The sequence below is a fragment of the Odocoileus virginianus genome, chromosome 3, assembly GCF_023699985.2.
Source record: "Odocoileus virginianus isolate 20LAN1187 ecotype Illinois chromosome 3, Ovbor_1.2, whole genome shotgun sequence".
Lineage (NCBI taxonomy): Eukaryota > Metazoa > Chordata > Mammalia > Artiodactyla > Cervidae > Odocoileus > Odocoileus virginianus.
The window spans coordinates 73,296,085-73,368,173 of NC_069676.1; positions in this window are offsets into that span (position 1 = coordinate 73,296,085).

The window sequence follows — 72,089 nt, forward strand, 5'->3', positions numbered from 1 at the left end:
CTGTAATTATTTTATGTTTGCCAATAGTCTTATAGTTAGCAAATTTGACAAAGGTAATTTTCTGCCAAAGAATAGAAATGCCATTTGTAAAGAGCTTCTTTTCTAACCACTTGCCATTGACAGTGAGATACTAGGACCAAGACCACAAAGCCGAGGCTGAGGACACCTCACTAGAATGGGCAGGAATAAACCTTTACCTAAGCAGGAGCCCTGAAAGTGGATGGCCAAAGGGGAACTGGGAGATGGTTGACACTTTTCAGTCTCCAAAGACTAAGTTTAATAAAGGAGATGGCTAGAAGTCATGTTCACATGACAGAGACCAACTGGGGCATCTAAAACAAACAAGGGACAAAGAGAACATTCAGATGGAAACACACTGGAAAAAAGAACATGATATGAAATCAAAGCCTTATACCAGGTTTGCACGCTAGAGGGCAGAGTGCAAGATCTCACTAACAGATATGGTTGGGTGGTAGGTTTTATTTTTTGTTTTAAGTGAAGATTAAAAAATGTAGTAGGAGAGGACGACCCACTCCAGTATTTTTGCCTGGAAAATTTCATGGACAGAGGCGCCTGGTGAGCTACAATGCAGGGGAGGGGAGGTCACAAACATGACTGAGTGAGTGAGTATGCATGCAGAGATTAAAAATTAAATTATCAACTAATGTTTAAAAATTAGAGCTATACCATAAAATGCTCATCTCTGACTTCTATTTATGAATCATTTGGTCTTAAAGATCCTGTGTAAGCTCTTGTGGCCTCAGCATTCCTTATCTCTTAGGATGACCACATATTCAAGTGTGTCCCTTTTCACAACTGCTCTCTTAATATAATTGTTAATAGCACTCTTTTTCACTTCAAACTGTTCTGGCTTGAAAGAGACATTTACTACTCTTTTCTAAGAGGAGTTACACACTGTTTGATGCACCACAGTCTCCCTAGCCTTCCATGCCTAGCCCACTTGAGATGTTAGCTTTAAATACTTTGCTTCCAGAGTGTTTGCATTTATGACTCTCAGATTCAACAGTTCAACAGTTTGGAGATACAAGTTGGAAAGTTATTGAAAGGCACAACCACTTCAAAAAATATTTTAATTTTCTTGGCATATAGTTGATTTACAATGTTGTGATAGTTCCTGGTGTACAACAAAGTGAATCTGTTATACATATACATATATCAACTCTTTTTAGATTCTTTTTTCCATATAGGCCATTACATTACTCTGTTGAGTAGAGTTCCCTTTGCTATACTGTAGGTTCTCACTACTTATCTATTTTATGTACAGTAGTGTGTATGTGTTGATCCCAAGCTCCTAATTTATCCCTCCACCTCTCCCCGCACCCCACCCCGGTATCTCAAACAGTAAAAAATCTGCCTGCAGTGTAGGAGACCCAGGTTTGACCCCTGGGTTGGGAAGATCCCCTGGAAAAGGGAATGGGAACCCATTCCAGTATTCTTGCCTGGAGAATTTCATGGACAGAGGCACCTGGTGGGCCACAGTCCATAGGATCGCAAAGAGCAGGACACGACTGAGGGGCTAACACTGTCCCTTACCCCCTGGTAGCCATGTCTGTTTTCTACATCTGTAATTCTATTTCTGTTTTGTAGATAAGTTCATTTATAACCTTTTTCAAGATTCCACATATGAGCAATATCATATGACAGTAAGACACAACCATTTTCATGATCGACAAATTATAGGTCCAGAGAAGCAGGTTGAATTTTAGAATAAAACAAAGCAGTGATAAGATGGATCTTATCCCATTATCATGTGGCTCCTGAAGATGACATGGAGGAACCTGGGGCTCCATAAGCCACACCTGGCCTAACACCTTTGTTATTTGACTTTTATAACCTGTTTTCTTTTTAAGTTACTTAAATGGGGATGTTTCACATTTAAACTCTGATTTCTAGCTTCTCTTGAAAAACTGGAAGGTCTAGCACTTTGACGCCCATATGTTCAAAATGGCAGCTGAGGACATGGCAGCTGAGACTCTTAGGAGTCTCTCCACCTCTTTTAGAGGGGCCCTACCTTCTCCCCGGAGAAGGCAATGGCACCCCACTCCAGTACTCTTGCCTGGAAAATCCCATGGATGGAGGAGCCTGGTAGGCTGCAGTCCATGGGGTCGCGAAGAGTCGGACACGACTGAGCGACTTCACTTTCACTTTTCACTTTTATGCATTGGAGAAGGAAATGGCAACCCACTCCAGTGTTCTTGCCTGGAGAATCCCAGGGATGGGGTCGCACAGAGTCAGACACGACTGAAGTGACTTAGCAGTACCTTCTCCCAGTGACCACGGTGCAAATGGGATGATTCATTCATTTGCTGCACCTGCCTGGTTGCTGTAGGTCCAAGTTTTCATCTTCAGAGTGGAGGCAGGTATTAATCCCTATGTGTCACATCCAGACTCAAAATAATTGTTTAAAACCTGATTGAAACGAAGGGGTAGGGATGGAAGTAAATAGGAACACTTGTCAAGCCCACTCTTGCAGGCCATTATGGATGCTATTCTACTTTTGATAGTAGAGATAACACATTAACTACCAAGAAGATGATGTAATAATAAGATTGTGTGTGTGTGTGTGTGTGTGTGTGTGTGTGTGTATGTGCATGCTCAGTCACTCATGTCTGACACTTTGTGACCCACAAACTATCACCCACCAGTCTTCTCTGTCCATGGGATTCTCCAGGCAAGAATCCTGGAGTGGGTTGCTATGTCCTTCTCCAGGGGATATTCCTGACCCAGGGATTGAATCCCTGTCTTCTGTGTCTCTTGCACTGCAGATGAATTCTTTACCAGTGAGCCACTGGGAAAGCTCAATAATAAGATTACTTTAAGAGAACTATCACTTTTCTCTATTTGATTTTATAATATGCTGTAACATGAATATTACCTTATCTCTTACAGAGATGCTCAGGGTGAGTTTTGTGATTTGCAGCACTTTCATAGAAATAAGAAGTCATTGCTGAGCCAACTACAAAGCCCAAGCTATTCACCATCTTGCTTAGAGGAGTTTCTACCTTACATAAAGTATAGCAGTGATTCGTACAATCTGGAATTTCTTTATTATGGATTCTTTCTTTTTCTTACATAGAATTTAGGTACAATATTCTCTCCAATCCTCTGAACAGTTCTACTCTACAGCACTGAAACACTGCATGGTGGTCCTGAGGAAATTAAACCCTGGTTTTCCCTGTATCCTCACACCTAACTCACTCCAGAGACTTCCCATTGCTCCTTCACTGGCACAAGCCAAAGGCAGTGAAATGAAATTCACAGACAGCGCCTAACACATTGCTTTTAAAGCTACATTTACTCACCACTACACAGTTTGTTGTCAAACCACCTCCAGTTTGGATTTCATCATTATTTCCTTGAAATTGGTGTCACATCCTATGGTTCATAATTAGTTAAGCTATTTTCTATGTTCTTCAAGTTCACTTTTATAGAATTAATAACATTGTTACTTGCACTCTGGATTAAGACAAGTACAATGTTGATCATGTATGCAACCTATAAGTAAATGTCATCCCATTTACTACCAACTTGCCATACCACTTGCCATATCACTGTGATGCCCACAGTGAAATTAAATGGCCCAGAGCTTCTAATAGACAGAAGAACTGGAGCATCATTTGTTTTTCCTAAGTTCATGTTTTCCCAAGTTCAAGATTGTGTTTTTCTTGATTCTTATATGAGTCTTCAAATTGCATTTTGAAGAAAAATTATTCAAGAGAAAGAATGGAAACATCTTGGCAATCTTTAGAATTAATGCTATATTCTTGCTCAGGGAAATTATTTCAATTTCTATTCATACCAGTTTCTCCAGTTTAGCACATTGGAGTCATCTCTCCTGAGTCTATTCCACCACTGTTCTCTTTTGTAAGAGCATTGGTTTGTGGTATGTGGACCCCATCTCTGCCTCCATGTGCACCCTCATTGTTATAAATTGACTAAAGTAATCCTATCTCTCTAGCTCTGACATTAGTTCTACAATGGGCATGCCATCCAAGTTGGTTTAAATAGAGTGAAATAAACATGTTTTAGTCAGTTTGGGGTACAAAGACATGATTTTCTTTATGGTGTGGTTTAAAAACCTAACACATAAAGCTGGTATAGTAATTGCTGGTGGAATTGATAATCAGAAAGAATCCACCTGCAGGGATACAGGAGATGCAGGTTCAACCCCTGGGTCAGTGAGTTAGGTGTGAGGGTCAGGAAGTTCCCCCTGGAGGAGAGTATTCTTGCCTAGAGAATCCCAAGGACAGAGGAGCATGACAGTCCAAAGTCCACAGGGTTGCAAAGAGTCGGGCATGATTGAAGAGACTTAGTATACATGTAGAATTAAGAGATAATGTAAACCACTAAACCACACCATACCTGAAGTCCAGTATTAAGCACCATATAACTCCTTAAGTATATGAGCTAGTAATTTCTTTACTGAAAACTTCACTGATACATTTTCTAAAAGTAAAGATATATTTTATCAGCATAAAAAATACAGAGTGTCAATAGGGTACTATAAGCACAATATTAAGTACAGTCCCAACTACAGGAATTTTTACTCAAAATTTTCTGTTATCCTTTTTATCAATCCATTAATTTGTATGCTAATGTTTAAATAATACATTGACCTTTTAGTATTTCTAATGTTAGAAGAAAAAAAGCAAGATGAAATCTTTCACTTTGGACCATTAGCTTTCAAACATTGTTGTACACAAAGATTACTTGGGTGGCTTATTAAAAGTATAGATACCCAGGAATGCTCCAGATGTATGTAACCAGAAACTGAGGAGGAAAAGTCCAGGCATTTGTTTTTCTCAGGGAATAACAGGTAATTCTGAGTTGCATAAAAGTCTGAACATCTCTATCGTAAGTTTACTGTATAACACCAGGATTTTATAAAAGGTATTCGATTGTGTTATACTGGAAGTTTGGAACACTGATCACTGTTTGTGGTATATTACAATAACTTCATGAGGGAGAAGTCATACCTTTCTTTTCCTATAGTATTCATATAGGTATCTAGCAAAGTAAGGGTTCAATCAATGTATGTTAACTAAGTTAACATTTATGTCAAGCAAGGATGCTCCAGTTTTCACAGTTAGCCTGAGAGAAAGTATTTACCGAGGAGTATATGTGTCTCATGTACGGAATCCAGCTGACTTGGAAGAGGTTGACAACATTTTGATATATCCCATCCCAGTGATTTTATTTTCTTCTTTGAAAATAAATCTGAGTTACTGAAAACCACTTCACTAGGGAATGTATGAAGATCACTTAGTGATAAAACCCAGTATGAAAATATTCATCACACAGCTCTTGTCAAAGTGACTTCTGAATTGATCTTCATAATTTCTGCTACTTTCAAATGAAGTCTAACCAGTTAACAAAAAAAGTGAGTGATTTCCTTAACTAAAAAGTTTAGATTTAATGATGAAAAGTACAGGTTAGAAAAACTGATTTATGATTCTGACCAAAGAAATGTATCACTGCTGTTAAATTGCTCACTGAGCATATCACCACCCATATTTAGTATACATTCAAAATCTTTGACAATATTTAAAATAGCTGGATTTTCCTATACACATTTATTCAGTAGGAGAAACATAGATAATTTAAGCATCAACAAATATACCAAATGTTTCATTGGTAAATCCTCCCTTTAGGTGGAAAGAAGGAATGAAGACTATTATTTCAGGTGTCCTTCTCTTTAAAAATCAGAAATCTTTGAGCATATTTTTACTATAAATAATATTGAATAGTTGGTAACTTTTCAGAAATGATTACATTCAAGCTTCTTAGAAGAATCCTTATCAGTGAATTTAACATAGAATACAGTAGCAACCAGTTTGAGTTATATATGTATATATGTGTATATATATCAAGTCTGAATTATATATATATATATATATATATATATATATATATATATATATATCTGTGTGTGTGTGTGTACATCCACAAGATTACAAAACAGGTAGTGATATGTACAGATACACACTCACACACACACATAAAAGTTTATATAAAGCCGGAAAGTTGAACTTATTCTGGTATCTAGGGAAATGTCTAAAACCTGACACCGCAGCTCCCAGGACAGGTACAACCATAAAGCTAGAAACCTTTTATCTTTCTGTGGGAACATCAGCACTGCTTCCAAAGAATCCTTTTGTCAACATCCTCCTAGATAAGTTAGTAATACCAGATGAGACATGAATACACCTAGCGGTACCACATGAGAGAAGGGGGCAATTTGTCTCCCCTTCTTTCTGCTGCAGAAATAAAGAAGAGCTTAAATCAATTCACTCAAGCGTATGAGGAGGGGAAAATTTAGTTTCACACCTAAAGCAATCAGATTATTATACTGTCTTGTACCGCTCCACCACAGAAAACAAATTTTTAGGTTTTTGTTTTCAAATTGAGAAAATTGCAAAAGTGAAGTCCTCCCCATCTCATCTCTTTCTACACACACACACACACACACACACACAGGCACATGCACACACACACACTCACATATAAAGTGATTGCCCATGAAATTTCCTTTGAAATTACTGTACAGATTTGCTTTCCAGCAGAATTTTAAAAAGTAAATGGGCCCAGACAATTGTCAGAAGCTTGAATCTGACTCATAACTATGTTTCACATTTAAGGGACCCAAGACTCCAAGATTTCTGCCTTGCATTTATGATGAATGTGAATTACAACTGAGTTGAAATAGTCTTTTTCTTGGCCTCTTGTAATATATATTCTGAGGAGGAAAGATGGAATAGGTCATTATTCAGAACAATTTACTCCTAGATGATGGATCAAAGGAATCGCCCCTGAGCAATCACTCATTCTCTGCCAAGATGGGCAGCATGTGGAATATAGGTTGACAAGAAAGTCTGAAGTGACATTTGTGCCCTGCCAATGCCACCATCATCATGCAGTGATCCTTTCTCATTTTCTTACAGTGGTCATGGACACTGAGCACAAAGAATAAATGACTTGAGAGAAATGAAAAAACTTAACTTGTTGTCAGAGTATACCAAAGCTGGAACAGGATGCATAAGACAAATATTAATGCATTTATTCTGTTGGGGCAACAAAAAAAGCAATGACTCCAAAGGCTTGGGATATCCTCACAATATGAGGAGGTTAAAGACAACGAGATGAAAGCCAAAGATGCCGAGAAGCAAACCAAAAAATGTAGATAATTTTATGACAGAGACCTCATCCAAGCTAACCCTGAGTCCCCATTCTACATGAAGAACAACTTTTAGATCAGCCATCAGCTAGAATTGAGTGTTCAAATCCCAGTTGGGTAGATGGCATACTCCCTTTCTGCCATATTAGATAAATTGACTTTGACATGGTATTTGGGCCTTTGGGGAAAGACCTTAAAACCACATCTGTTTTATTTATTTTAAAGATCCCATTGGAGCTTTGATAAGAGTAGGCATTTATTCTGAGGAAATTGGGATAGCGTGTGAGGACTCAGGACTGATTACCATAAACCTGTTGACACTCACATTATAACAGTGGCTGATACTATTCACCATCCCCACCACCCGCTGCACCGCTGTCTTAGCAGGCTTAAATTTAAAAAAAAAAAAAAAAAGGTAACAAAAGCAAGCAGACAGAAAAAAGAATTGAGAGTAAGGCTTCTGAGATAAGAGAAAAGTGACCAAAATAAAACCAAACCTAAGACTATGCACATTGCTTCGTGTCTCATTTTCTTGACTGCAAAACTGAACTTGTGAACCAGGCTTCACAGGAGAGAAGCAAAGGGAACTTTCAGAGGCTCAATGTGCCCACTGCTCATGTGGTTTTCATCTTGCCCCCACTTCCTCTGCTGAGGTAGACAGTAGCCAATACATGTTTTAACCCAAGTGGAGCTCTGAGGTGCAGTGGCACTCACAGGACACAGCTAATAATGGCTATGGCTTTTCATGACATCTCTTTGGTACGCTTCAGCATGACCTTGTCAAAGTTAAAAGCTCATAAAATTCCTATTTACTTTTTATGGCATTATGATTCTGCATAACAGTGCTTAAAACAAAAACACAGTATAATTATACTGTCAATCAAGTGGCTAAGAAAGGCATTTTCCACCAGCCTCTTACCTAGCAAACTGTAAATAATTTATAAAACCAGAAGTCATGACTAAGTGGCAGTGTTCGGGGGCTAGTTAAGCACTTTTCATAGCGCCATGGTTTAAGAGAGCTGGGCACAAAACACTGCTTGTTTACTTTTATCCTGTGAGTGTAAAAAATTGTCATTTGTGCTTGTCGTCTTTACGTGTGGGCTCTAATAAAAATATCAAATTGTCAGTAGAAATTTGAACAGGTGTACAGTGAGAGTAATAATGATGTTTTATTCATACGCATTTCCAGCCCATTTAACTTCATCCAACAAACAACAAAAAATATTTTCTTCATTACCTCCAATTAATGTAAATGTCAAATGTGTTGAATATATTATCACACTGATAATTTGTTGTGTTGATTGATTTCTGGAATGTTTTGGATTAAAGTAACAATTTTTCTTACTTGACTCACAATTGCATGTTGTTATCTGTCACCTCTGGATTATGTAAATAACAAATTTACTTCCATTAGATCTAGCACTAATTCTGGTAAATAAGATTCTCAAAGTGTCAGTGATTTCTGAGATTTGCAGCGTCTTCATTATTTTCCATTATTTTATTAATTGTTAAGTAGAATTTATCAGCTCTGGAGAAACTGTGCATCTTCTTTATGCCAATGGCTAGATAACTTTTTGCAAGCCCTTTATATTTATAGTATTTATAAATCATTAGCAGTATAAAATCCAAATAATTAAATTCTAGATTTACATCCCTCTTTGTGTTTTAAATTGTTTTCACAAGCCAAAGTCCAGTATTTGCTTCTCATAATAGTCTTTCATAATAATCAAGATGTATATTATGAATCATTTCTATAATTGGTTTCATGTTATTTTTCTTAAACTCCTCTGGCCATTATTTTATCTTCTTACATTTAAAATGAAAAACTTATGATCAATTTTCAAAGGCAATATTTAATGATATGTTTAATAGATTTCTTAGTATGATAATGGAGAAATATATTTTTTAATTTTGGGGTTGATATCTTCTATATTCACATTTAAAGCTGAAGTGAAGTGGAAAATTTAGGTTATTTTCCTCCTGATTCAGGAGAAAAATCTAGTGTGTGTGTGTATTTTTTTTATCCTTTCTTTATATGGTTATTTCAATTAAATTGCATTTGTTAAGTGGGAAATTTCAAAAAGGGCTTGAGTGGCTCTGAATATATATATGAGCATAGCACTGAATCTTAGCTCAATAGTTTCTTAATGACATTGATAAGTGATTTGACCCTCCCAAGCCTTGATTGGGGATAATATTATTTATCACATAGTTTTCTGTGTGATATTATTACATAGTTAGTTTTCTGTGTGATATTATTTATCAGATAGCTTACCTGGTGCCTCAGGCAGTAAAATTGTCTGCTTGCAATGCTGGAGACCCGGGTTCAATCCCTGGGTCAGGAAGACCCCCTGGAGAAGGGAACAGCAGCCCACTCCAGTACTCTTACCTGAAAAATTCCATGAATGGAGGAACCTCATAGGCTACAGTCCATGGGGTCACAAACAGTCACACATGACTGAGCGACCTCACTTTCACTTTCTGAAAATGCTAAATATTTGTGATACACCTAGCATACTGTATTATTTATGGAAGATAGTCAACAATTTAGTTTCTTTCTTTCTCTGTTTTTTTCGTATCATCTAAATAAAAAGGACAGTTCATTCTACAGAATATTATATTTTAAATAACATATTTTTATATATGTATCTGTTATGAATTGCACCTAGCCCTTCAGATAGGTAGCAAATAATATTTATTTTTTGAGAATCTCACATAATTTCTAGTATGAGCTGTAGGATTAAACTCAGTTGGTTCTTGATATTCCTCCACTTTTCCCCATGGGCTAGATATTAATACCTAAAAGATTTTGTAGACCTGTGGAGAGGCAGGAGTTTGTATGATGGTGGTGGGATTTTCTGTGCTATGAGACAAGGACTTCCCATTGCAAGCATTGTTGTATGTCTGCCATTGATTGAATTTTCACATCAGTTTTTCATGATGAGTCAGCTTTCAGTTCCATCTTCAAGGATTTCTTTGGTTCAGGTCCTTCAGAACTATATTAATGTTGTTTTTTTTTGTTGTTGTTGTTTTGGTTTTTTTTTTTTGCATTGGCACAGGATGTCAACGAGGCTCTTTCAGACCCCCTTCATCTCAATACTCCATACTGCCTTATTATTTCTGTCATCTCGTTACCTCTCCTGGAATTCCACCCAGGAAGTAAAGCTCAGGTTATCCTAATAGCAGATCCTGCAAGCTTCTCAGGGGCATGCCTCTCATCTATTTCAACATGAGGTCTGATCCACACAGCAGGGGAAAAAGCCTCCCTTTCTCAGGAACCTATTTCCATTTACTCTTAGCATCTGCTAGTTCTTTCATTTCCCTCCTAACTCAGGGAAATGTAGGTCACTGTTTCATATCAACTAGTGTCCTGAATGTGTTGCTCCTGCCCTCCATTCTGGTCTTCAAAGGACGAGGCCTAAACTCAAAGACCATGAATGGCCTTTTAGCTTTCTTCTCATGTGCTGACATGGAAAGTGGGCTTCCTGGGGTCTTTCTATCTCCTGTAGCAATGATGTGAAACAACTAGCTGATGACCTGGGGAAATGGCAACATAATATAAGCAAATACTGGAGGAAACATGCACATCAAGCATTATCTTACTATATCAAGTTTCAAAGAGGTCCCTACAATTAGAAAAATATGAAGGAGAATTGCAAGAGTAAATAATAGAATGATGGCATTTATTGCTTGGGAGTCCTTCATTCTAGCAACCATTCCTCATTCCCGCCTTGCCTCAACCTGAGAACCACAGAGTAGGAACCAGATTGGGGTGAAGATTGAGAGTAATAAGTGGGGAAGCAAGGAGACCAAGAGGAGGAAGGAGCTAGAACAATTGGGCAAATGTTAATAAAAGGTAAGGGATTGAAAGAGGAATTTCTGTGCAGCAAATCAGAATTTCTGTGCAGCTCACTCAGGATGCAGACACTAGTTTTCTTGCCCAGGACATCCTGGCGATGTGGCATCAAATATCACAGTATCACAGAGACAAATATAGCAAGAGTCACCACTTACTTTCTGTAAAGACCACCCAATTTGCAGAATAGACTCTAAAATTCTAAGAAAGCTTCTAAGGCTCCATTAAATAAAAATAAACGTATTTAAAACCATTTAAGTGCCCACTAGCCTTCACATTTCATGTTAATATGCATATTCCAAGGCATATTTATTACAACCTCTGTTCTCTAAGAGGCACTGTGCATTAGGCTTAAATTTAAGGAAAAGGCTATAAAAAATGGCAAAAGCCATAGCTAAGCTGGCAAAAAATTCCCAGTGGGCCTAGTAGCTTTCATGACTGGGAGTAGCATCAGAATTTCAGTCTAAATGCCTTTTGTCATCTGTGTGACTTATAGAAATCTGGGCAAATTTTGTGTGTCACTGACTTCGTCAATCAGGAAAGCAATGTAAACATTTAGAATCCTTATGAACAGTATTCTCAAGGCAATATTCCTCCAAGGAATTCTAGAAGCAAAGGCCAAAGTCATAACTACTAGCTAGCAGTGGAACACAACAGCATCAGATAATGAGAAGGCTTGTTTTGTAACCATATCCTATGATAGGGGAGAAACTAAGATTAACTGCATATTAAAAAGAGAAAAACAGTGACAACAAACAACAACAAACAAAAACACCGCACACATACATATATATGTGCACATATACACACATACAAATACACTTAATAATGAGCAAGCAATTGAGATTTAGTTCCTATTTTGTGGTTCTTAAAATGGCACCTCAGTAGTACTTAATGGTACTTTATTTTATTCCTTCATTGCATACCATTATCTTGCTGCTCATTAGTCCAGGCCAGCATATGGATTCATCCAAATAGAGAGATAATAAAAGCAGAGACATTACTTTGCCAACAAAGGTCCATCTAGTCAAAGCTATGGTTTTTCCAGTAGTCATGTATGGATGTGAGAGTTGGACTATAAAGAAAGCTGAGCACCAAAGAATTGATGCTTTTGAACTGTGGTGTTGGAGAAGACTCTTGAGAGTCCCTTGAACTACAAGGAGATCCAACCAGTCCATCCTAAAGGAAATCAGTTCTGAATATTTATTGGAAAGGCTGATGCTGACACTGAAATTCCAGTAGTTTGGCCACCTGATGCAAAGAACTGACTCATTTGAAAAGACTTTGATGCTGGGAAAGATTGAAGGTGGGAGGAGAAGGGGACGACAGAGAATGAGGTGGTTGGATAGCATCACCAACTCAATGTACATGAGTTAGAGTAAACTTTAGGAGTTGGCAATGGACAGGGAGCCTGGCGTGCTGTATTCCATGGGGTCACAAAGAGTCGGACACGACCGAGCAATTGAACTGAACTGGAATAGAGAGATGGGTTACCATACACCTACATCATGTCTGTCTTCTGTATTCAGAAAATCTTTTTGTTTATAAGAACCTGCTTACCGTAAGTCTCAAAATGCCAAGGTTTCTGGAGAAATAAGTAATTCTTTGTCACCCTGAAACAACAACAACCAAAAACAGTTTACCATTATAAATACACAAAATAAAGAATGTCTAAGAAATGAAGAAGCAATGAATGGCTTCTAGTTATTGCCCAGGTTTGGGGAGAAGCCTAAGGTTTATTTGGAAATTGACTAGTACTTTCAGTGTTTTATTATAGCCAATCAAATGGGAATATGCAAATACTTAAGCTATGATATCAGTAAGCTGGCCTACAGTGGAGACTTAGCATTATATAGTATTAGAGTTGAAGTGCAGTTAGAAGACACTCTGCAGTAATAAATATTATGCTCAAAGCTTTAAGCCAGCACTTCAGTAGACTCTTGAGACCCACTATAAGATTGGCAGGCCCTGGTGGCTCCTCACTGGAGGGCCATTCTGCCAACTCCAGAAATATTTTAGAGCAAATCAGGAAGTTCCTTTCATTTCACCTCTACTTCCAGTGTAAAAATAGCCTTAGAGATTTAGAATAAGACAAAATAGCCTCTTAAAGCTAGTACTAGGTCACAACTTATTCATTAGTCCTGGGTTTATATATTCTCTGAAGGTTTATTATGAAACTTATTATAATCAAAATTTCCACTAAAGAAAATCAGATTAATTAAGAATTTTTCAGTGTGGCAACTGAAATAAAATGTATTTAAAGGTGATCAGAAATTGGATCTAGTAAGAAATATGATGATAATAACCAAAGCCAGCTCTCTGAAAATTACATTTACTCATGGAAAGATTTGGAAATTATTTTTTTCCTGACTAGCATACCATGCTAAATATTTTAAGAAAAGAAATTGCATGTAAGGCTGAGAAATCAACCATGTATTAAAGAACTTCTGTTGCTTTTTAATAACATAGCACTTTATTTAATAAAGATGAAAATGCCTAATTGCATATTGATCATTAGAATTTTCTTTTTATATTTATCCATCAGTACAAAGATGTTAGCTACACAATCTGTGCTTAGCATGCTGCTAGAGCTCATTTTGGAGCATACATAAAATAAGTAAAAGAGTCACTTCTTTTGAATGATTTTCAATAAAGTTTAAAGGCAAGAAGTTGATTCACTGGTAGGGAGAGGACATTAGTATATAACCTATAACAAAATAGTAATTCAGATGGGAAAATAATTTAGAGAATAGATTACAGTGAGCTAAAGGTCTTCAAGAAAATCAAGATTTGTGTTAATGGAAATTCAAGAATTTCATTTTTCAAAGTTAGGTGGACATTATTTAATAAAAGGAGAGCAACACAGGCCAAACATTTTTTCAGCCATGTTTTATGGTGAATATGATAAGGAAACCCTTAACACTAATTATGCTGTTATGCATCTATTAATTCCTTGCCATTAGAAGAGGACAGGCCAATGTGAAGTGGTAAAAATCTGTAATTTCATGTGATTCAATGTGTAAGAAGCAATAAAAAGAAAAAAGAAAAAGCTGAGGAAATGTGTTTTAATAGATCTATTAATAAAACTTTGCATCTATTTTTTATAAAGAGGTAAAGTAAGCATACAGAAACCACTGTATGGTTCCCAGGGCAAACCAGGTCCTATGGACAAAATAGAATGATGACAAGCTAGTTTTAGCTATGACTCATTGTGAGAAACATTTCCAAGAACTTGGTCTGGGTGGAGTTGAGGACTGGTAGAAACCTTCTTCAATAATAGTGGTTGTTGTTCAGTCACTACATCATGTTCTGCTCTTGGCAATCCCATGAGCTAAAGCACGCTATACTCCCCTGTCCTTCACTATCTCTTGGAGTTTGCTTAAATTCATGCCCTTTAAATTGTTGATGGTGTTTAACTATCTCATCCTCTGTAGCCTCTTTCTCCTTGGCCTTCAAGCTTTCCCAGCATCACGGTCTTTTCCAATAAGCTGGCTCTTTGCATCAGGTGGCCAAAGTATTGGAGCTTCAGCTTCAGCATCAGTCCTTCCAATGAATATTCAGGGATGATCTTCTTTAGGATTGACTGGTTACATCTCCTTACTGTCCAAGGATCTAAGAGTCTTCTTCAGCACCACAATTTAAAAGGATCAGTTCTTCGGTGCTCAGCCTTCCTTCTGGTCTTAACTCACATCCATACGCTACTGGAAAAGCCATAGCGTGGACTATATGGACCTTTATCAGCAAAGTGATATCTCTTTTTAATACACTGTCTACATTTTAACACACTGTCTACAAAGAAGCAAGTGTCTTTTAATTTCATGGCTTCAGTCACCGTCCACAGTGATTTTGAAGCCCAAGAAAATAAAATCTGTCACTGCTTCCACTTTTTCCCCTTGTATTAGCCTTGGGTGATGGGATCAGAAGTCATGATCTTGGTTTTCTTTATGCTGAGTTTTAAATCAGGTTTTTTACTTTCCTCTTTCACCCTCACCAAGAGGTTCTTCAGTTCCTCTTCACTTTCTGTCATTAGAGTGGCATCATTTGCATATCTGAAGTTGTTGATATTTCTCCCAGAAATCTTGATTCCAATAATAATGTTGGAATACTATTCCATACAAGAATAATAGTATTGTGATCTATATTGGTATGATCAATATTGAATAATAGTATGATTCATATTAATATTTCAACACTTTGCATCTAAAATATGTTTTCAAAATAAAAAGTTGGCAATTATTAATGATTATTCTATGTTCAAACTGAGCTAAACAGTGTATCCATAATGTCCCATTTAATCTAATAATCTTTCCTGAGGATTGATGGTGGAGGGGTAGTAGAAACCACTTTCTGATTAAGCCTGATCTTAGTTTTAGAGTAATCAGGCGTCTCCAAGACCTAAATGTATATGATTTGATATGTAGTAGGCATTAGGATTGGTGAAGGCAATGGCACCCCACACCAGCACTCTTGCCTGGAAAATCCCATGGACAGAGGAGCCTGGTAGGCTGCAGTCCACGGGGTCGCTAAGAGTCGGACACGACTGAGCGACTTCACTTTCATTTTTCACTTTCATGCACTGGAGAAGGAAATGGCAACCCACTCCAGTGTTCTTGCCTGGAGAATCCCAGGGATGGGGGAGCCTGGTGGGCTGCCGTCTCTGGGGCCGCCCAGAGTCGGACACGACTGAAGCGACTTAGCAGCAGCAGCAGCAGGCATTAGGATGGTAGCATGGGGAGGTTATGGGGTTAAATGTTTATTTCCAGGTACCTAGAATCTTAGATGAGAAAGGGAAGGAAGATAATGTGGTGTGAAGTTTGTTCTGCAGCTTGGGCAGTAAGGAAAATTTTTGACCTCCATTAAAAGAGAGGCTTTCAGTAAAACAGAAAAAAACTCTTTGGACATTGGTGTTCAAGAAACACAGGACAGGGTTAACTTCACTTATATCTTGTTATGATAACCTGTGACAAGAGTGAGAAGGAATTAGCATAAAACTCGCTTCAGCTATGCATATAAATCTTTCTAGAACCAAGGAGGACTTCCCTGATGGCTCAGCAGGACAGAACACCTCTGCCAATGGGGAGACACAGGTTTGATCCCTGGGTTGGGAAGATCCCCTGGAGAAGGAAATGGCAACCCACTCTAGTATTCTTGCTTGAGAAATCCCATGGGCAGAGGGGTCTAGTGGGCTATAGTCTTTGGAGTCATGAAGAGTTGGACACAACTGAAGTGACTAAACAACAATAATCAAAGAAAACATCTGCTATTTCCTGATTATGGAGGAATCAGGGATGACATTAGAGTCCTGGTGGAGATAAAATGCCAGTATGAGACTACAGATGCTTTGGGGTGGGAAGGTGCTATGTTGAGACGGTGTCCATTTGGTGTCTGACAAAATAGTGCAAGTGCATTGTGGAAATAGACTTTTTAATGTGTACATGAGAAATATCACCTTAGAACTCCCAGAAGTACCCATGTAGGGACAAAGGGAAGAAGACATTGCAAGAGAATAAAAATTCTGTGTTATTCAGGTACAGGCAAGGATGCATAGAATTTCATCTTCATTTATTTAGAAATTAATTTCTAAATACCTGCAGTGTTTCAAAAATTATTCTGAAATTCAGAGCAAACAAAGTGAATAAGTGAGACACTGTTAATGGTTAGCATAAGGGGGGTATGAATCAATTAATAAACAGTAATATGAAGAAATCATACAACTCAATAGGTAAATAATAATAATAATCTAATTATACAATGGACAAGGGAAGTGAAAGGACATTTTCCAAAGAACACATACAGGCTTCCCTGGTGGCTCAGTGGTAAAGAATCTGCCTGCAAAGCAGGAGACCTGGGTTTGATCCCTGAGTTGGGAAGATCCACTGGAGGAGGACATGGCAACCCAGTCCAGTACTCCTACTTGAGAATCCCAAGGACAGAGGGGCCTGGCAGGCTATAGTCCATAGGGTTGCAAAGAGTTGGATGTGAATGAAGTGACTAAGCAGCAGCAGCAAAGAATACATACAGATGGGCAAGCGTACATAAAAGGTGCTCAGCATCACTAATCATCAAGGAAATAGAAATCAAAAATGCAATGAGGTATCGCCTCACATCTGTTAAAATAACTATCATCAAGAAGATAAGAGATAATTAATGTTGGGGAAGATGTGAAGAAAAAGGAACACTTGTGCACGGTTGAGGAAATGCAAATTGATGCAGCCACTACAGAAAACGCTATGGAGGTTCCTGAAAATATTAAAAATAGAATTATATGATCCAATAATCTCACTAATGGGTATACATTCAAAGTCAATGAAGACAGGATATTAAACAGATATCTGCACTCGTACATTAATTGCAGCATTTGTCACTATAGCCAAGATATGGAAACAATTGAACCCTGCATCAACAGATAAGTAGATAAATAAAATGTGGCATACATAAATATATGCATAAAATTAATTCAGCCATGAGAAAGAAAGACATCCTACCATTTGCAACAACATGGATGTAACTTAAAGTCATTATGCTAATGTGAAATCAAACAGACAGAGGAAGACAAATGCTCCATGGTATCACTTATATGTGTAATTTAAAAAAAAAAAAAAAGGGCCAAACTGATAAAAACAGAAACAGTCTAGAAAAATGGTTGCCAGGGACTGAGCACGGGGGAAACAGGAAGAGGTTGTTAAAAGGCACAAACTTCTAGCTACAAGACAAGTGATCTGAGGATCTAAAGTAAAGTATGATGACTATATCGATAACATTATTGTAAAACTGAAATTTGCTGAAACAGTAGACACGAATGCTGTGATGTAAATATGTGTTCATTAACAAATAGGAGATTCCTTTCATGATATAAATACATATATCACATCACTATGATGTGTATCATATATATCTTGCAATTTTATATGTTGATTATACCACAGTAAAAATTATAGGAAAAAATCAGAGTTTCATTACAAAATAAGGAGCCCAGATAACAACCAAATTCCTCTGTCCATGGAATTCTCCAGGCGAGAATACTGGAGTAGGCTCCCATTGTTGTCTCCAGGTGATCTTCCTGATCCAGGGATCCAACCCACGTCTCCTTTGTTTCCCACATAGGCAGGCAGATTCTTTACCACTGAACCACCCACTCCCACCTCCAAAAGTGATAGAAAAAATCAGAGTTGTTGTTGTAAAATAAGAAGACAGTCTGATAAGGAACGCTAGTGATGGATTCCGGGGGCAGAGGGTGGGGGAAAATAATATAACCTGAGATCTAAAATACGAGTAAGAATAACCTGGGTAATGCTGAGCAGGGGGCATTTCTATGTTATAGGAACAGCTTTGTGTAGTGTCTAAAGGATAGAGCTGATGGTTTGAAGTAATCAGTACCTGGATTAAATGGCTGGAATGCATGAGGTCAGTAAAGAGAGATGGCAGGCTGTAGAATAAGGTAGATTATAGACCCACTCCAGTATTCTTGAGTTTCCCTGGTGACTCAGCTGGTAAAGAATCTGACTGCAATGTGGTTGATCTGGGTTTGATCCCTGGGTTGAGAAGATCTCCTGGAGAAGGGAAAGGCAACCCACTCATTCTGGCCTGGAGAATTCTATGGACTGTATAATCCATGGGGTTACAAAGAAGGGTCTTGAGTTTAAACCTGATCTTGAAGGCAACGAGCATGATTAAATGACTTCTCATTTATTAGATTTACATTTTTAAAAAGATCATATGGAGTGTGGATTTAAGGGATGAATGACTGGAGGGGTGGAAACAGTGATAAACACAGGAGCTTCTTTCATTTTCTTGGACCTAGATGATATGGGCCCCAGGTAAGATAATGACAGGAAAAGAAAAGGGAGCATATTTGAGAAACACTGAAGCAGTCAACCCAAAAGCACAGGATTGATAGAACGTGGGCAAATGATAACAGTTCAAGAATTGTACTCACAGTGTTGGCCAGGTAGGTTTGCTCCCTGGGCTCAACCCTGCTGGGGAAGGATGATGGGGATGTCAGAACTAGAGGCCAAACCTGCAAGACTCTCTCCTTACGGATTCTCATTTACCACAGTTGCCTGGTTTTGCTCTTAGCATTTCTCATTGATCTTTGTCATTTTCCTTATGAGTATCTTCTCATCCCTTGACCTCTACTTTTAGTCTAGGACTCAATCCCTGGACCTCCTTTTCTTTTTTTTTTTTTTTTTGCTGTCTCTATCTGCTATAAAAATAATCCACCTACTCTCATGGCTTAAATACCACCTGTAAACAGATAATTTCCCACATCTTTTTTCTACCCAAACTTGTGAACCAACTCCTTACACTTAAGTCCAACCATGGGCTTGCAATTTTACCTGGACCTCTGATACATACTTCCAAAAGTTATCTGAGCTTTATCTGAAACTGAGCTCCTGTTCATCCCCATATGCTCATTTTAATCCCATTAAGCAGCTTTTTCTAGGTTCCAACTCCTATCCTACTTAGTCTCTTGCTGTTTGTAGCCAATGTGGCCTCCACCTTGAGTAGGTAAGCGACTTTGCAGTAATCCAGTGCAGTGAAGTTAGTGACTGAACAAGGGTGGGATAAAAGTGGTTGGTGAACTATGGTTGGATGTTGGATATAGTTTGAACTTACTAGACAGATTGCTACTGCAGAATCTATGGATTGTTCCTTTGATTTAATGTTTTCCCTGTAGATATTCCTGGGGTTGACTCCCTCACTTTCTTACAAAGGCCTCTCTAGGCCTCTCTATATAATGTTTTACCTTACCCTAACATTTTATATTCCTTTTTCCTAATTTGTTTTTCTTTGTTATCATTAGTCATGCTTTAACATTTTATATATTTTACCTACCTAAAATATGTTTGTTGCACACCCCCCTGGAGTATAATCTCCATGAGGCAGGGATTTCTTTTTCTCTTTGTTTCTTATTCCATCTCAATTTTGTGTATAATAATACCTGACACATAACAAATGTTCAATGCATATTTGTGGAATGAGTAGGTGAATTAACAAATTCCAAATAATTTGACTGATGTGCAGCATCTAGAAATAATAAACACATTGTCACTGGCAGGTGCTCATTTCCTAGGTCCTGCTGGACCATTTTGAAAGCTATCCTAAGATGTTTCATACTGTGCAACTCTAATGTGGCTCAGTAAAATCTAGCAACACCTAATGTTTTTTAACATTCAGCATGTTAAAAAAAATTCTGGAATAAATCTAGATCCAAAATTAAGGAGATGCTTTTTAGATAATATAATTATACATTTTCCCCTAAACACAAGAGAATGGTTCATATATATGTTTGGAAATAAAGTGTCAAAGCTCCCAAAGCAAAGTAACTGCTAAGAAAAATAAAATATTTCCAAATATCCATGAAATGATGCTATTATTTTACTTTCATGAGACACTGTTTCTTTCTCTCTAGCAATTCGATAGAGAATGTTATGACAAAAGTGCTGCCCTTGACCTATGGTATAGAGATATTTTATATTCCAAGAACTTTGTTTAATGAAGCAGAGGTTTTACTGCTTACAAATGCTGAGAACTTAGACTTGGTCCAAAGAAAAATAAAACCTTTCACATGATACTTCATTGAAAAACATATGGAGAAAGAAGTGAGGTTTTGATATTTACTTCCTATTACCAGAATACCTTTTCCTTAAAAAAAATATGAAAAGAGTAGAATGTGTAGAAAATATTTTGATATTTTAAAATATTATTATCAAAAAATACTAATTGCAAATTAAGTATATTTGGGTTCACAAGGAAAATATATTTGAGTATTCCTCGAGTAGTTTCTCTTTTCTGTGTAGTGCACAGATAATGAGTCTCTGTTGTTTTCTGTTATACTCTATCATTTTCCAGGGGTTCATAAATTATACAATACTCTGCTTAATCTTCCACACCTTCTTTTGCTTCTCTCTTCTCTGTTTACACATTCCAAGTATATGTCAGCCAATATCAGCATTTTGATTATGAACAGAATGAAACTTCTTCCAAAGCCTGTTAGCATACCAAGCAACATATTTCATAATATTTTATGGTTGCTTTTTTTTTCTTTTTGCTCTCCGAAAATCCATAAGTAGTATAACATTTCTTTTTGCCATTTCATGAACTTGGCATTTTTAACCAGTCTGGGATTAGCTTTTCTGTGTGTTCATGAAGCATTAAAGCTTTGCTGAACAAAACAGCTCCTTCTGACCTCTGCTAGAAAAATGGAATATCTTTAAGCATGCTCTTTTTATTAATGGATTTTTTTCCATTTGTAATTCTTTTCCCAAATCTCTTCTCTGTGGCTTATAGTGTTGGTTTTGCTTACATGACAGAGTTGAGGAAAATTATCTGTGTCATGTAAAATTTTTTACTTCAATAACATTTCAGTTTAAAATTAAATTATATTTGGTTAATTAGTAAATAGTTTAGCTAATTAGCTTATAAAATGCAAAATCATCAGGACCTGGCCAACTTAGAGTTAAAATGTGATCCAGATGTATGTTTTATATTCCTCTCTAATAGTAGGGAGACATTAAGACTGCTATAAAGGCATGAAGCATTTTTAAATGGAAACAACAAATTTGTTCTCTAAGTAACTGTAAGTAAAATGCTAAAAGGAGAGATACTTGGACAGGTGAATGAGTCAACAAAATACGCCATACCCATACTATAAAAGGGGCTTCCCTAATGTTTCAGATGGTAAAGGATACACCTACAATGCAGGAGACCCAGATTCAATCCCTGAGTTGGGAAGATCCACCGAAGAAGTGAATGGCTACCCACTCCAGTATTCTTCCCTGGAAAATTCCATGGTGAGAGAAGCCTGACGGGCTCCAGTCCTTGGAGCCACAGAGAGTGGAATGAGAGACTAACTCTTTCACTTTACATACAATGTAAAAGAATAAGCTACTAATATATGATGCAAAATGAATGAACCTCAAAAACATTATGCTTAGTGAAAGAAGCCAGACACAAAATATCATATGTCATATGAGTCCATCTATATGAAATCTCCATAAAAGACAAATCTGTGACATAGGAAGTATATTAGTGGTTGCCTGGGCTGGGAAAGGGTATTGCTAATAACTTTAAAAAGGATCCAAAATCTTACTAGGATGAAAATTAGGTCATGGTGGTAAATTTATTAAAACTTTTTGAATTATACACTTAGCATGTATAATTTTATGCTGTATAATTATAACTCAATAAGATTACTAAAAAAAAAAAAAACAAACACAAAGATCCTTAGGTATATATATTGTCAAGTACCCACAAACTGTATTTTAAGGTCATTGTTCTTTCCCATGGTAATAGCATCCAAAAATGTAAACTAAAAGCTACCACCAAAAAGGGTAAGCCTATTAAAACACAATCAATAGGAAGTAGGAGACAATTTATCCAGCTGAAAGAATGCAAAATAATAAAAAAGAATACCGACAGTTCTCCCTGACCATTTAGTTTCAGAAACCTGTTATCCTGTTGCCTAAAAGCATGCATATTATGCTTACTTATTCTATGCCAATAAGTACTAGAAACAGTCCCATTAGTACTTTTTCATATTATTTCTCCAAAACCTGAGTTGAATAAATATGTATTATATCTTCAGAAACCACACTAGTCATTGCATCTCTTCTAAAATACCAGCTGAATAAATAAATGCATTTTGTACTTTCAAATAAATAACACCAGTAAAATTTCCCTTCTGGTTTCAAATATCTTAGTGAAATTTAACGATTTCATGAAAATGTACTAGTTGAGGGAATTGTATTCAAGATTATGCACAAAGTCACATAAATATTCAAAAGCCTTTTTTTTTTATTTCCACAAACATGTTTCAGCACTTAGTATATGGAACTACCTTTTTATAGAGTTATCTTTGTCATATCCATATCCTTTTTGAGTCCTATTATATACCCATTTTTAAGGACGAGTTTTATTCAGGAGTTATCTCTATATTTTCTGCTTAATTTCATTGTACTTATGGAGAAACTTGACTACAACGTATATAGACAACTGCCTTGCTTTGAGTATTCATTTTGAAGTTTATTTCTTCTTTTATTATGGATAATAGTTTAATGGTAATTCTTCATTTGTATTGATAGCCTTGTATCAAGTAAGTTAACCTGTGTCCAAGGAAATTGGACTTAGTACTTTGACCTCATAAGTATTAGTCAATAATCAACAGAGATTCTCACATTCAAAATTCACCTTTTTGGTATCAGTGATTGAATTTCTTAATATAGGAAGTATTTGGTATAGCATCCATTGTTCTAAACAGCTCAGGGCTGGGAATGGGAGAATTTAATTCAGATGACCATTGTATCTATTCCTGTGGGCAAGAATCCCTTAGAAGAAATGTAGTAGCCCTCATAGTCTGAAATGTAATTCTTGCTTGCAATCTCAAAAATAGCAGAATGATCTTGGTTTGCTTCCAAGGCAAATCATTCAATATCACAGCAATCCAAGTCTATGCCCCAATCTCCAATGCTGAAGAAGTTGAAGTTGAATGATTATACAAAGACCTACAAGGCCTCCTAGAACAACAACAAAAAAAGACATCCTTTTCATCCTAGGGGACTGGAATGCAAAAGTAGGAAGTCAACAAATACCTGGAATAACAACAAGTTTGGCCTTAGAGTACAAAATGTAGCAGGGCAAAGGTTAATAGAGTATTGCCAAGAGAACACACTGATCATAACAAACACTCTTCCAACAACACAAGTGATGACTGTACATTGTACATCACCAGATGGTCAGGACCAAAATCAGACTGATTATATTCTTTGCAGCCGAAGATGGAGAAGCTCGATATAGTCAGCAAAGCAAGACCTGGACATGATTGTGGCTCAAATCATCAGCTCCTTATTGAAATTTTCAGACTCAAATTGAAGTAAGTACGGAAAAACACTAGGCCATTCAGCTATGACCTAAATCAAATCCCTTACAATTATACAGTGAAAGTGACAAATAGATTCAAAGGAATAGATCTGGTAGACAGAGTGCCTGAAGAACTATGGATGGAGGTTCCTAACATTATATAGGAAGTGATAACCAAAACTATCCTCAAGAAAAAGAAATGCAAAAAGGCAAAGCAGTTGTCTGTGGAGGCCTTACAAATATCTGTGAAAAGAAGAGAAGTTAAAGGCAAAGGAGAAAGGGAAAGATATGCCCAACTGAATGCAAATTTCCAGAGAATAGCAAGGAGAGATAAGAAAGCCTTCTAAATGACCAATACAAAGAAATAGAGGAAAACAGTAGAATGGGAAAGACTAGAGATCTCTTCAAGAAAATTAGAGATACCAAGAGAACATTTCATGCAAAGATGGGCACAATAAAGGACAGAAGCGGTATGGACCTAACAGAAGCAGAAGAGATTAAGAAAAGGTGGCAAGAATACACAGAAGAACTATACAAAAAAACTCTTAATGACCCAGATAACGAAGGTGAGGTGGTCACTCACCTAGAGCCAAACATTCTGGAGTGTAAAGTCAAGTGGGCCTTAGGAAGCGTCACTACAAACAAAGCTAGTGGAGGTGATGGAATTCTAGCTGAACTATTTCAAATCTTAAAAGATGATGCTGTGAAAGTGCTGCACTCAATATGCCAGCAAATTTGGAAAACAAAGTGACTGGAAAAGTTCACTTTTCATTCCAATCTCTTAGAAGGCAAAGCCATATTATGTTCAAATTATCATACAGTTGTACTCATTTCACACATGCCAGCAAGATTATGCTCAAAGTCCTCCAAGTTAGGCTTTAGCAGTACATGAACCAAGACCTTCTAGATACACAAACTGGATTTAGAAAAGGCAGAGGAACCAGAGATCAAATTGCCAACATAACACTAGATCATAGGAAAAGCAAGAGAATTACAAAAAAGCATGTACTGTTGCTTCAGTGACTATGCTAAAGCCTTTGACTGTGTGGATCACAACAAACTGTGGAGTGTTCTTAATAAGGCAGGAATACCAGACCACCTTACCTGCCTCCTGAGACACCTGTATTCAGGACAGGAAGCAGCAGTTAGAACTGGACATGGAACAGCTGATTGATTCAAAATTGGGGAAGGAGTATGTCAAGGCTATATACTGTCTACCTGCTTATTTAACTTATATGCAGAGTATATCATGCAAAATGTCAGACTGGATGAATCACAAGCTGGAATCAAGATAGCTGGGAAAAATATCAACAATCTCAGATATGTAGATGATACCACTTTAATGGCAGAAAATGAAGAAGAACTAAAGTCTCTTGATGAAGGTGAAAGAGAAGAGTGAAAAAACTGGCTTAAAATTCAGCATCCAAAAAACTAAGATCATAGCATCCAGTCCTATCACTTCATGGCAAATAGATGAGGAATATGTAGAAATAGAGTCAGATTTCATTTTCTTAAGCTCCAAAGTCAATGCAGGCAGTGATTGTAACCATGAAATTAAAAGACACTTGCTCTTTGGAAGACTAGCTATGACAAACCTAGACAGTATATTAAAAAGCTGAGACATCACTTTGCTGACAAAGGTCTGTATAGTCAGTCAAAGCTTTGGTTTTTTCCAAAAGTCACATATGGATGTGAGAGTTGGATCATAAGGAAGGCTGAGCGCCAAAGAATTGACACTTGAACTGTGGTGCTGGAGAAGACTCTTGAGAGTCCCTTGGACTGCAAGGAGATCAAACCAGTCAGTACTAAAGGAAATTAACCCTGAATATTCATTGGAAGGTCTGATTCTAAAGCTGAAGCTTCAATACTTAGGCCACCTGATGCAAAGTACTGACTCATTGGAAAAGAACCTGATGCTGGGAAAGGTTGAAGTCAAGAGAAGGGGACAAGAGAGGATGAGATGGTTGGATGGCATCACTGACTCAATGGGCATGAGTTTGAGCAAACTCAGGGAGATAGTGAAAGACAGAGATGACTGGCATGCTGCTGTTCCTGGGGTTGCAAACATGAACTAAGTCAGATATGATTTAGTGACTGAACAACAACAATATATGAACTGTGTTGGTCATAAATGTCAAAGGCATAAAGGATTTGGCATGCATCAATAAGAATTTGATTCTAGAAAAGAGGTAAGCCATTTGAGATGTACCATTTCCCTGGTGGCTCAGACACTTTCCTGCAGTGCAGGAGACCTGGGTTTGATCCCTGGGTCGGGAAGATCCCCTGCAGAAGGGAATGGCAACCCACTCCAGTGTTCTTGCCTGGGAAGTCCCATGGACAGAGGAGCCTGGTGGGCTACAGTCCATGGGGTCACAGACAGTCAGACACAACTGAGCAACTAACACCCTCACCTAGTCCGAATTAACCTTTGCTGCATGGAACAGCAGATTGAGTGTGACAGGATGTTTTAAACTTTCAGAGGAAGCTGAAAAGTTGAATACTCAGATGAAATTCCCCTATTGTTAAATTTGACAACTAATTCAAAAATTTTAAAACACTGTACCTGGCAAAATTTACCTGAGGACAGGTTTCCTAGGGGCCAATTCAATACTTCTACCTTACAATACCATCTCCTTTTGTCTAAAATGTCTTCCGGTCTCCTACTTAAAAATGAAAACTAGCGAAATCCTAGTTTTCATTTTTCTATGAAATCTTCCATTTGTATTTCTATACTCTTCCATTATAGAAATTGTGACTTTTTATTAAAGTAATATTTGTGTGCATTCATTTCAGTCTCTCTCTAATGGAAAATGGTTCCTCAACGTTCATGAGAGCAGGGTGTTTTCTGTTCTCACTTTATGTTCATAGCACAGTCACTGTAGATATTTGACATGCAAGTGTTTGAATGAATGACTGAGTAAGTATATTAACTACTTAAATTTAAAAAGATTGATTTCATATCTTAGCTCTGCCACTAATTTGTTATACTGCTAGGTACAAATCACTTCCACTACTCGGGCCTCAGTTTTATCATCTAGATAAAGAATACAGTTTGGATTCTTCCTGTGGTCTTCAATAATCTATTTTAATGATATGAAATAATGATAATAATATCAACAGTGAGTAATGTTCACTGAACCCTCACTGTGTACCAAGAACTATGACAAGTGCCTTCAGAAAAGTATCTTATTTAATCTTCACATGATATTATAAAATGGGTAATTTTGTCCCATTATACAGATAACAAAAGACCACTTGGAGAAGCATTTTGTTCTGTCATTAAACTATGGATATGTGACTTACTTTATTGTTGTTGGGAAATCATTTGTTTTTTGTTTTTTAGTTTTTTTTTTTTTTAAGAAAGTTGAAGTTTATTGGGTAATTCCTTGTTGCTTCCTTATTCTAAGAGGTTTGTGAATCATAATAACTGAAGATCTCTTTGTTTAAGACTTTAATCATAGTCACTGAAATGGCTAGTTATTACCTGTCTGGCTCTATATAACACTACGTTTCCTCTACTCCAAGTCTTTCGTGGAGCCCCACTACTCAAAGTGTGGTCCTGAGACAATCAGCATCACCACCATCCAGGAGCTTGTTAGAAATGCAGAATCATTATCCCCAGCAGAGACAGAATCTGCATTTTAACAAGATCCCCAGGGGATGTCCGTGCACATTAAAATTTCAGAAGCACTGACATAGAGAAAAATTGTTCCTGGTTTATCACCATAATCCTATCAATAGGGAAACAGATAACTAAGGAGTGCCTTCAAAAAGGAGGTCTCCAAAAGTGGAAAATAAGAAAATCTATAAAGAAGCTTCAGTGACATGACCCTGAAGCTATGAGACTGTATCTAAAGAAACTGAATATCCATTCCTGCTCATTTCTGTTTTACATAGCAACACCCCTTGGTAAAACAATTCATTGGCCAAGTTTAGTCTCCAATTGTTAGTCACTTACTTTCTTTGAGAGCTGGCACTCCTGCTTTACTGGAGGTTTTGCTTACTGTGCCTTCATGCCATGGAGAGTTGTGAGTCAGAATAATTGAAGTTGTATTCCTTGTGTTCCCTTCAGACACTTAAATTACAGATATTACCAAGAATCAGGCTATCTATTTTGAAGCCAAATCTGTGAAAGGTGTTTTTTGTTTTTGTTTCTGTTTTTTCTGTAAGCACTTGTATATCCTACATTAGTTTTAAACCATGTTAGAGAAGAAAAAAAGCCTTCAGTTGAAATCATTGTTAATAATTGCTGTTGTCAAGCTCAAATAAATACTTTCCTGAGTAATAACAGGACAAGAAAAGGTCAGGTACCTCAATGTAGGCATTGTAGGCAATGTAGGCCTCAATGTAGGCAATGTAGGCATTCACCGAATACAATGGTATTCAGTAAGTTGAAGCAACTGGTATAATATAAACTTTTTTAAAAATCATTATTCTTTCACTGAGCAAACTTTTCTCTCTGTTTCTTGTTTTGAAAATATGGTGTCTTACAAGCTGAGATGGGTAGAAAGATAGGGTATGCATCACCTCGATATTATGCATTTTCAGAAGGAACCGATTCTTTCTTTTTTACTTGTCTCTTCCTGGCTAATTAGATCTATGAAAGGGAAACATCTCTTGAATAACTCTGGTGGCTTTTAATATGTTATCAGTGTTGTAAAAGAACCTCTTTCTTCTGATGATCATACTTCTTGCCTATTACTGAATTCCTCTTGGAAACAGTGGAAGGGAAGAGATTCATATAAGGGAGATCAGAATCTTGGATAAAGCAAGATTGACCTGTTTATAAATATGCATAACTATGCATTTCTCTTCTTTCTGCTTTATCAATGAGAACTACTAAAAGGATATATCAAAATCATGTTACACTGAAACTAGTAAATAGCATACAGAATCAGTTGGATAAAATCTCAACTAAGAGTAGCTCTAATTCTGTGGATTCTGATCAATGAAAACGACCAGTAGGAATTTGCTTACAGCTGACCATTAGAAGAATATAGAACTATATTCCTTGAATATAGTCACTAGTGTGTGTGGTTGGAGTGTGGGGAAGGTTATTACTAAGATATGTGACAAGTGGGAGGAAGATTCCAGGGCAGGACACAGCTAAAACACCAGGCTCTTCATCCATGGGATTTTCCAGGCAAGAATACTGGAGTGGGTTGCCATTTCCTTCTCTATATGGATTTCCCTGGTGGCTCAAATGGTAAAGCTATGTAGGAGACTCTATTAATTTGTTTACTTTATAGCTAAATTTCCTTTTTTTTTTTCTTTCTTAGCAGTGTAGCTATTTGAGTCATGAATTTTCAAAAATGATATTTTAAAATAAGCACTTGTTACATGCAAAAGTCTTGTTACTCAGCAAGCTCAGCTGACTTTTCTGAAACATTCTCCAGCAAATCTTCTTGATATTTGCATATTTGCTGTCTTCTGGTGATTATACCAAGCCAATTCTTCCTGAAGAAAAATATCATCCTTGTTTGTGTCTAATTTTTTTTTCTTATTCTTCATAGAATTATTCTTAAATTTTTGAAAAGTTAATGCCTTTACCAACATCCCCCCTTGGCTTAGAAGAATATAGGCGTATAGACCTATATCATGCAATCGGAAGTTTTCCTTTCTCACTATTTATATTGTTATGTACATACATATTACATACATGTGCATAGAAATAACTACAAATATACATTTGTGTGTGTATTAATTGCTCAGTCATGTCCAACTCTTTTGTGACCCCATGGACTGCAGCCTACCAGGCTCCTCTGTTCCTGGAATTCTCCAGGCAAGAAGCCATTCCCTTCTCCAGGGGATCTTCCTGAACCAGGGATCAAACCTGGGTCTCACTGCTGATTGTGTCCAGATGGTCCTCTTCACTTTACCCATACATTGTTTTTATAGCAGCAACTGACCTTTTAAACTTGGAGTCTCTCATTTCCAAACCCTTTTGCCTTAAAATAGGATGCTTGTTTCCAAAATTTCCCACTTTCATGATACTACTGTTGACATTTGTGTATTCAGTTTCTTTTTTTTCCCACACATAGAATAGAGTGAAAAGGAATTCCAAATTTTAAGAACATTTCTGGAAATCTGATGGCTGTTTTAAGAGTAGCTGCATCTAATCAACTGAGCCAACTCAACTCTTCACAGTTTTGCTGATAGAAGCCCATCATTCATGAATTTATAGTCATAAATGTGTTTCTGCTGCTTATGTCTCATTTAAAATAAGGAAGATTATAAAATCAGGAAAAGAAGCTCAATTGCAACTCTATTAATCCTAAGTCAGACATTTCCTGTGGCCATCCTAGAACTGTTGTTTTACAAATAAGATGGCTGTATCTATGTGTGCATGCCTGTGGAGAAGGCCAAGATGGGGAACTTATCTTCATCTTGTCCTGTTTTATTTCCCACAAGAATAAGAGTTATTAATCCATCTACTCAGTAATATTTTTGCTTCCTTCTGTAGATGCACCACTGTGCTAACTTTGTAAGGAAATAACTGAAAACCAAGCTTGAGCATGATAATGAAATTTGATTCAATTCAGTATATCAACTAGTATTAAAGTTACCAGTTACCAAACTATGTGCTAGCCCTAAAGTCAGGCAAGTGAATAAAGCCTAGGATCTTTGTCAGAGAGATCACAATATCCTAGAAGAAACAATATCGGAATCAAATGCCAACAGCCAACTATGATGTGCTCCTGGTGATAAAACTGAAATGCCCACAAGAGAAGGGATCATTAAGTCTTTCTAGAAGTAGAAGATGAGAAGTTTCCCTGGTGGCTCAGTCGGTGAAGAATCCACTTGTTATGCTGGAGAATGCCTGCAATACAGGAGACACAGGTTCAATCCCTGGATTGGGATGATCCCCTGGAGAAGGGAATGGCAACCCACTCCAGTATTTTTGCCTGGAAAATCCCATGGACAGAGGAGCCTGGTGGGCTAAGTCCACAGGGTTGCAAGAGTCAGACTTGACTTGGCGACTAAACTACCACACACCACAGAAGTAGAAGAGAGGTAAGAAACAAAGTGAGTAGGGATGGAGAAGACGAGGATTTATCTGGGAGTTGAAGAAGATAGAAGACCAAAGAAATCTGAGGTGGTGACACTTCAGATGTGGCAGTTTTGTACAAAAGCATACAGCCTAGAGAACACAAAACATGCTCAGATTATTTCTAATATAGGAACTCATGTAACCTGCAGATCAATTCACAGGAAATTTTTTTCTGTTTCTTTCATTTCACAGATAGTGGCTCAGGAATATTTAGTAAGTGATTGAAGTCACACAGTGAATAAATCCTGAATAAGGGTAAAAATTCAAGTCTGTCTTCATGACTTTTTTAAAATCATGATATTCTTTTTAGTGAAAAGCAGTATAAAGCAGCTTAAGTAATAAGAGGAAGATAGTATTTTACATTATTTTTTGTGTATGAATTTTTGTATGCTTTGTGTTGGAATTTGCTTTCTATCTTTGTATTATCTGGAACTTTTTTTTTTTGGAGTTTTACATTATTGAATATCTATTAGTGTTTAATTTAGAAGAGCTTAATAAATTGCTAATCTGAGAACAGCAGTCTTTCCCTTTTTAGACCTTATTTCTGAGCATGCTTATTTCTGTAGAGCAATTTAATTTTTATGTTAGGAGAAGTGTCTGAACCGTATTCTAAATAGCTTGTTTTTTTTTCATTTAAATCATCCCTCATCTCACATGGAGTACATCTAAGAATTATAGTCTGCTTAAACATTTCTGCTCTATTTTTCAAAAGGATCTCATCTTTGTCCTGTTACATGGTTTATTTTTACCATTTGAGCCTTTATTCAACTTATTTAAAATAAGTTATAAAAGCTATAGTTTATGTTGGCATTAACTGAGGATATTATCATGAATGGAATAAGAATGTCTTTCTTTATAAGGGTCTCTTTCAAAACATTTTAGAATAGAAGAAGTCTTTCATCCTAACACTACTACTTAGCGCTTAGATTCACAAATCTGTAACTGTAAAACACTTAAAATTGTTGATATTTCTTTCCATATTAAACTTTAACAGTGGATGACTTTGATAAGCCAGTTAGTTTTTTAAATGATAATAAAGATTATATGGACATCTGTGTCTTATAGTCTAATCATTCATACTATTTTATGAGAAACCTAAAGTTGGATGAGACATGAGATATTTCAGAACACTGAAACAGCTTCTTTTTTCTCTTATTTCTTGAATGCACATAAGATAACTTTTGTTACTTACTTGATAAATTCAGCCCCTATAAATCTTAAATAGGCACAAAATCATATAAGGACAAATTTAAAATAGATGCTTAAGTGATGTTCATTATGTATCTAGGATACATATGTCATATTCTGCATATTGAGGGTCATTTTAGTAACCCAGAGATACTACCAGTTGTAAGAATCATAAAACACTTCTCATTTATTTTAAATCTAAACTCCTATGTTTTAAACATACTTTTGATTATTTTAAATATTTCATTCAGCAAATATTTACTGAGCTCTTAATAAATACTAGGTTCTATGATAGACAACAAAAAGGAGAAGTATTAATATAAGACCCCTCCCCCAAGTTTAACAAACAGAAAATTGTGCCACTTGGTAATCTCATAAGAAATTTAAAAGGTTTCTAGACAGGGAATAAAGAAAAAGAAGTAGCCTACTTCATACAGAACAATTAAGCGAAAACTCTCTAGAAGGTGACTTTGAAGCTGAGAAAGTGAAGAAAAGGAAAAAGCCTGAAATGAAAAGATCAGGAAAATAGTTTAGGTAGTTATCCATCATTGCATAGCAAATGACTTTAAGACTTACTGGCTTAAAATAGCATGTTTATGTCTCATGGTTTCTTCAGGTCATGAGTCAAGACAGACTTTTGCCATTGTATATGTGTTGATTCTTTAAAAGTAGCAATAATAACTTTGATTTAATAACACCACCTAATTATTTAAAATAGCATTTTAGAGATATGTAACAAAATCCTAAAACCTCAATATGAAATTTCATTATGTGGTTTATTAAAAATATGTTTATTTTAAAAAAGACACAGCTCTGCTGGGTAACTCTGATGTAAAGTCTCTTGGAAGCTTGCCTTCTGCTACTGTCCTCTGCTATGGTCTCTGAAGTCTTGAGTAGGGCAGGATTTCCTTCCAAACACAGTCAAATGGATATAGGCAGAACTACTTAAATCAAATCCCTTATGATTATACAGTGGGAGTGACAAATAGATTCAAGGGATTAGATCTGATAGACAGAGTGTCTGAAGAACTATTGACAGAGGTTCGTGACATTGTACAGGAGGCAGTGATCAAGACTACCCCTAAGAAACAGAAATGCAAAAAGGCAAAATGGTTGTCTGAGGAGGCCTTACAAATAGCTGAGAAAAGAAGAGAAGCTAAAGGCAAAGGAGAAAAGGAAAGATATACCCATCTGAATGCAGAGTTTCAAAGAATAGAAAGGAGAGATAAGAAAATCTTCCTGAGTGATCAATGAAATAAAGGAAAACAACACAATGGGAAAGACCAGAGATCTCTTCAAGAAATTAGAGATACAAAGGGAACATTTCAAGCAAAGATGGGCACAATAAAGAAAAGAAGTAGTATGAACCTAATAGAAACAGAAGATATTAAGAAAACATGGCAAGAATACACAGAACTATACCAGAAAGATCTTAATGACCCAGATAACCACAATGGTATGATCACTCACCTAGAGCCAGACATCCCAGAGTGCAAATTCAACTGGGCCTTAGGAAGCATCACTATGAACAAAGCTAGTGGAGGTGATGGAATGCCAGCTGAGCTATTTCAATCCTAAGAGTTGATGTTGTGAAAGTGCTGCACTCAACATGCCAGCAAAGTTGGAAAACTCAGCAGTGGCCACAGGACTGGAAAAGGTTAGTTTTCATTCTAATCCCAAAGAAAGGTGATGTCAAAGAATATTCAAACTACTGCACAATTGCACTCATCTCACACACTAGCAAAGTAATGCTCAAAATTCTCCAAGCCAGGCTTCAACAGTACGTGACCTGAGAATTCCAGATATTCAAGCTGGATTTAGAAAAGGCAGAGGAACAAGAGATCAAATTGCCAATATCCATTGGATCATAGAAAAATCAAGAGAATTCCAGAGAAACATCTACTTCTGCTTCATTGACTACAGTAAAGCTTTTGACTGTGTGGATCACAACAAACTGTGGAAAATTCTTAAAGAGATGGAAAAACCAGAACACCTTCCCTGGCTCCTGAGAAATCTGTATGCAGGTCAATAAGCAACAGTTAGAACCAGACAAGAAACAACAGACTGGTTCCAAATTGGGAATGGAGTATTTCAAGGCTGTATATTGTCACCCTGCTTATTTAACTTATATGCAGAGTACATCATGCAAAATGCTGGACAGGATGAAGCACATGCTAGAATCAGGATTTCCAGGAGAAATATCAAAAACCTCAGATATGCAGATGACACCACCCTTATGGCAGAAAGCAAAGAGGAACTGAAGAGCTTCTTGATGAAAGTGAAACAGGAGAGTGAAAAAGCCAGCTTAAAACTCAACATTCAAGAAACTAATATCATGGCATCCAGTCCCATCACTTCATTACAAATAAATAGGGAAACAATGGAAACAGTGACAAACTTTATTTTCTTGGGCTCCAAAATCACTGCAGGTGGCAACTGCAGCCATGAAATTAAAAGATGCTTCCTCCTTGGAAGGAAAGCTATACAAACCTACACAGCATATTAAAAAGCAAAGACATTACTTTGCTGACAAGGGTCTGTCTACTCAAAGCTATGATTTTTCCAGTAGTCATGTATGGATGTGAGAGTCGGACCATGAAGAAAGCTGAACACCAAAGAACTGATGCTTGAACTGTGGTGTTGAAGAAGATTCTTGAGTCCCTTGTACTGCAAGGAGATCAAACCAGTCCATTCTAAAGGAAATTAGTCCTCAGTCCTGAACATTTATTGGAAGGACTGATGCTGAAGCTGAAGCTCCAATGCTTTGGCCACCTGATGCAAAGAACTGACTCATTGGAAAAGACCCTGATGCTGGGAAAGATTGAAGGCAGGAGGAGACGGGGATGACAGAGGATGAGATGGTTGGATGGCATCACCGATTCAATGGACACGAGTTTGAGCAAGCTCCGGGAGTGGGTGATGGACAGAGAAGCCTGGTGTGCTGCAGTCCATGGGGTCGTAAAGAGTTGGACACGACAGAGCCACTGAACTTATAGTCACATGGATACAGTCAGAATTCAATTCCTCCTCAGTTATTTTACTGATGACCTCAGTTCTTAATGACTTTGAACCAAAGACCTACCTCAGTGCCCTGACTTATTACACTTCCCAAAGGACATCTCACAACACTGTAGCTGGCTTTTCTGAGTAACAAGAAAGAACACTCAGTCCTTCGTAATCTAATCACAGAAGTGACATTTCATCATCTTGCTATATTCTATTCTTCTGAATCCGATCACTGGACCAGTCTACACTCATGGGAGAGGATTAAACAAGAGTGTAAATATCAACAAGTAGGAGATATAGAGGGCCGTTGCACAGCCTGCCCACCACTGGTGAAAAGAATGGTTTAATACTAAATGTCTTGAATTTGGAAGTAGCGTGAATGTTCTAGAAATTTTCAAGAGACCAGTGTAGCTTAAAGGTGGAGGTTGGAGGCAAGATTATGTAATAAGATTGGATCAGTAAATAGAAACCAGCTAATTTAGGCATATAGGTCTGTGTCGGTCATAGTAGGAAGTTGAAAGTGTGAAATTAAGAATACCCTTCCAGAAACTCTTCTTTTAAATGAAAAGTGTATACATATTTTTAACATGAGTAAAAGAATATTGCATATGTCTAAATTCATACTTTTAATGAACTAGGGTAGCAGAGTAACCCTGAATCCTCACACGCGTATATCCAGTGATGAGAAATTATGAATTATGCATGTAACATTTCTCAGCTTCTCACAGTTTTCACTGGAGCCTGCATTTCAACACTGATTGCAGACGGTCCATGAATCCACCCAAAAGCCAGATATGCTGAACAAAAGCTGCTGTTGCCTGGGACAACCCTATCCTTTAAGCATACTAGGACATAAATTGTGTTTCTAGGAAATTTTACACAGAGTTTCAAAAAAAAAAAACTGTTCTTGCAAACCAAATGCTTCACATAATTTGAAGTTTCTTGTGATTTTTTTTCTAAGAATGTTGTTTGTCACACCACGACAGAGATGAATTTTAATGTACAATTGGAGCACATGTTTGCTGAGATATTTGATCTTGTAAATTATGGTATTGTTCCTTGTATACCATCAATTGCAAGATCTTTTCTGCTATAGAGGCAGCTTTTTTGAAAATTGTCCTAGTTCCACGAAGTGAGTAGGGAACCTAAATATTTACCACTAGAGATTTATTAGATGTAAAGATAAAAACTAGAGAGGAAAAAATATCAAAAAATTAAAGAATATTCATCTTTGGGAAAATAGAAAAGAGCAATAAGCCCGCATAAGAAATATTTTAGAATCATTATTTAGGGAAACTCATTCATTTTATTCTATCATTCAAGTTATAATAGTTTTATTACATAAACCAATTGATGATAAAAATTTTTCTTATCTGTGTTTCCATGCATTTATCTCTAAAGAAGATGAAGGTAGTATTTTAACTTTATCGTGTGTCCAGATAAAGTTATACTACAGTTATAACTGGAAATATTCTTTCATTTTAGGTTACAGATTTTTATTTTGTCTAATATTAGTGTTTCAGACATTAATTAGTTATTTTTTTATGCATCTTAGCAACCCATTAGCAAAGAGCTAATTGAATAACAGGAAATGCGTATCAAGTTATTCCCTCAAACCCCCTTTTTTCAGTAATTGTTTCTCCTTTTAAGAGAACATTATCTTTCTCACAGATGGTTGGAGTGATGTATTATGGGAAATTAAACACACTTGGCTTTTTTCCTGAATTTTCTACTTAGCAACTAAGGCCGCTCACCCCAGAAGAATTATTTAACTCTTCCCCAGATACCCTCTTAATCAACAGCAGTAGGATCGCAGTTGGAAAACTCTTTTTTTATAGTCCCCAAACACTATTTTACTTTCTTTTTATTTCTGTTTTAAGTATTTGTAACATTATAGAATAGCAGGCCATAAAATATATTTATTTTGAAACCAAAGGTAGAATTTAAAACAGACTAACTTGTAATCATCCAAACATTTACCACTGTTTAGAGTGTGAAGCATTGTCCCTCAAGAGGGATGGATGAATTCACACAACCTTTGAGGAGACCCATCTGGTAATATGTCTCAACATTCTAAACACACAGATCTTTGGATCTCTTATCCAGTTTCTGGAAATCAGTCCTAAAGAAAGGGAAAAAAGATTTGTACTTCCAGATAAACAATATCTATTCTAGAATTTATATTAATGAAAAATTAATCTATTGTTCCTATGGAATTTATGTAATATGAGTAGTAAATAATAGTTTATAATATTATATATGTATAATATGATAATATTTACAAATAATAGTAGATCATCTTTATTGAGTTTTTGCTCTGTGTGAATAATATACTAAGCTCTTTACACCTGTCATATCAAATTCTCTATATATCTAATGGTTATATCTAATTCTTTCCACATTCTCATAACATAAGTACTATGATTATCCCCATTTTTCAGATAAAGAAGTTAAGCTGTAGAAGTGTTAAATACAACCTTAGTACTAGCTCAGTTATACAGCCAGTGAGTAGCAGATCTGAATGGATTACAAATTCATATTAAGAAAAAGATAGGCTTAACCTTGATATGAAATGATAGATAAGGATTAAAGCAGATAATAGAAAATATATTTAATATCATCACATTTATGTAGTAATTATTTTGCACATGGATTTTAAATAAAAGAACATCCAGTCTGTCTCATGTATTCATCTGTTCATTCTGTTGCATATCTCTAGTGATGATAGCCAATCCCACTCCCCAGTTTCCTTCCATCTTTTATAAAGATGAGACTGAATTTGACATCCAGAAGGAAGCAGGAGTGGGTAGTAGAGTAGAGGCATTGACCATATGAATTCCTAGTATAAGAGAAAAAAAAATAATAATAATACTTCTTCTACCCTTCTAGGTTCTTGGCTGATAACCCTCTGTAATAGATAAACAAGAGAATAAACAGAAGTTTAACAACACATATATGTCTTGTATACATAGGATGATACCTAGGAAAATTGGTAACTCTCGCCAAAATGGTTCAAGCCATCACCTTAAGTACCACCTCCAGCTAAATACAAAAGAAAGATGTTGTGGGGTGAGAGGAAGGCCTATAATGGAGGTTGCCAAGTAAAGAACAGATAAAAGGAGTTTGGTTGTTTGGGGGAGCTAAGTTGTAGCCGTCTCCATTGATGAGGATTTCTAGCAACTTATTCACCCTCCTCTTCCTGGTACAGAGAGGAGAAGGAGGTGTGTGCTCAGTCGTGCCTGACTCTTCAGGGACCCATGGACTATAGCCCGCCAGGCTCCTCTGTCCATAGAATTCTCCAGGCAAGAGTACTGGAGTGAGTTGCTGTTTCCTTACTCCAGGGGATCTGCCTGACACAGGGGATCTTCCCTTACAAATAAAGATTTCCCTTATGAATGTCTATTTGATTTTTAGAACTTCTCCACTGTCTACAACTACTCAAAAATAATTAGCACAGAGTAATTTTTATGCCAAGGAAACATATTTTAGGGTGGCAAATTCTGCTCTTCTTCACTAGCTGCACCCCTGCCTTTCCCAACTATTTCAGTCTGTGAAGCCAGGCTTTTTCCTAAGTTGCTTTGACCTGGACCTCTTTCATTTGAAATAGTACTGCCTTTTGCTATTCCATAAGTCATTACTTGAGTGTGAGACAGTCAAGCTTACTCCGCTGTGGGTTTGTTCTTATTGTGTGTAGCCTTTTTTTTTTTTCTTTTTCATTTATTTTTTTATTCTCTGCTACCATTTTATATATGGGAATTTTAAACATTTTTTATTAAAAGTCAGACTAATAATGACACCCCAAATATGATTCTTATCTAAATTTCATTTCTAGCAACTATTCACCCAACTATTCACCCTCCTCTTCCTGGTAGAGAAAGAAGGAGGAGGTGTGTGCTCAGACGTGTCTGACTCTTTAGGGACTCCATGGACTGTAGCCCGCCAGGCTCCTCTGTCCATAGAATTTTCACTTATCACAGTTAGTTTACCAAAAATGTAAAATTGGTTCCATAAAGGGATACAGTGAGACTTATGGATGACTTATGAAATTTATTTGTTCCATTATCTGTTACTAGTGACTACCAAGACTGTAGTTCCAACATTGTTTCAATTGTGAGCCCTACTGACCAAGAATATTTTTGTTAGAGTTTATTTGTAAGTGATTTTAAATGAGAAGATAAGAGGGCTTTAAACAATGTTATAATACAAAGCCATCTTGAAATATTGAATACACTTTCTCAGACTGCATTTACACATGCACAAACATATACACCTATACACTAGGTATACATGTGTGCACATACATTCTTTTGCCTTCCAAACCCAAGTCATTTCCCTCTTAAACAAAACACTGGTTGGATGCCACATCAGATAGATTATAGGTTTGCCAGCCCCAACCAGGGAGAAAGCAATGGCACCCCACTCCAGTACCCTTGCCTGGAAAATCCTATAGACAGAAGAGCCTGGTGAGCTGCAGTCCATGGGGTCGCAAAGAGTTAGACACGACTGAGCAACTTCACTTTCCCTTTTCACTTTCATGCATTGGAGAAGGAAATGGCAACCCACTCCAGTGTTCTTGCCTGGAGAATCCCAGGGACAGGGGAGCCTGGTGGGCTGCCGTCTATGGAGAGGCACAGAGTCGGAGACGACTGAAGCGACTTCGCAGCAGCCGCAGCAGTCCCGCCTGGAGACCTAGATCTTATTTAAGTATGTCAAAGTAACTCAAGTAGTCCTTGCTAATCAGATTGCCAGAATTCGTTTGGGAGTTCAAAATTTCATTATTCCTACTTCATAAGGTAACTATTGTGGGGGGAGGGATAGATATCTAATTTGTGAAATATTGACTTGTTTACTAAGACAAAAATAAAAGAAGCAGTAATAGTCAGAGTACCGCTCCACACACTCTAAAATCAATACACAACACAGCCTTAGTAGACCTATAGAAGATGACTGTGTTCCAGTCATCTGGGGCATTTTTCTCTACCACCTTAGGTATAAATTGCCTTTTATCAAGGAAAATAAAACAAATAATAACCAAAAATAACAGTCCGGCAATGTATAAGAAGAAAATAAAAAAAGATACATCACACTCCCCAGTAATTATTAACAAGGAAGATAAATCAACATGTTTTTCAAGCCCTAGCATAACATTTAAAATTGCTCTCAATAATGAAGAAAAATAAAGCAATGATCCACTTTTTAGGTTTTAAATTTTTTAACCTAAATATATTTCTCAAGGTTTTAAGACAAATTTGTTTTTTGCCTTTCAGGTGATACAAAATAATCATTGCCAAAATCTCATTTTCTTTGATTATTTACTTTGAAAAAAATTTACCATATTTTTCACTTAATATCTAAACACCTGTGTTTTTAATTTGCCTTAAAAACATTCTTATTAAATACTCTTCTGAAAATTTGTTAGAAAAAAAATGTTCTTTTTCTATTTACTAGTTTGGTGTTTTAACTGAGGATGGCTTCTTGTGTGTGTCCTGGTTTCATTAGTATATTCACTGATTTTTCAATGTATTTATTTAGATCCTATCCTTTCTACATCTTGTGTATACACTGCTGAGTGAACACCTGAGAAGTGAAGCTGGGAGAGACTTTTTGCATCAGATTGAATTTGTGGTTTGTTGGAGAATATTAATACTTAAGATAATAATTCCACTAGAGGTTCATAAGGACCATAATACTGTGATCTTAATGCTTTTACAAAATGCATAGGAAGTCAAATATGGTTAACTTAGGGAAACTGACTGGAGAGAACACCTCTCATGTGGTTCTTGATAAATGAGTAGGAGCTTTCTAAGAAGAAAAGCTGTTCCACTCTCACCACAGGACCTTTGCACACACTATTAATATTTCATCTGCCTGGGCATCCATTCCTTTCCAATTACTCTCTTCTTTCCTTTACTATGTAAGGTATGACCTACCTTTTACTTATCAGCATTATCACTACTTTCTCAGGGAGACCTCTCTGGATCTGCAAATTGAATTAGTTTTCCATCCAAAGGAAAATTTTTACAGAGCTGTATTCCTTTTCTATTTATAGTCTCAGCTTGCAATTATATGGACATTTCTGTGATTATTTCATTAGAGTCTTCTTTAACATCACAGTAAACTCCATAAATTTAAGGGATTAGCTCTGATAGAGTGCCTGATGCACTATGAACAGAGCTTTGTGACATTGTACAGGAGACAAGGATCAAGACCATCCCCAAGAAAAAGAGATGCAAAAAAGCAAAATAGCTCTCTGAGGAGGCCTTACAAATAGCTGTAAAAAGAAGAGAAGTAAAAAGCAAAGGAGTAAAGGAAAGATATATTCATTTTAATGCAGAGTTCCAAAGAATAGCAAGGAGAAATAAGAAAGCCTTCCTCAGTGATCAACGCAAAGAAATAGAGGAAACCAACAAAATGGTAAAGACTAGAGATCTCTTCAAGAAAATTAGAGATGCCAAGGGAACACTTCATGCAAAGATGAGCTCAATAAAGGACAGAAATGGTATGGACCTAACAGAAGCAGAAGATATCAAGAAGAAATGGCAAGAATACACATAAGAACTATACCAAAAAGATCTTCATGACCCAGATAATCATGATGATGTGATCACTCACCTAGAGCCAGACATCCTGGAATGTGAAGTCAAGTGGGCCTTAGGAAGCATCACTATGGACAAGCTAGTGGAGGTGATAGAATTCCAGGTGAGCTATTTCAATCCTAAAAGATGATGCTATGAAAGGGCTGCACTCAATGTATCAGCAAATTTGAAAACTCAGCAGTGGCCACAGAACTGGAAAAGGTCCATTTTCATTCCAATCCCAAAGAAAGGCAATGCCAAAAAATGTTCAAACTACTGCATAATTGTACTCATCTCACACTAGTAAAGTAATGCTCAAAATTTCTCCAAGCCAGGCTTCAGCAATATGTGAACCATGAACTTCCAGATGTTCAAGTTGGTTTTAGAAAAGGCCAAGGAACCAGAGATCATTGCCAACATGCACTGGATCATCAAAAAAGCAAGAGAGTTCCAGAAAAACATCTATTTCTGCTTTATTGACTATGCCAAAGCCTTTGAATGTGTGGATCACAATAAACTGTGGAAAATTCTGAATGAGATGAGAATACCAGACCACCTGACCTGCCTCTTGAGAAACCTGTATGCAGGTCAGGAAGCAGCAGTTAGAATTGGACATGGATCAACAGACTGGCTCCAAATAGGAAAAGGAGTACGTCAAGGCTGTATATTGTAACCCTGCTTATTTAACTTATATGCAGAGTACATCATGTGAAATGCTGGTCTGGAGGAAGCACAAGCTGGAATCAAGATTGCCGGGAGAAATATCAATAACCTCATATATGCAGATGATACCACCCTTATGGCAGAAAGTGAAGAAGAACTAAAGAGCCTCTTGATGAAAATGAAAGAGGAGAGTGAGAAAGTTGGCTTAAAGCTCAATATTATAAAACTAAGATGGCATCCAGTCCCATCACTTCATGGCAAATAGATGGGTAAACAGTGGAAACAGTGGCTGACTTTACTTTATTAGCCACCAAAATCACTGCAGATGGTGATTGCAGCCATGAAATTAAAAGATGCTTACTTCTTGGAAGGAAAGCTATGACCAACCTAGACAGCATATTAAAAAGCAGAGACATTACTTTGCCAACAAAGGTCCATCTAGTCAAGGCTATGGTTTTTCCAGTGGTCATGTATGGATGTGAGAGTTGGGCTATAAAGAAAGCTGAGCACCAAAGAATTGATACTTTTGAACTGTGGTGTTGGAGGAGACTCTTGAGAGTCCCTTGGACTGCAAGGAAATCCATCCAGTCCATCCTAAAGGAGATCAGTCCTGGGTGTACATTGGAAAGACTAATGTGGAAGCTTAAACTCCAGTATTTTGCCCACCCGATGTGAAGAGCTGACTCATTTGAAAAGACCCTGATGTTGGGAAAGATTGAAGGCAGGAGGAGAAGGGGATGACAGAGGAAGAGATGGCTGGATGGCATCACCAACTCAATGGGCATGAGTTTGGGTAAATTCCTGGAGTTGGTGATGGACAGGGAGGCCTGGCGTGCTGCAGTTCACAGAGTCACAAAGAGTCGGATACGACTGAGCGACTGAACTGAACTGAAACTCCATGAGAGCAGAGGCTCGCTTTTATATCTGAAGCATCTGGCAGAGACCCTGGCATATAGTAAGTGTTCAATAAATGTTAGTTAAATGAGTTATTGGATGAAATCTGCTACGGTTGAGTCTTCTCATTCATCAAATTGATGAATGGATTTATAATGAACATCTCAGATACATTATGAAATGTGAGATGCTTTAAAGTATGATTGTGTTTTATAAGCATAATGTACTGTTGTCATTACTGTCTAATATTAGCTCAATATTCAGTTCAATTTTGTCTATGTTTTAGAATTCACTAGTGTGAAGAATCTATTTATTTTATGTTCATGTGTCTTTAGGTTTGGTAAATTAAGATTACTGGCCCTCTTAGTTGTGGTTTATATCCTTAGGATTTCTTTATGATATTTTTAATAAACCTACTTCTTTATTATTATCAGAGTACAGAGAAGTAAATCATAGCCCAGGGAAAACATACTATGATTTCCTGTAAGTATAAAAATCCACAGATTTATCGGTACTATTTCTCCATTTTTTGGTCAAATATAAAAAAAAATACCCAATTTGCTCTCATACAATTGCTGAAATTAACACTCTCTTTTATGTTCCTATTCACTTTCAAATTTGATTTAAAATCCTTACTTTTCTTCAGTAAATCACAGTTGAGTGTCTACCACATGCAAGACAATGTTTAGTACATGCAGTGGACTATATGATGCTGAATAGTCATAGGTTAAACATCTTAAAACTCCTTACGTAGGAATTTCTATCATTTTTACATAACACAGATAGAGAATGTTTTTCCTTGTGAACATACAATTAACCTGGTTTATGCCACTGCTAGCACTTCGTCTCTCTTGTAATATTAGCACTGATTCAGAATCCAGATATATTTACTTACTCTTTTCTCCTTTAAATCTTTTTTCCTCTTTGTCACAATAAGAAAACCAGCTTTCAATTCAGACATTTCTAACTATCCTCATTTACATTTCAGAACTAGAATGTTCTGCCTTCACACATTTAGAGATTTTTTACCAGTCTGACAGTTTTTAATTTGATCTTGTTTTGCAGGTCATGAATTCAATTTCTAAATGCTTTACCATTTTTTGTTTTCTCAAATAGAATAATGTTCTATCCATCAATTGTTATCTCCTTATCTTCAGCTTTTTTTCATTTCCCCTGAACCAAGGTCAATGTTTATAAAATCTGCTCTTTGCTAATTAAATCTGACATCATTTGATAATTATCAGTGGTACTTAAATAGCATATAAATTCATCTCGAAGTGAATCCACCCTAGTGAATTGGAAGGCATTAGAGATTACATTTACAATAATAAACAAGTCATGTGCATTATTTTCAATGAAAAATTTTAAAAGGAAATAATTCAAACTCTATAACCGAACTGTGAGCTGGTCAAATATATTTTCTCTGGCACTTACTGTAGAGAAAAGATCTGATCGCCTTTTAAAATACTGTGTGCAAATTTTATTAATTATGTGTCTCCTAAGACTAAAATGTGCTGAATACTGCTTCTTGGAACAATTTCTGCTTTGTTATTCAGAAATCCGAATTTTAAGGAGAAATAAAGAATAGCTTAACAGCATGTCGATTAAGCTAGCATAAATTTTATTGGAAGACCTCACCTCACTTTATAAAAAAGATCAATTGATATTGATGAAAATAGGTATAATGAGTAAACATTATCATACAGTGAGAAAAGCCTAGTTATCTTCCCCAAAGTATCCAGGGAGACTCATCAGGGATTAAGGCCCATTTTCTGCTGGGCTTTTATGTTCTGAGAAAACAAAAAAATGCAAATGGCAAGATGTCCTTGACTATGTAAGATTTCCATCTAGCGTAATGAATTTGAAGATACCAAAGAACAATATTATATTAATGATAAAGGGACATGCCTCCATGTTTTATATTTTAGTGGGAGAGTCCGGTACTAGCTAGCAGAACTGATAACTAAACCTAGTCATATTAAATAGCGCTTAATATGTATTGTCTTGTGCCTTCTTCTTTTTTCATACAAATTCCAATTTTAAATTCAAAGGGTTGTGTAATCAGATGACAATATTATTGCTCTTTGAAAATCATAGTTTACCTAGAATTAAAACCACAACTGTGCTCTGTGTCTCTGCTGACCCAGTGACATACGAGCCTCTCGTTCTCAGAATAAACCAGGGCTGGAGGGCTGGTCATTTGGTCTCAAATCAGAAATGTGGCTGTGACCTGAGACTTTCTTTTGTTGCATAGCTCACAGATCTTGCTTTCCCATATAAACTCAGGACCCAGCTTGAAGTCTCTCTCTGTGAACATAGGTGAGAGTGCATGGCCATGATAAATGCAAAGTAGCAACATTTAAATGAGACATCCTACTCATAGCATGATGTTTTCCTCTCCAGTGCCTTGATTTGGCAGCAAAGGAAAGTTTAAACTAAAGTTGAGAAAAACCTTAGAGTCATCTGACAATCCAGTATAGTATGGTTGAGAAAAACGGTTTAGAAGTGGAAAGATCTAGTTTTCCCTCTGGTTCCGATATTGTATGTCTCTTTGACCTTAAACAATATACTAAACATTGTAGAATTCTCATCCCTCATTCTCATAAACATGGATTTTCTCCTGTTGTCCACATGTAGATTTCTATAAGAATAAAAATGAAAATCTGAATTTGAAACATCTTATTGAGAATTGCAGTTGTTCATGGAAATTGGAACCATTGTAGCAAAATGATTGTGGAAAAGAGGCCTTGAAAAACTAGATTGCAACCCTGCCATGACCCCTGATATAAGATAGGCATGAAGTCTGATCCAGCTCTGACTACTCTTCTAACTGTAACTTTTAGAAAGCCTCAGATGTCTCATCTATAAATCGGAGTTTAAATAATATCTATTTCTGAAGAGTGTTGGGCAGATAAAATAACAGAAGGGATGAAAGCAACTCAGCAAACAGTAGGACATGTAGAGACGGTACAATCAACAGATGCTGTTTCTACTGTTACTGCTGCTATTAAATTTATTAAAGGATTTCACCTCCTTCCCTCCCAGGCTGTGTGCCTGACACAGAGCATTGCAATTTTACTACCAGCAAAACAAGCATGAGATGAGTGCTGGGATATCTACTGCTCAAAAAAAGCTGGTCCTTGACAGGATGCTTCTCTCAAACCATTCAGTGGGAAAATGAGTGAAAGCAGAAAAGCATTATTATAAACAGTGATCTGCAAACTCTGACCTATGGGCCAAACCCCGTCATTGACCCCTTGTTTTCCAAATAAAATTCTATGAGAGCAATTATGTCTTGTCTCTTGCCACCTTCATGCTACAACAGTAGAGCTGGATAGTTGTATCAGAGACCTGGTGGCCCTCAAAACTGAAAGCATTTGCAATCAGAATCTTTAGTTTGCTGACCCTGGTATTGTTCAAGGGACTGTTTGGGAGGACACAGTCCAGGAAGTCAAGGAACAGGTGTTTGATAAAATAGCAAATACTGAAGTAAGCTGTTAGAAAACCAAAATCCATTTAACCAACATTAAGATTTTGAAATTGATTTTTAAGCAGAAAGTCTCAAAAAAATCCTATTATCACATGACTGGCCCTCATGCAAATGGTAAATGGAGCTGTGAGCATCTGCAGGGCAGGGAGGAAAAACACTATGGGTTAGTAGTGGTCTGCTAGTCACGGGCATCCATGATGCCTCTCTGGAAATGAATTCGGAACTCAGCATATGAAAGTTGAACAATGGTTTCATAGGTTATAAAGGAGATTTCTATACCATGAGATGTAAAAGAACCTTTATAATGCTTAATTGCATCTTACCCTTGGAAAGTCTATGGTGACACACATTTAATAATAATAAATGAGTTAATGTTTCTTTTGTTCTTTACTATTATAAATGCACACGGCTGACCATTCTCTTATCATAAAGTAATGATCACCACATTTCTCTTGCCTGTACCACATCCATGAGGCCTATCATATTATCACTTTTAAGAGTAAAATTATAATAAAGGATTCAAATGATTATACAGATATTTTTGCACACACAAATGGTGATAATGTTTAAATTGAACCATATCTTGCATATTGGGGAATCTATGAGATTGCTCAAAGTGTTAGTTGTCAATTGATGTGTGGAAGAACAAATTTAATATCAAGGAATGTTCTTGTGCAGTGAATGTTTTTCAGAAAAAAAAAATGCATTTTTACAAGGTGTGCCATAGGTATTTGAAAGAATGTTAAATTCAAGCTAATAAGGTATAATAGATAATCATTCTTAACAATGTAACTATTAGATATTAGCAAAGACCTTTCCTAGTTATGGGCACAGAGACATGGGAAAACGTGCTTTTGAGGCTATCTAATCTAATATTCTTGCCACCTCTTCTTAATATCTTCTGCTTCTGTTAGGTCCATACCTTTTCTGTCCTTTATCGAATCCATCTTTGTGTGAAATGCTCCCTTGATATCTCTAATCTTCTTGAAGAGATCTCTAGTCTTTCCCATTCTGTTGTTTTCCTCTATTTCTTTGCACTGATCTCTGAGGAAGGCTTTCTTAACTCTCCTGGCTATTCTTTGGAACTCTGCATTCAAATGGGAATATCTTTCCTTTTCTCCTTTGCTTTTTGCTTCTCTTCTTTTTACAGCTATTTGTAAGGCCTCCTCAGACAACCATTTTGCCTTTTTGCATTTCTTTTCCATGGGACTGGTCTAGATCCCTGTCTCCCGTACAGTGTCACGAACCTTCGTCCATAGTTCATCAGGCTCTCTGTCTATCAGATCTAGTCCCTTAAATCTATTTCTTACTTCCTCTCTGTAGTCATAAGGGATTTGATTTAGGTCATACTTGAATGGTCTAGTATCCAACCAGTCCATCCTAAAGGAGATCAGTCCTGGGTGTTCATTGGAAGGACTGATGCTATAGCTGAAACTACAGTACTTTGGCCACCTCACGCAAAGAGTTGACTCATTGGAAAAGACCCTGATGCTGGGAGGGATTGGGGGCAGGAAGAGAAGGGAACGACAGAGGATGAGATGGCTGGATGGCATCACTGACTCGATGGACATGGGTTTGAGTAAACTCCAGGATTTAGTGATGGACAGAGAGGCCTGGTGTGCTGCGATTCACGGGGTCTTAAAGAGTCGGACACGACTGAGCAACTGAACTGAACTGAATCTAATGTTCATTGTTCTTCAGAAACTTTCTCAGTGGAAACTTTTTCTTCCAAGAGAATGAGCACTAAAAACTTTAGGCTTGCATTTTTATTTTCAACTTTCTGAAATTGATTTATTTAACCATATATTTTAATTACCTCATTTTTATTTTTAGAGACATGCCCAATTGTTCCCATCTCAAATAACAAATTACTTCAGAAATACTAGTTGTTTCTGAAACTTTCTGTTATTGTGACATTAGTCAGGGACTGGAGGGATGAACCATATCTTTCTTTAAATTTATTTTCTTTAAATTAATCACCAAAACACTAATTCTGACACTTTTATCAAGCTTTATCAGAGTCTATAGATGGAATTTGTACAATCTGTTTACTAGATTGATGATTTATATCAGGAATTGACATAAATGCTGGTTTCTAGAGTCCCCTGTGAGCTTGTTAAGGTCTTGGAAAGAGTTTTGGAGATCAAAGATGGTAAAATCGTTTTCAAAAAGCCTCATCCATCCATTATCGTTAGATCTTATGCAGTGGGATATCAGAGAGGAATGCCAAGAATCAGACCTGAAGGAACAATTGTACAATGACTCTCCCCACCTCTAGAATGAAAGGGCACCGTGGGACCATTTCTGAACTCAAGAGGGTGAGGATATCCAATACAGTCAACCTCCAGTTAGATACAGCTACAAAATCTTCTCAGAAACTTTTATGCCAGTAGATTTTTTTTTTAAGAAAACATAGCAAATATTATCATACCCATTAAAGGCTATAATTTTTTGAAGAAATTCCATGAGAAATTTTAGCTACAAAGGCCTCAGGCAAGTTCACTCTAATAAGACATGTGAGTGGACTGCGCCCATGTGATATGCAAAAACAAGTCTGACTGTTCAAATGTTCATGACCATTAAAATGGTCATACTCTGAGTCATCATCCGGCATGAGACAGCATTGAGGAGGCAGAGAGAGGGCTAATTACAAATGAAATTAAAAGATGCTTGTTCCTTGGAAGAAAAGCTATGACAAACCTAGACAGCATGTTAAAAAGCAGAGATATTACTTTGCCAACAAAGGTCTATCTAGTTAAATCTATGGTTTTTTCAGTAGTCATGTATGGATGTGAGAGTTGGACTGTGAAGAGAGCTGAGTGCTGAAGAATTGATGGTTTTGAGCTGTGGTGTTGGAGAAGACTCTTGAGAGTCCCTTGGACTGCAAGGAGATCCAAGCTGTCCATCCTAGAGGAAATCAGTCATGAATATTCATTGGAAGGACTGATGCTAAAGCTCCAATATTTTGGCCACCTAATATGAAGAGCTGATTTCTTGGAAAAGACCCTGATTCTGGGAAAGGTTGAAGGTGGGAGGAGAAGGGGGTGACAGAGGATGAGATGGTTGGATGGCCTCACCAGCTCAAAGGACATGATTTTGAGAAAGCTCCGAGAGTTGGTGATGGACAGGGAAGCCTAGTGTGCTGCAGTCCATGGGGTTGCAAAGAGTCGGGCATCACTGAGCGACTGAACTGAAATGAGAGCAAAACTAAGTTTATTTTTTTTCCATTTATTTTTATTAGTTGGAGGCTAATTACTTTACATCATTGCAGTGTTTTTTGTCATACATTGAAATGAATTAGCCATGGATTTACATGTATTCCCCATCCCGGTCCCCCCTCCCACCTCCCTCTCTACCCGATCCCTCTGGGTCTTCCCAGTGCACCAGGCCCGAGCACTTGTCTCATGCACCCAACCTGGCCTGGTGATCTGTTTCACCCTAGATAATATACATGTTTCAATGCTGTTCTCCTGAAACATCCCACCCTCGCCTTCTCCCAGAGTCCACAAGTCTGTTCTATACATCTGAGTTTCAAAACTAAGTTTAAATAAAGAGAATAAAGATTCTTTCACACAGTTTAAATTTGACCTCCATCCTAAATCCATAGTTTCAGGCATGACTGCCCCACTGTATTATGAAGAAAAAACCTCAGGAACAGAGAGGCCAAGAGGCTGATTGCATATTGAACAGCTGGGAAGAAGAAAAGTTAGATTCTGAGCCCTGGTGTGGCTGTCTCTACAGGCAAGTTCTCTCATTAGACCATCCTGGAGCTGTGGTATAGGAGGAGGTCAGGGAGCAAATTAGGGAAGCCTGACTACCTGGGCTCGAGTCCCACCTTCTCTCGTTAGTTAGTTAGTGACTCTAGACAAGTTACTTGGCTTCTTTGTGCTTCAACTTCCTTATCTGTAAAATGGGAGAAATGTTTAATACTACTGTTAAAATTGGGTTTCCCTGGTGACCCAGTGGTGAAGAAATCATTTACCAATGCAGAAGTGGGTTGGATCCCTGATCCAGCAAGATCCTCTGGAGAAGGAAATGGAGAAGACCACTCTAGTAGTCTTGCCTGGGAAATCCCATGGACAGAGGAGCCTAGTGGGCTGTATAGTCCATGGAATCACAGAAGAGTCAGACATGACTTAGCAACTGAACAACAGTTTTAGAATTAAATTGGTGTATGTGAATAACCTGGTTACCACATTACTCAAGGGTATGCTGTTATCATTAAACTTTTTCTTTACCAATTCTATCCTTCTGTTTTTCCTTAGAAAGAAAAAAATATTTAAAAGGAAAACTCTTTGCATAAATTTCCTTCATAAAGTGTTCAGTCTTTACTTGGTTCATAAAGAAAGAAATGCACACACACACACACACATATACATGTGTGTGTTTATATCAATTTATAAGATCAAAATTAATTTTAGAAATAGTAACTCCACTAATACTATGCTGCATTTTCTTTCCCCAAATTAATGCAAAATCTACACTAGAATGGCTTTCAATGTTTGAAGAAATGAAACTATTCAGAAGTTTACATAGGGAAGCAATTTGCTTGGATTGAATAAGGTAATACATAAGTATGTAAAACCCTTTCTCTATAAATGCTGCTTTTAATTAGGAATGGAGCTCTGAAAGAAATCCTAGTTATTATACCCATGAATTGAACTCAGGCAACTATTTTAATTGGAACAGAAAGAACCAAAATGCAGAAGATTTATCAAGGAGGTTTAAAAAAAAAAAGAAACCTAAACCTAGTTCATAGAAAACAACATTTTGTGTTTTTTCCTTCACTCCAGCACAGAAATTGGAATAATCCCCTTGTCAGAGGAGATGGATGGCATATACTCGAGATTCTGCAGGGCATTAAGTAGTTGTTTCCATGTCAAACAACTCTCCCTTGTTATTAATACTGAATAAAATCAGCATTCTTCTTTTTATTTCCTTAGTTGGAAAATATATATATATATATTATCAAGGGTTTTCTTTTCAGCAACTTCTCTCGATTTTTACACATCAGCCAAAGAAACCATGAGCTCTCATCTTTTTCCCCTCCTTTGGCCAGTTTCTTGAGGGAAAGGACATGTTTCTGTCAGTCACCCCAGAGTGGATTTATCGGATAGAAGCAGCCTGTGTTTTTGTGATAGCCAACATCTGGATGAAAGGGAAAAGGAACGGGGTGTTTGGGCAAATGATAATAAGTCTGCAGAAGGAGGCACCGAGGGTTATGTCACCCTCAACTCCATTGATCTCCCGGCTTGCCACCCCTACCCTACCCCACCTCTTAGCCCCCCAAGCCACACACAGGCACACAGACACTTGAGAAGACGGCAGAACTGATGGCATCCATCTTCCTCTGGGTCCCCCACCACCACCCCAGGGCAGAGGGCAGAGGGCAGAGGGCAGGGGGCAGGGGGTGGTGAGGGTCATGAGCATATGTCAAGAATACAGTCGTGGTTTTTCTACCTGTTGAAGAATGTGGTCTAATAACCGTTAAGCCAACTGCCCAGTCCTGTGTCACTTGGCAACATCTGGGGCCAGTAGAATAGCACCTTCCTCCATGAGCCCATAAGGAATTAAGTGAAGATGCTTTGAGATGGTTTTGGGAGCAACAAAGCCCCAAAGAGTAGAGCGGCAGTCACAGCCGCAGGAACTGTCGTGGTAACAGTAATAGAAGTGGTCGCAGTAGTGATAGCAGTGATAGGAACAGTAATAATGGGACCAGCGGTGGTGGTTGCAGAGGCTCTGTGAGTAGTGAATATTTAACTGCCTGCTTAATATATGGCAGGCATTGTTCTAAGTGCCTTGTATGAATTCTCATTGAATCCTTATAACTGTCTGATAGAAAGGGACTATTACTCCTCACACTTTCCAGAGAAGAAACTGAGGTAAAGAGAAGCTGATCATCTGCTTACGTTCACATAGCTAGTGTGTATTTGAGGAGGGATTCAAGTGTAAGTCTCTCTTACACACAAAATGAAATTCTTTCCCCTGGTTCCCTGTGTCTGGTAGGGTGTTATGTAAATTTTGTTAAGTTTTGTGAAAACCCTGGGGAACTGAGATTCCTCATCACTAAGTCTATCTGATTTCAGATTTCATTTGTAACCGCCATGTAATGCAATCCTCCTTACAAACTGAGTATTTCGGAAGATGGCAAGAGAAGATATTTTGGAGGGAAGGTGGCAAAATCTATATCTATTCAGTGCTAGATATTTGCATGGCTTGTGTTTCTAGGCTTGCCTGGAAGGATGACACCCAGTTAAACCAGCCCTGCTGTTGTTAGTCCCATAGGTTTAGCTTCGCAGTTCTTGCCTTTTTTGCATTTTACATATTCACTAAGCATATTTCTGATTTGTATTTAAGTGGACCCCTCCCTTGGGAAAGAACATGATGACCGACTTTTTTGAATATTGATCCTCACAGTCATTACCTTTTCTATTATCTATTATTTAATTGATTTACTGGCTCCAATTAGTTTGGGTTTTGGGATATCTTGAGACAGTTGGTTTTTCCTCTCCCAGGAATTAATCACCTCTGCATATATTGATGGCTAAAAGCGTAGATCTAAGACATAGACATTGGACATATTTTTAATATTAATGTCATATTTGTGACAATGCAGTGATAACTATTATATGGTCTCACATATGGCACATTTATTTGGGTGATCTTTGTATTATTCTCTGTCTCACTTTAAGCTATTAAGAACTGGGACCATGTCTGTCTTTATTCATCAGTAAGCTGCCACCAAATGCCATTGAACCTATCACATTGTACCTTCTCAGTAAACATTTGTTGAGTGATTGAAGGCACTTATCTGATTCTCACCAGAAGTCTTTAATGTAGGTAAACAAAGTGACCTTACTCCCCTTTAAAAGAAGAACAAACCAGGGGCAGAGCAAAGTTAAGTAACTTCATCACGGTACAATGTAAGTGGTCAGTTACAAAATCCATGGTATTTTCATTTTTAGTCATTTATTTTTTTGCACAATGATAAATAACTTACTATTATATGAGTCCTCAAGCATACACAATTTTAAGGGTTCTCTTTACCAAACAAAACAACACCACAAGTACAAAATCAGAAACAGAATTTGAAGGGAATTGTTAAGTACATGGCCCTGAAACTTAAACTTCATTTGTTTCATGTTTTGTCTGTTTCTCATTATGCTAGCTTTTCTTTTGTTCCAGGAATCAGTTGTTAAGGCCTCTGCCAGACTCTCAGGAAAGTGTTGTAATGCTTTTCTTGTTGAATTCTTACATGGATTCCCTCCTTGGAATATTGGAGCTCCTTTTGTTCTGACTCACCCTCAAGATTCCCATTGGCTGGGGCCTTTCATGTGGCTCCCCTAGGTAATTTCAGTAACAGGTCGGCTTTAGACTTGTGGAAATTAGAGAATGAGGATAGGAAGAGGGACTCTATATGAGTAGAATCATGTCGGTGAAAGTCTGTGGATAGTAGAGCTTAAAACATACACAGAGAACCATGAAAGAGAGAGGGCTATAGGAAGCCTAGAGAGGAATAATACAGGATGAGGTGAGAGGGTGAGTTTGGTCTTCATTATAGTTAGACATAAGGATTGATTAAAATGCCTGGGCCTTAGCCAATAAGCCCAAGAAGTAATAGATTTTTGAGTGAGATGATAGGATAAAAATTATATATCAAGTAGACAAACCTGAAAGTATTGCTAAGATGCAATATATGAGTTCTGCATTTCAATCATGGAACCAAGGAAAGAGAATATCTTAGAAAACAAAAAATTAAAAAATAATTTCTTTATTGCTCTATTGGGAATGATTGTACTGAAATTTTTCAGCCATAAATCTTGTCCCTTGGCACAGATTTATGCACAGTGTCTCTTCTACCTCATCTGAAGCTCTTTCTCAGCCTCTTTTGTTTTTCCTCCCTGAGTTCACTAAACTTCTATCCTAAAGCATCTTTTCTCTGGCTCTACTCTCTTCAATTCTCAATGCTTTCTATCTCACCTATGGTTTGGTGACGCCTCATATCTGTATCTCCAGCATTAATCTTTCACTTAAGCTCTAAACTCATGTAACCAAGAACGGCTTCCTTATGTCTGGCACGATTTTCAACGTCACCATATCTGAATTTTCAAAATCAACAATTTTTTCTCCATGTGTCCTGCTGTCTCCAACCTGTACATCTCCTAGCCTTCCTTGTCAGAGAAAATATTTCTACATTCATTCATCTACTCAGGTGAGAAACTTAATGGCCAACGTGGATTCATTTCTTTCCTTCATACCTGACATTCTTTTCATCAGTAACTCTCTATCTACAAAACATATCTTAAGTCAAAATTATTTATCTGCCAAGAATACTGGAAATGCATCAGCAGCAGGGATGGCAGAGGTTTTGAATCTCATCCACATAAAAATAGATAGAACACCTAGGGGGCAAAATTCAATATCTGTGGGCAGCTTTTACAGTAAAATTAGGAGATAAGGTATTTCTGATCTCCAAAATTCAATGACCACATTGTGATTTTTAAATAGCTTTTCCCAGTGAAATAAACCAAGGCTGCTTCCTTGGCTCTTTTTAGGTACAGGTTGAATCTGGGACACATTGTGATTCCAGAAACCAGGAAGCAATCCAAGACAACTTTGGGGTCATGTTGAAAGAATGCTGTAGACAATCTGAGCAGTCTTTGACTGAAGACAGGTCTATTTGATCTTCATTGAATAATCACTATAATAGGTAAAAATCTAACAAATTTTGTTTAAGTGCATGAGTTGAAAATAATATTTTTTTCTGTCAATTAACCTCTTTCTTTCCTCCTCAGAAAAGAGTGGTAAACATGAATGGCCTATTTTTACATACACTGACCTCCTCAAAGCTAATTATTGACCCTACTAATGTCATTTTTCTTTTACCTTTAATAATGTTATAATTATAAAAACTCACTTTCAGGGAGTATACCATTTTGGGAGTTTTGACAAATGCAAAATATTTGAGTCTGGTTTCTTTCACATAGCAGGATTCATTTGAGATTGAACACATTGCCTGTATGACTAGTTGTTCCTTACTGTTGCTAAGTATTAATAATATTATGTTGTATGAATGTACCACAGTTTGCTTATCTGTTCATCAGTTATTTGAGTTACTATCAGTTTGAGTTTTTATGAAGAAAACTACTATAAGTATTCACTTGGAGCTTCCAGTATAAACAAAATTTCCATTTCTCTTGAGTAAGTACCCAGAAGTGTGATTGCTAGGTTACACTGTAAGCATATGCTTAACTTAATAAAAAATTGTTAACCTGTTTTCCAAAGAGCCTAAATCATCATACTATTAAAAGAATAAAACTAATTTCTTATCTTTGGAAGGTAATAGGAAGACAAGTTGTTGTCTTGAAATATGGCGCATTAAGGATAAAGATGATAGGGTACTGAAAGAGGAACTCCCCAGGTCAGTAGGTGCCCACTATGCTATTGGAGATCCGTGGAGAAATAACTTCAGAAAGAATGAAGGGATGGAGCCAAAGCAAAAACAGTACCCAGTTGTGGATGTGACTGGTGATAGAAGCAAGGTCCGATGCTGTAAAGAGCAATATTGCATAGGAACCTGGAATGTTAGGTCCATGAATCAAGGCAAATTGGAAGTGGTCAAACAGGAGATGGCGAGAGTGAAAGTTGACATTCTAGGAATCAGAGAACTAAAATGGACTGGAATGGGTGAATTTAACTCAGATGACCATTATATCTACTACTGTGGGCAGGAATCCCTTAAAACAAATGGAGTAGCCATCATGGTCAAAAAAAGAGTCCAAAATGCAGTACTTGGATGCAATCTCAAAAACAACAGAATGATCTCTGTTCGTTTCCAAGGCAAACCATTCAATATCACGGTAATCCAAGTCTATGCCCTGACCAGTAATGCTGAAGAAGGTGAAGTTGAATCGTTCTGTGAAGACCTACAAGACATTTTAGAACCAACACCCAAAAAAGACATCCTTTTCATTATAGGGGACTGGAATGCAAAAGTAGGAACTCAAGAAACACCTGGAGTAACAGGCAAATTTGGCCTTAGAGTACAGAATGAAGCAGGGCAAAGGCTAATAGAGTTTTGCCAAGAGAACGCACTGGTCATAGCAAACACCCTCTTCCAACAACACAAGATAAGACTCTACACATGGACATCACCAGTTGGTCAACACCAAAATCAGATTGATTATATTCTTTGCAGACAAAGATGGAGAAGCTCTATACAGTCAGCAAAAACAAGACTGGGAGCTGACTGTGGCTCAGATCATGAATTCCTTATTGCCAAATTCAGACTTAAATTAAAGAAAGTAGGGAAGACCACTAGACCATTTAGGTGTGACCTAAATCAAATCCCTTATTATTATACAGTGGAAGTGAGAAATAGATTTAAGGAACTAGATATGATAGAAAGAGTGCCTGATGAATGATGGACGGAGGTTCGTGACATTGTACAGGAGACAGGGATCAAGACCATCTCCATGGAAAAGAAATGCAAAAAGGCAAAATGGTTGTCTGAAGAGGCCTTGCAAATAGCTGTGAAAAGAAGTGAAAAGCAAAGGAGAAAAGGAAAGATATTCCCATTTGAATGCAGAGTTCCAAAGAATAGCAAGGAGAAATAAGAAAGCCTTCCTCAATGATCAATGCAAAGAAATAGAGGAAACCAACAGAATGGGAAAGACTAGAGATCTCTTCAAAAAAATTAGACATACCAAGGGAATATTTCATGCAAAGATGGGCTCAATAAAGGACAGAAATGGTATGGACCAAACAGAAGCAGAAGATATTAAGAAGAGGTGGCAAGAATACACAGAAGATCTATACAAAAAAGATGTTCAATACCCAGCTAATCACAATGGTGTGATCACTCAGCTAGAGCCAGACATCCTGGAATGAGAAGTCAAGTGGGCCTTAGAAAGCATCACTACAAAGATATTGGATGTGATGGAATTCCAGCTGAGCTATTTCAGATCCTGAGATGATGCTGTGAAAGTGCTGCACTCAATATGTCAGCAAATTTGGAAAACTCAGCAGTGGCCACAGGACTGGAAAAGGTCCGTTTTCATTCCCAATCCCAAAGAAAGGAAATGACAAAGAATGCTCAAACTACCACACAGTTGCACTCATCGTCACACGCTGGTCAAGAATCCTCACAATTCTCCAAGCCACGCTTCAGAAATACATGAACTGTGAAATTCCAGATGTTCAAGCTTGTTTTAGAAAAGGCAGAGGAACCAGAGATCAAATTGCCAACATTCGCTGGATCATCAAAAAAGCAAGAGAGTTCCAGAAAAACATCTGTTTCTGCTTTATTGACTATGCCAAAGCTTTTGACTGTATGGATCACAATAAACTGTGGAAAATTCTGAAAGAGATGGGAATACCAGACCACCTGACCTGCCTCTTGAGAAACCTATATGCAGGTCTGGAAGCAACAGTTAGAAATGGACATGGAACAACAGACTGGTTCCAAATAAGAAAAGGAGTATATCAAGGCTGTATATTGTCACCATGCTTATTTAACTTATATGCAGAGTACCTCATGAGAAATGTTGGGCTGGAAGAAGCACAAGCTGGAATCAAGATTGCCAGGAGAAATATCAATAACCTCAGATATGCAGATGACACTACCCTTATGGCAGAAAGTGAAGAGGAACTGAAAAGCCTCTTGATGAAAGTGAAAGAGGAGAGTGAAAAAGTTGGCTTAAAGCTTAACATTCAGAAAACTGAGATCATGGCATCTGGTCCCATCACTTCATGGCAAATAGATGGGAAAACAGTGGAAAGTGTCAGACTTTATTTTGGGGGGCTCCAAAGTCACTGCAGATGGTGACTGCAGCCATGAAATTAAAAGACGCTTACTTCTTGGAAGGAAAGTTATGACCAACCTAGATAGCATATTAAAAAGCAGAGACATTACTTTGCCAACAGAGTCCATCTAGTCAAGGCTATTGTTTTTCCAGTGGTCATGTATGGATGTGAGAGTTGGACTGTGAAGATGCTGAGTGCTGAAAAATTGATGCTTTTGAACTGTTCTGTTGGAGAACACTCTTGAGGGTCCCTTGGACTGCAAGGAGATCCAACCAGTCCATCCTAAAGGAGATCAGTCCTGGGTGTTCATTGGAAGGACTGATGCTGAAGCTGAAACTCCAATACTTTGGCCACCTCACACAAAAAGTTGACTCACTGGAAAAGACCCTGATGCTGGGAGGGATAGGGGGCAAGAGAAGAAGGGGACGACAGAGGATGAGATGGCTGGATGGCATCACCAACTCGATGGGCATGAGTTTGAGTAAACACTGGGAGTTGGTGATGGACAGGGAGGCCTGACGTGTTGCGTTTCATGGGGTTGCAAAGAGTCAGACATGACCGAGCGACTGAACTGAACTGAATTGAATGTTAAAGAATCAAGTGTTTTTCTGAACTATAGTCAAGTGTTTATCTTTCCTATCTGAACTGTATCGCTGGAAAACCAGATAGTAGATGAGGAGAAGTGTCTATTTATAGAAGTATTCCTCTATTTAATACCTTTTAATACTCTATAGTGGAAAAGAATCAGAAAAGAAATATATATATATAACATACACTTGTATATTACATATATGTAATACATATATATAAAAATATAAACTGAATCACTTTGCCGTACACCTAACACTAGCACAACATTATGCGTCAATACAAAATAAATAATAAATTAATTTTAAAAACTTTTGAAAAAGCAAAATGAAAGTATGAGATTAAACTTTATTTTAATTTTAGAATAAGTTAAATAAACAAGTGGACAAAATACAGCCTTGGTGTACTCCTTTCCCTACTTGAAACCAGTCCATTGTTCCATGTCTGGTTCTAACTGTTGATTCTTGACCTGCATACAGATTTCTCAGGAGCCAGGGAAGGTGGTCTGGTTTTCCCATCTCTTTAAGAATTTTCCACAGTTTGTTGTGATCCACAAGGTCAAAGGCTTTACTGTAGTCAATGAAGCAGAAGTAGATGTTTCTCTGGAATTCTCTTGATTTTTCTATGATCCAATGGCTATTGGCAATTTGATCTCTGGTTCTTCTGGCTTTTCTAAATCCACCTTGAACATCTGGATGTTCTCGGTTTATGTACTGTTGAAGCCTGGCTTGGAGAATTTTCAGCATTACTTTGCTAGCGTGTGAGATGAATGCAATTGTGCAGTGGTTTGAATAGTCTATGGCATCGCCTTTATTTGGGATTGGAATGAAAACTGACCTTTTCCAGTCCTGTGGCCACTGCTGAGTTTTCCCAATTTGCTGGTAAATTGAGTGCGGCACTTTCACAGCATCATCTTTTAGGATTTGAAAAAGCTCAGCTGGAATTCCATCACTTCCACTAGCTTTGTTCGTAGTGATGCTTCCTAAGGCCCACTTAAATTTGCACTGTGAATGTCTGGCTGTAGGTGAGTGATCACACCATCATGGTTACCTGAGTCATTAAGATTTTTTTTGTATAGTTTTTCTATGTATTCTAATCACCTCTTCTTAATAGCTTCTGTTAGGTCCACGCTTTTTCTGTCCTTTATTGTGCCCATCTTTGCATGAAATTAAGAAGGCTTTCTTATCTCTCCTTGTTATTTTTTGGAACTCTGCATTCAGATGGATATATCTTTCCTTTTCTCCTTTGCCTTTTGCTTCTCTTCTTTTCTCAGCTTTTTGTAAGGCCTCCTCAGACAACTATTTCACCTTTTTGTATTTCTTCTTGGGGATGGTTTTGATCACTGCCTCCTGTACAATGTTACAAACCTCTGTCCATAGTTCTTTAGGCACTCTATCTATCTGATCTAATCTCATGAATCTATTTGTCACTTTCACTGCATAATCATAAGAGATTTAATTTAGGTCATACCTGGATGGTCTAGTGGTTTTTCCTACTCTTTTCAATTTTAGTCTGAATTTTGCAATAAAGAGTTCATGATCTGAGCCACAGTCAGCTCCTGGTCTTAGCTTTACTGACTGTATAGAGTTTCTCCATCTTCGCCTGAAAATAATATAATCAATCTGATTTTGGTATTGGCCATCTGGTAAGGTCCATGTATAAAGTTGTCTCTTCTTTTGTTGGAATAGGGTGTTTGCTATGATTAGTGCATTCTCTTGGCAAAACCCTGTTAGCCTTTGCTCTGCTTCATTTTGTACTCTAAGGCCAAACTTGCCTGTTACTCCAGGTATCTCTTCATTTCCTAATTTTGCATTCCAGTCCCCTACGATGAAAAGGAAATCTTTTTTTGCTGTTAGTTTTAAAATGTTTTGAAGGTTTTCATAGACACATTCAATTTAAGTTGCTTTGGTGTTAGTGGTTGGAGCACAAACTTGGATTACTGTGATGTTGAATGGTTTGCCTTGGAAACAAGCAGTGATTATTCTCTTGTTTTTGATATTTCACCCCTGTGTGGGTGTGTTAGTCGTTCAGTCGTGTCCAACTTTTTGCGACCCCACAAACTATAGCTCACCAGGCTCCTCTGTCCATGGGATTCTCCAACCAGGGATCCTGGGTCTTCCCAACCCAAGAATCCATGGCATTCTCCAGGCAAGATTACTGGAGTGGATCGCTGTTCCCTTCTCCAGAGGATCTTCCCAACCCAGGGATCAAACCCTGGTCTCCTGCATTGCAGGCAGATTCTTTACCATTTGAGCTGTCATTTTTGAGATTGCACCCACGTACTGCACTTTGGACTGTTTTTTTTTACTATGAGGGCTACTATATTTCTTCTAAGAGATTCTTGCCCACAGTAGTATATACAGCAATCATCTGAATTAAATTTGCCCATTCTGGTCCATTTTAGTTCACTGATTCCTAAAATGTCAATCTTCACTCTTGCCATCTCCTATTTGAACATTTCCAATTTATGTTGATTCATGGACCTAACATTTCAGGTTCCTATGCAGTATTGTTCTTTACAGCATCGGAGTTTACTTCCATCACCAGTCACATCTACAACTGGGCATTGTTTTTGCTTTGGCTCCATCTCTTCATTCTTTCTGGAGCAACTTCTCCACTCTTCTCCAGTAGCGGTGGTTCAGAGGATAAAGCATCTGCCTGCAGTGCAGGAGACCTGGTTTTGATCCCTGGGTTGGGACGATCCCCTGGAGAAGGAAATGAAAATCCACTCCAGTACTTTTGCCTGGAAAATCCCATGGACAGAGGAGCGTGGTAGCCACAGTCCGTGGGGTTGCAAAGACTTGGACACGACTGAGCGAGAGTTGGACTTCACTTCACACCTACTGACCTGGGACTTCATCTTTCAGTGTCATATATTTTTGCCTTTTCATACTGTTTATGGGGGTCTCAAGGCAAGAATACTCGCGTGGTTTGCCATTTCCTTCTCCAGTGGACCACATTTTGTCAGAACTCTTCACCATGACCTGTCCATCTTGGGTGGCCCTACCTGGCATGGTTCATAGTTTCATTGCGTTAGACAAGGCTGTGATCCAAATGATCATTTTGGTTCAGTTCAGTTCAGTTCAGTTGCTCAGTCGTGTCAGACTCTTTGCGACCCCATGAATTGCAGCACGCCAGGCCTCCCTGTCCATCATCAACTCCTGGAGTTTACTCACACTCATGTCCATTGAGTCGGTGATGCCATCCAACCAGCTCATCCTCTGTTGTCCCCTTCTCCTCCTGCCCCCTATCCCTCCCAGCATCAGGGTCTTTTCCAGTGAGTCAACTTTTTGTGTGAGGTGGCCAAAGTACTGGAGTTTCAGCTTCAGCATCAGTCCTTCCAATGAACACCCAGAACTGATCTCCTTTAGGATGGACTGGTTGGATCTCCTTGCAGTCCAAGGGACTCTCAAGAGTCTTCTCCAACACCACAGTTCAAAAGCATCAATTCTTCAGTACTCAGCTTTCTTTATAGTTCAGCTCTCACATCCATACATGACCACTGGAAAAACCATAGCCTTGACCATACAGACATTTTGGTTAGTTTTCTGTAATTATGGTATCCATTCAGTCTGCCCTCTGATGCATATAAGGATAAGAGGCTTCTGGAGCCTTCCTGATGGGAGGGACTAGCTGTGGGGGAATCTGGGTCTTGCTCTGATGGGTGTGGCCATGCTAGGTAAATCTTTAATCCAAGTTTCTTTTGATGGGTAGGGCTGTGTTCCCTCCCTTTGGCCTAAGGCCAAACTATGGTAGGGGTAATGCTGGTAATGGCGACCTCCTTCAAAAGTGCTTATGTCAGTACTCTTGTATTCAGTGCCCCTGACCCCACATCAGGCCACTGTCGACCCACGTCTGTGCTGAAGACTCCTGGACACTCACAGGCAAGTCTGACTCAGTCTCTTGTGAGGTCACTGCTCCTTTCTCCTGGGTCCTGGTGTGCACAAGGTTTTGTCTGTTCTTTCCCAGAATCTTTTCCCCCAGTCCTATGGAAGTTCTGTAATCAAATCCTGCTGGCCTTCAAAGTCAAATTCAAATTGACCAATTGACTACATTACTGGTCCCATTCTCATCACATCTATCAGAAGGGCAGCAGTGTCTGAGATTGAGATGCATCTTGCCACAGTCTTCCCTATATTGCTGAAATCTGCTAAGTCTTATATTTTTACCAAATCATGCAGTAATTTGTTAAAAATGTAGTCTTTTCTTTTTAAACTTCCAGTTCCCTATTTCTAAGGAAAATCATAGATGACAAGATGAAGATACTAAGTTGCTTTAGCTCAGAGAAGAGAGGGAGGATTGGAGACACATGTTGGAGACTCACTAAGACACAGAGGGTAGCAAAGAAGAGAGTGAGAAAGAGGGAGGGCTGATATGTGAAAGGTGAAGAAAGAATCTGAAAACAGAGCCTTGTGTAATCTCCTTCACCAGGTAGGAGAACAAAGAACAGCTAGAGAAGAGAGATTTCAAAGCATTGAGGAAAAATCCCCCATATTTAGTGCGGCACTTAAATATTTTCCAGAAGTAGATGTTATTCAAGCTGTAAAAGTCTGCACAAGTCTGATTAAAGAGTCAGATCATCTTAAAAGGAAATTTGGGCTTCAAAATTGAGGAAGACCTGAGCAGCCTATTTCCAGGGAGGATAGGGAAGGCACATCGAGATTAAAAAGAACACAACAAAATATCTTTTGCGCGCAATGTGTTCTAAGACTCCCTTTAAGCTGCCTTTTATTTAAAAAAAAAAAAAGGTTATATAAGATATCAGACAGAAATGCTAGGATCTTAGTTTTTTGCCTAATGAATGAATGAAAAATATCAAAGGCATTTTGGAAGAACTTGAGGAGAAGTTTCCAGGAATTATAACACTGGCTAGAGTATGCATTGCTACCTCTGTTCAAGGATTTTATTGTGAGCCATGCAAGTCTTCTTCCTGATTGTCAAAATCAAGCTTGTGAATGTGATCAATATAAATTTGGGGAAGGCAGAAGTATCAGCTGATGCTCCTGTTAAAACTAATACTTTCTCAAAATTAGCTCAGAATCTATTTTGTGCCTGCATTTCTAGCTCTGGCAATTAGTTGTTTTATTTGCAAATAAAGCACTTTCTACAAAGCACATTTCCATCTACATAACAAAGCTCAATAAAGTGGTTTATTCCCTGCTGGCCACTATTACAGTTCTATTTTTTAATCGGCAGATGTTCACTTATTTCTCACTAGGTATAAACATGGCATTGAATGATATTATTGTGTTTCATAGATGTGTGCCTTACAAATCTGAAGTTTAACACCATTTCCTTGTGTCTTTTGAGAAGTAAACAGCATGCAAAGTACTGAACTGCAAAACTTTTGGTTTAAGGTGGATACATTAGTGTACATATGGATTAAAACTTAGAAAAGAGAAACTAAAACTCACAACCCCGCCATGAGAAACCTGCTCATTGTTGAGATGCCTGCAAGGAACTGGCAATTTCTGTAACTCTTTGCCTCTTTGAAAATATGGGTATGGTCTAGTGAATTGAAAAGGGAAAAAATTCTGTAATGTCTATAGGAAAATCAAACACAAAATTTAGGATAAAAACATCAAAGAAAATAGATGTCTGCTTTTATCTCTTGTTATAACAAAACACTTCAAAGAAAATCAAGCTACTCTCTTTTCACTTCATTGCATAAGATTTCCATGGATGACTCTTACATGCATCATTCCAGCCATGTTTGGACATGATACAACACATTTGATGGATATCTCATTCATAAAACCTCCTTTTTCAGTATATGTTACATAACTAACTTTTTTGGATGTTGGGGTATTTGTTTCACCCTGCTGGCTTATTCATGTTTTCACAAATGACCTATGTTATATAAATGTTTTGCACATATTTCTCCCAAATCAGTATATTTCTGGATAAATTGATTCCCAAAGAAGCTACAGCAAGATTACATCTCTATCTCCAATATCTATTCTTCCCCTCATTTTTAATGCAGTCTACACAAATGTAGCCCTTCTACTTAGTCATATAGAATGCAACATTTATTATAAATAGGGCATTGATTCAATTACTATAGCATGCTTGCTAGCATCCGCTTGGAAACATCTTTTAGACTGATTTTCTGAGATTGTGGCAATTATTTTAAAGGTATTATCGTTTAGATCTGTGTTTCCTAAAGTTGAATGAGTATATTTGATTAGTATTTAGCAAAATCCTGAATAGTGCTCAGCACTACTCTAGGTGTCTTAACAATTGTTAACTCATTTAACCTTCAAAACCTTTAATCCTACAAGGCACGTTCCATTAACATTCCCATTTTACAGATAAGGAAAGTGACACTTAGATCTAAATAACCTGTGCGTGGTGAATGGTTGTGTGGAGTTCAGGAACCCAGGCAGACTGACTCCAGAATGTGTAACCACTGTGCTCATAAGAAAATCTGGAGTTGCTTACCTAAACTCAGATTCCAGAAACCTACCACTCACATTCTATTCTACCTGGCTAAGGTCCACAAATTAGTATGACTTCTGCATTTGTTGGCTGGCACAACAAGTATCTTCAGTGTTACTATCCTGATACAATTGTTTCATATATTTCAATTTTTAAATGGAAACACTGGCTTCCCAGGTGACTCAGTGGTAAAAGATCCACCTGCCAATGCAGGAGATGCAGGTTTGATCCCTGGGTTGGGAAGATCCCCTGCAGAGGGAAATAGCAACATTTTCCAGTATTCTTGCCTGGAATATTCCATGGACAAAGGAGCCTGGCAGATTACAGTCCATGGGGTCGCAGATTTAGGCATGACTGAGTGACTGAGTATGCACGCAGTCCTTGCTCCCTGGGTGCTGAGTTTTACTCTACACCTGTGTTTATTTTACCATGTGCAAAGGAAGCGACTTATTACATTGTATGAGTTTTATAGGTGCCAAGAAGATCTCATATGCTTCCCAAAGCCCTTTGGTTTAATATGCAATTCCAATATTTTTCTTCACCTAGACTGATTCCTTATGAAAATGCAACATCTCCTCTTAAGAGTGTAATAACACAGAGAGTGTTAACCTATCATTTATGCTCTTAGTGTAAATGAAGAATTGGAAAACAAGCTTTGAGAACAGGCTTTGGGGTAGGGAGTGTGAGTGTAGGGGGTGCTTAAGAAGAGAGTGGGAAAGAAGGGCCTGGCAGATGCTGCCATAAAATATAGAGTGAGCAGCCCAGGAGGTGCTGAGGATAGCTCTGGCTTGTTGGTTTTGCCTGGGGTTGGCCGTGTTATTGATGATACAGGCAGGTGGTTTTAAACCTTATCAGTCAGCTCCAGGTATCATCCCTCCTTAGAATCAGCATCTCTGGGTGACATACCCTCTTTGTCAGTAACTCATTTATAGATTTTGCTGCTTGTGAATTTCATTACCTAAACTCTTTAAGCAAATAGGATGTAAAGTAGTCCAGATTGGAGATGCATTTCGGTATTGATCATGCTGGGGCTATGTATAGTAAAGAGGCTAAAAATCGTCACATCAGATCAAATACTCTTGAATCAGCCAGGAGAGGGAATTGAACACAAGGATCCTGAGTGCAGTTTCTTCGCATTTAGCATCTCTATGAAATGACAAGAGAAAGAAATGAGACCTTAGCTATCAAGCATTTCTATTTTAGCTGGTTCAAAGCCAGAGTTGATTGTGAAGTTTGACAGTTATAGCGTTTCTCACCTAAAGTAATTAGTAGCAACAGTACCTAAAAGCTAAAGCTCTTGGGAAAGGAACCACCATGCTGCTCTGGTATAGCTACCTTCAGCCAGTTATAAACTAGTTCCATTTCAGTCCTGGTGAAATTTTTAGCATGCTACTACAGAAGAAAGAGTCTAATTGTTGCAGCCACTATAATTTGAAATAATTGACTTGAATGTTACATCACAGTTCTTGCAAAACCAACAAGTAAGAAGTACGTTTGTAGCATTACAGAAAATAAGGTATTCCACCATCAACTTGAAAGCATTTCCCCCCTCTCCCGGGAGTATTAATGTCTGGCTATGGCTTTGAAAGGAAATGTTCCCTCTGCTCCAGCGTGTTTCCAAGTCTTTTTCACTGTAGTGAATAAAGGAAAGGAATTAAATGGCATTTAGTCATCCCAGAGGTCAAAAGGAATATTATAATTCCAGAAAACTTCACTTTGTAGCTGAAAACCCTTTATTGTTTTGGCTTGGCAGCTTTACCGGAGAGGACAATTTTCGAGACTGAATTACAGCACTGAACATGCATTAAACACAACAGGCTTGCTATTGTCAAATTATTTATGTCACTTATGAATTTTAGCAGTTTGACCATGAAGAAAAAAATATCCAAGATTTTTTATGAAAAGAAATACTCAGAAATATTGAAACTACTCTTTGCCTTTTTGTAACTCACATCAAAAATTTTGATTGTGTTAGAGAAGCTGTATTGATGGTGGAGGATTAGAAAGACACATCATACCTTGGACATTTTTATAAGACTCTGTTTAAATTCCCATGGCATAATGCAGAGCAGCATGGTCTAGTGGGGAGACCATTTCTCTGAATGCTGTTTCTCTGAATAGCATAGGCCTAGGCTTGGAACCAATGTATCTTAGCCATAGGACTATGATCAAATTTGAAGACCCTCTGTGGCTCACCTGTGAAATAGGGATAAAAATATTACCTAGCTCGTGTTTTATTGTATGAACCACAGTAGAAACAGTCTATAAAGAGCTCAGCATAATATCAGATTCTGATTTAGAACACAGTAAATGTCATCTATTATTGTTACTAATATCATCATTATCATTATTGCCAGAGTTTTTACAGTAATTCAATGACTTTAGTTTTTCTGGATAAACCTGATAAATTGAACACTGTGACAGAGAATGGAATAGAGGTGACATTTCTCTTTCAAAGTCATAACCAAGGGCATGTTTTCAAATTGGTGGGATATTACCTAAATTACTGTAATGCAACCATGATATAACATCATAGCCAATTATGTCAAATTATGGTGGTTAGAACAATTAGACTTTTCTTCAGTAGCTATGTACCAGCTACAGAAGTGTCTATTTATGCCTAAGCATACACTGGACTATGATTGTAATTTTTTTTTGGTATTAATTATAACTGTTTGATTGAGTTCTCACAAATGTGAGAAATGTGATTGAAAATGGCATATGCCTCTTAGGCCTAACATATGAGGACACACAACCATCTCTTCACGAAACTACTCTCTGCCTCTTTCCCCATCTGCTAGCTAGAAATGAACACTCATTCACATAGTGACAAAGATCCTAGGTTCCTGGATGCTACAGGAACAGACACAAGATCATCATCAGGGGCAGTTTGTGTTTGAGAAAAACATCTTACACTGTGATGTGTTACCAAGTTTTGAGATTTATTTATTAATACTCGAACAGTTAGTAGTGACACAAGCATGCTTGTTTATATTTCCCCTTCTGGAAACTGCATTAAAAATCACCACAGGTATTTTTAACTGTAGTATTGAAAAGTAGGAAGTTGAAGCTGATTGACTTGGTAGATTGGAAAAAGTACAAAATCAAGGGAAAAATATTTGCAATCTAAAATTTCTCACCTATCCAAAATATCTGACCAGAGTGAAAAATAGAACATATTATCTGATATGTCAGGTCTTAATGTAACATTCTCCCTATATATTGACAAATATGCTTTATCAAGACAGGGAAATAATCAAGATATCCATGAAATAGGTCATCCAATACAGGAGAGAGGCGATGGGAATTTGCAGGATGGTACTGGTGGGAGTTATCAGAAAGATAACTGCACAGCAGCCCTAGAAATCAGCAAAGCTACATTGACACAAAAAAGGAATGGAATTATTAGTCACCTTACTATTTGTGTATGGAGTAGTGATAAGTACATGGGAAACTGGGTACATGAAAAAATGAGACAATACTAATCTTAGAGGAGCCAAAATACTGTATTTTTTTAAAAAAAATGTGTTTATATCATACAACATGGCTCTATTGTGGTCAGTATTGTGTTGTGCTAAGTCACTTCAGTCGTGTCTGACTCTTTTCGACCCTATGGACCATAGCCTTCCAGGCTTCTTTCTCCATGGTATTTTCCAGGAAAAAATACTAGAGTGGGTTGCTATTTCCTTCTCCAGGGGATCTTCACGACCCAGGGATTGAACCAGCGTCTCTTAAGTCTCCTGCATTGGAAGGCAGGTTCTTTATCACCAGCATCATCTGGGTTGATGAAAACCTAATTGCTGTTTCGGATCGTGAATTGTAAATCATTGTAATTAGGCTCTAACACATCTTTATTGATGGAAATAGAAACCATTAAAATCAACACATTTTTGCCAATGAGAAATGAGTTTGTTTATTCCTGTAGCATAGAAATTAATGCTTTGGGATTCAATGAACTTTGGAAAGGCTTTTCTACATCCTCCTGGTTGTGAAAATGTTTTCCCTGCAAAAAGTTGGTTGAGATGATTGAAGTGGTAGTCTGTTGGCAAGAGAGGTCAGGTGAGTATTGTTGGACACAACTTAGCAACTGGACGACAACAGATGAATACAGCAGATGAGGCAAAACTTCGTACCCCAATTCATTCAACTTTGGAAGCCTTGGTTGTACAACATGTGGTCAGGCATTGTCATGGAGAAGAATTGGGCCCATTCCGTGGATCAATGCCAGCTTCAGGCGTTGCAGTTTTCAGCGCATCTCATTGATGTGTTGAGTGTACTTCTCACATGTAATGGTTTCAGCAAGATTCAGAAAGTTGTAATGGATCAGAGCAGCAGCAGACCACCAAACAGTGACCATGATTTATTTTTTGGATGCAATTTTGGCTTTGGGAAGTGCTTTGGAGCTCCTTCTTGGTCCAACCACTGAGCTAGTCATCGCTGGTTGTCTTACACAATCCACTTTTCGTCACGTCACAATCCAATTGAGAAATGGTTCATTATTGTTGCTTGGAATAAGAGAAGACAACACTTCAAAATGATGAGTTTTTTGATTTGTGGTCAGCTCATGAGGCACCCACTTATCGAACTTTTCACCTTTTCAATTTGCTTCCAATGCCAAACGACCATGGAATGGTTGATATTGGGTTCTTTGGCAACTTCTCGTGTAGTTTGTAAGAGCATCAGTTTTAATCATCCTCTCAGTTCGTCGTTGTCAACTTCAGATGACTAGCCACTATGCTTCTCATCTTCAAGGTTCTCATTTCCTTTACAAAACTTCTTGAACCACCACTACACTGTACATTCATTACCAATTCCTGGGCCAAATGTATTGCTGATATGGTGAGTTGTCTCCTCTGCTTTATGACCCATTTTGAACTTGAGTAAGAAGATTGCTCAAATTTGCTTTTTGTCTAACATTACTTCCCTAGTCTAAAATAAATATAAAATACACAGCAACTAACGTCATTAGCAAAAAAAAAAAAACAAGCAAGATATGCACATTAAAATGATATAGTACATAACCACATTTATTAATATTTTCATGACAAACCTTAAGTAATTTTTATAAGAATAATCCCATAAAGAATTATGACACAATATTAAAAGCCTGGGAGGAAGGGGTGTGAGAGTGTTGTGTGTTGAGAGAATGATTTAAAAGGTGAATCTGTATTTTCCAAAAGAGGAATAGATTAGAAAAATACCTAAAACTGAAAAATTACAACTAAAAGCATAATAGAAGCATGTTTTACAGAAATGAGAAGGTAAATGTCACGACATCACCTAAAAATTAGTTTAGTCATGGTGAATTGTTGTCTTTTGAAGCAGCTATCAAGGACAGAATGGAGAAAATGAGGAAGACTTGTAGAAACAGTGAATTTTTAACATTATGTACATATAAATTTGACTTAATTAGTTGTGTTTATAGATGCCATGCTCCTTTCCCCAACCTGTGACCTCATTTTACTTTTCCTTAGTCCAATTACTCTAACCCTCTTTCAGTCTATTGGCTTTGTGTAGGAATATCTGCTGGCCTTTTATAATGCAGATTCTTAGGTCTACCTTGAATTACTGAACTTCTTGACTACAGACCAAAGTATTAGTAATTTGTTAAACATAGACCATTTAACACTTAGCTAGGTTAGGCATTATTCAGCTAAACTGTGAAGAGGAGTATTACTATGACTTATACTAGATAATGTTTCTTGAGCTGTTGCCAAGTATCAGGATCCATTCCAAATACATTACATGTATCTATTTCTCACTGAAATATCTTGAAGTATATACCATTATCTTCATTTGCAGATGAGACTCAAAGAGGTTAAGTAAACTGCTGAGTCACAAAGGTCAACGGTGGTGAAAGCATGATACAAGTCTGCTATCTAATCATGGATCTGAGCAATGTTTAATCAATACTCTACGCTGTTCTGCTATGGTAGTCTTACAAAACTTCCCTCATACCTATTTATTCCTCTATGGTTCAACTAGACCTTGAAAACTATTGTCAGTCATCATCATGAGTTATGTTCATTAATGTTTCCTTTTCTGGTTGGGCTTCCCGGGTGACTCAGGGGTAAAGAATCTGCCTGCCAATGCAGGAGACACAGGAGATGTGGGTTGCATCCCTGATTTGAAAAGATCCCCTGGAGAAGGAAATGGCAGCCCATTCCAGTATTATTGCTTGGAAATCCCCATAGACAGAGGAGCCTGGCAGGCTACCATCCATGGGATCACAAAGATTTGGACACAACTGAGCACACATGCATTGTTCTGGTAATGTTTGTGTTTCTAACTCTAGAATGAGAGGTAATGACTTTTGATTCATGGAATTCCACATTTAGTGAACAGATTGATAAAGTTATGTCAGGCATAGAGAAGACCCTTGGGGGTCCTGCATTTCTAATCTGTAAGTCATCAACTGTTCCAGAGATTTCTAAACCTGGCTAATTGGAATTCCCATGGGTACTATTATATATAATTTTATA